The following is a 72,089-nucleotide window of genomic DNA, read 5'->3' on the forward strand; positions in this document are numbered from 1 at the left end:
ATGGTATCCATTCCAAAATTTGAGCACTGTTTGGATTGGTTATTAGAGATGTTATGACACAAAAGGGACAGAACTTGATCCACTACAGTTAATGAGAAACTTCATCAGCTTCACATTAAACTAAGTGGCAATCTGGTCTTCTTCAGATCTGCTACAGAATCAACCAAACACTGTCACTAATAGAAACATGGATTTATGCCCAAGATTATAAACAATAATAGGGCCCTAAGTGTATATTCTGCTGTGAGTTACTATTATGATTGTAGGAATCATCACATTTATCACACAGAGCCTGTGCCGTGATTATTAAAAATAAGCACATAGAGCATGAAGACAGATATCTATGATTTTTTTGGCAATGCTTACAAAATTTTGTTAAATCTTTATGTTAAATGTCTACAAGTGTCATTTATGGTTCACTAACATTATCGTCCTATATGTGTATCACTTGTAAATATTCTTAAATTTATAATCAAAAGGAACATATGATTTTTAGTTTTTATTTTTTATTTTTTGGAGACGGAGTCTTGCTCTGTCGCCAGGCTGGAGTGCAGTGACGCAATCTCAGCTCACTGCAATCTCTGCATCCTGGGTTCAAGCAATTCCCCTGCCTCAGCCTCCCAAGTAGCTGGGACTACAGGCACGTGCTACCATGCCCAGCTAATTTTTTATATTTTAGTAAAGACAGGGTTTCACCATGTTGTCTGAGATGGTCTCGACCTCCTGACCTTGTGATCCACCTGCCTCGGCCTCCCAAAGTGCTGGGATTACAGGCCTGAGACCCCATGCTCGGCCAGAACATACGATTCTTTTAAAATGTTTGGAACACTGTTCTATACCATTGATGATGAAATAACTTTGATGTAAACAAGGTGACCTTGTTAAGAGCAAAGATTCCTGGCCTACCCTGGGAGAATTCTGGTACAAATCATCAGACGATCCCACCCTGAGAAATGTTTTTATTGAACAAACTCCTAATTTGTCCCTTTCTTTCTCTCCTACTTACAGCATGTTTGTTTTCAAGAAGAATTGAGAAGAAAAATGCATCTAGTGGTGCATTATTCCAATGTCTGTTGCCATTTTTCTACTGGAAGTCATAGAAGTAAGGAAGGGGTACAATAAAGAAAGGCATGCTGGCAGAGACCTAACCAGGGTGATTGGAATGGAAGAAACACAAACAATTTGGCTTCCCCAAATGCTCCTCTCTGCAGGAACCTCTTACCATTACAGGAGCAGGTGGCTCTTTCCAATGCTCCCATCACTCTGTAGACCTTGGTTGGGAATCTCATGAGTAGATAATAATCATTTTCAAATAGTAGAAAGCCAGCATACACAGGAGCATGTACAATATTTCAAAGTCATATTTGGTTCTGGCTACTTTCTTTTGGAAGATTGCTTTTTCCCGTGTGTATTAGAAAATACTTAAATACGGGGGTTGTTTTTATTTTTTTAAAGATAATATTTAGTTTTAAAAGGTTAATTGATGGCCATTACTGGAACATCGAAGAGTCCTGCTCCATTTTATGCCACCTGTCTCTGCCAAAATGGCAATGGCCTTGGACAATTATGTGAAATCAAAGAGTTTCATTTTGAAATTGAAAAATAATTTATAGATTTAAAAAATATACTTATGGCATTTAGCCCAACTAGGAAACTAAATTTAGAATCAATTGCACAGCGCTTTGAAACAATGCAGGATTATAAAACATAAGCTATTATGATACAAAAAGGCGAATGTTTGTGCAACTCAGCTTTATTGTGTAATTATCTTCTGGTAGCAGACTTCCCAGAAAAGGCTGCATGAGCTGGACAAGTCACTGGGCCTTGGTTTGCTTATTTTTATGTTGATAATAATAAAAACACTCAACCCACAAAATTGTTGTAAAGATAAAAATGAAGTCATGTTTATGAAAGGATTCTGATGTATGTTTAAAGCCCTACAGAAATATTACTTTTACATATACATAAAATGAGAAGATTGAAATTTTTTACATTTTAAAAATAATTTTGAATGCCATAGATCTGTTATAGCTCTATTACAGAAATCATTGAAAATTAAGAGACTTGCATATTAATAACCAACATACATTTTGCTAACTATGGAACTCTATATAATTAACATCCTTAGAGTTCTCATTTTTGAATATTTCCTTCCTAAGTTACAAATATATAACTGGCAGTAAATCTTATTATACATTATTCAAATTTCTTGAAGTTCTCCAATGCTCCTGATTATTTTTGAAATTATTCTTTAAAAAAACATTGGGGAAACTCTCAGGACATTAGCGTGGGTGAAGACTTCTTGAGCAATACCCTACAGGCACAAGCAACCAAAGCAAAAAGGACAAATGGGATGACATCAAGTTAAACGGTTTCTGCACAGCAAATGAAAAAATCTACAAAGTGAAGAGATAACCCACAGAATAGATGAAAATATGTGCAAGCTATCCATCTGACAAGGGATTAATAACCAGAATATATAAGAAGCTCAAACAGCTCTATGGGAAAAAATTGAATAATATGATTTAAAAATGAGCAAAAATCTGAATAGACACTTCTCAAAAGAAGACATACAAATGGCCAACAGGCGTAGGAAAAGGTGCTCAATGTCATTGATCATCAGAGAAATATAAATCAAAACTACAATGAGATATCATCTCACCCCAGTTAAAATGGCTTTTATCCAAAAGTCGGGCAATAACAAATGCTGAAGAGGATGTGGAGAAATGGAGAAAAGGAAACCCTGGTACACTTTTGTTGGGAATGTAAATTATTACAACCACTATGGAGAACAGTTTGGAGGTTTCCCAAGAAAAACAAAAATAGAGCTAGCATATGATCCAGCGATCCCTCTCCTAGGTATATACTCAAAAGAAACAAAATCAGTATGTTGAAGAGATGTCTACACTCCCACATTTATTGCAGCACTATTCACAATAGCCAAGATTTAGAAGAAACCTAAATGTCCATCAACAGATGAATGGATAAAGAAAATGTAGCACTTATATAAACCATAGATTACTATTCAGCCATAAAAATAAATGAGATCCTATCATTTGCAACAACACAGATGAAACTGGAGGTCATTATGTTAAGTGAAACAAGCCAGGCACAGAGAGACAAACATCGCATGTTCTCACTTATTTATAGGATCTAAATATCAAAACAATTAAACTCTTGGAGACAGAAAGTAGAGGGATGGTCACCAGAGTCTGGGGAGGGTTGTCAGGAAGGTGGAGGTGGTAGTAATCGGTACCAAAAAAATAGACAAATAAGACCTAATATTTGCTAACACAACAGGTGCTAGTAAAAAATAATTTCATTATTTTTATATTTCATTAAAATAATTTAATTATTTTAAAATGATGAAATATTTTTATAGTAAAAAATAATCTCATTATACATTTAAAAATAATTAAGACTATAATTGGATTGTTTTTAGCACAAAGGATAAATGCTTGAGGTGATGGATACCCCATTTACCCTGTTGTGACTATTATGCATTGCATGACTGTATCAAAATATCTCATGTGCCCTATAAATATATACAGCTTCTATGGACCCAAAATTTTTTTAAAAATAAAACTCATGTAACCCATAAATATGCACACCTACTATGTACCTACAAACATTAGAAATAAGCAAATCAAATAATTATTTAAATATTACTACAGTGCTTCCATAATTGCATTAAGAAGCCTTATCCCAAGAACATGAATAGATTAATGTATAATGAAAACATGTGATCTTTGATCAAGAATAGTATGTTAACGAATAGTGATTATTTGCTCAGAACAAAAGGTTCTTAAATTTCTTCGTGCCCAGTTATAAAGATAAGGCTTTAAGGACACTGTGTCATGGCAAAATTTACATTTTTTGGCTGCACATATTTTGGATCTACCAACATTCTATCATACATTTTATAACTAAGTAACATCTAAACCTAAGTCATCATAATTCCTGTGTGCATTTTTCTGTGTTCACCCATTCTGCATCAGAAATCGCATGCATATTGCTCTCAGCGTTACTCCGAAATATGTTCTATAAAGATCAACACTGACGTTCCACAGTAACAGTGACACACAACATGTGCACAGCACAGACACATGCGGTACAGTAACCGAAATCTTTGTCAACTCCACTGCTGAAGTACTTTTGTCTCTAGTTACTAAAGGAAGAAAGAGAATCATAGACAAGTTGTTTATCGTGAGACTGAAAAGGAAGACAGTACTAAGGAGTATTAGAATTTAAAATGTGACTCATGCTTTTTACATTGTTTTCTCTTCCACACACACACACACAAGTTATTTTGTAATCAGAATCCACCTTTTGTTTGAATTTGTGCATTCTTAGCCAAGTCCATCTATTTCATATATATATTTAACTAATGCATCCATACTAGAGCTTTGTGTCTTTTTTTGGTAATAGAATTTGTCTAGTAAAATATTTGGCTCTTGTTTAGAATATTTTATTTATAGTAAAGAAAAGCCTTGTGAAGGATTGTAGTACCGTGAAATTCAAAAACTGCATTAGCATTAGTTCAAAGAGAGAACTGCTATTTCAGAAGCCAATATTCCATGATGTTAAAATTAGTTTGTAGCATTTGGAGAAGAAACAAACATGTTACAAAACATTCTTGTATCAAAAATAATGCATATTACAGTCAGCTCACTATACACAAGGTGGTGGAGACAGAAGTTAGGATCTTGGCACCAAAAGGAGCCCCACAGGATTAAAGGGAAAATAAATCTTTAATTAAAATGTCATTAGGGTTAATACTTTCTCTATGTGGACCAATAACTAGAGAATGAAGAAACTCACCAAAAAAAAAAAAAAAAAAAAAATTACTTGGACCTCATGGGCCATCCAAGAGGCGGCTGTGGAGCCCCTCTGCACAGATCACATATCCTGTCTCTTAATCTCCAACACCCATCTGCAGCTGGATATAATGGTTCACAGTGTAAGACGAAAGTATATTAGTTGTCTGATGATTTATGATGACTTCCATTAATTAATTTAAAATAAATTGAAAACACCAAACAGGTAAATTGACACACTAAAGTAGATCATTGTTTCTGGGTCCGAAAGTTAACATTTCTTTCCCTTCTCCGAATTACTCTGTGTTTATTTTCTCTAAACCCAGAACACCACTGCTCTGAATCTTTATTTTAGTTCTTCTTCTGCCATGAAAACTGAAATATGACGCCCATTGCTTCCTCCTGCTGTTTCCCAATTGCTGTAAGCCAGATGTTGCGACCGGCCTTCAGGAAGCTGGCTTCCTGGTACACGTTTTCCCCATAAATCTGCCCAGATGATGTTCTTTCCCCATGCACCTTTCTGTCCCAACAACCCACACCTCAACACATCAGCTCAAAAACACACCATAAACCACCCCAACGCTTCTCTTGTATCATATTTGGAGCAGGTGTGTGCCGTTCACCTCTCAGCCACTGACATTACAGCCTCCATTTAGTACCATACCCAGACCCCACTCTGACACGCTGTCATTTCACATCTTTTTCCACCCAAAGATCTCCAAACCAGCTGTACTATTTAAATCATAACACACTTTAAAGCTGAACAACATTCACAGTTTTTATCCTATTTCCTTCATTGTTTCTACTGCACTTTTTCTCCAATAGCCACTTCTTTCTTCCCTATGATCAAATCAGTCAGGCACTTGGATGACATTCCTACAACTTTTATCACCTTTTCCTACCCAGGATGTGAATCACAGCAAAAAGTCCCTGGACATCATCCCAATACTTAAATTACTAATGCCTTCAAAGCTTTGTCTTTTTCTCCTTAAGACATTTTCAAAAGCAGATAAAAATCCTCTCTCTGAATGACTCTACCCACTGAATTGTTTCTGATGATGGTGTTGTTTTTACCTTCAGGTGCTTAGATACGTGGGACAAATGATTACAGGTGTTACCATGCTATTATTGTGCCTATTTTATACCGAGTAAGGCATGCATTTACCCCGAGTCCCAGAGGCAACTACAAAGAAATGATAAAAATCCAGGCTCCTTGCCTCCCAGTTCTCTGACAGCCTTGTAGGATGCACTCTATTTGTTTCCACAAAAGGCACACACCTTATTTCATAAATAACTATAAAAGTCAACATGTTGGTGCTAGTAGTGGGAGTAGTGGGCAGATATAGGTTTCTGTTGTCCTTTTTCTAAAATTACCATATTTGAGGACTTTATTTAAATAATTTCTGGGCCTCAGTATATTTTTCTGCAAAATAAGCAAGTCAGCTCAGATAGTCTCAAGAGACCTTTCTGCAAACAGCCTATCCATACATAGCTGGTTCCTTATATGTGTAGTCAAAATCTCAAGCAAGATCAGGATATTAGCAGCACAGATGGCCAGGGTCAGCCACGTCATGTCTTACCATGAAGCAGAGCGAAATCTTGGTTCATAGGGATGCAGATCTCCACTGTGTGGCCGCAGTGTCTTGCTTGACAAATGCAAATGTGGTTCCAAATCGCAGGACACATTTCCTGCAGATCACTGGTCTTCAACCCGGACTTCATCTCGGGTCATCGGGGGAGCTTTTACCGAATCCTGATACGTGGAATCTCATCCCAGTTCAATTCAGTAAGAATTTCTTAGGTGTATTTTATAAGGTTCACAGGTAACTTTTGTGGAGCCAGGGTTGGGAACCAGTGTCACATACTTTACATGTGTTCTGGAGGGAGGCTCATCCCAGTGTCCTCTGCTGCTATGGACCAGCTCGAAGTAAAGCAAGTCAGTCTCCATCACCTCCTGCCCATAGGCCAGTCCTTCACTCGGAGCCCACAGTGGACATCGGCAGTCCTCCTTGCTCTTTCATGTGGAGCTGTGGAAACTAAGATCCTCTTAAATGTCCTCCAAAAGCTCCCGGGCATGTGGAGAGTAATGTCCCATCTTCTTCCCAGGCACAGTGTTCCATGGCTCCTTTTCATCTTCCTCTTTTGGACTATACCAGTATTCCAGCATTCCAGACCTGTTAGAAGTCTCTAACCAGAAGCAGCTGCCAATATACGGAAATACAAATGTCCCCATACTCCAGGAGAGACATGCTCTTCTAGACATTTATGCCAAGGCAGACCTGTTAGCTCGGCAGCCTTCTCATGGAGCAAAAAGATGCCAGCTTCCCATTTTGGCAGGTGAACTCATTCTCTGGGGTAATTTTCCTGGTGTGGTTCAAAATATTCTTTCTTCTTCCCCCTAAAGTTAGGAGAGGAAAATGAGTTCCTAAGCAAGCGTCTTTGTATCTATTTATTTTTAATTAACAAATTATATATATACATATTATATATTATCTAATTCTATTAAATATATATTATACAGCATGTTGTTTTGAAACATGTATATACTGTGAAATAGCTAAATTGAGCTAATTAACATATGTGTTACCTCATATGTATCATTTTTGTGGTGAGAAGATGTAAAATCTATTATCTCGGCAATTTTTAAGACTGCAATACATTCTTATTAGCTATAGTCACCATGTTGTGCAAGGGATCTCTTGAACTTAGTCCTCCTAACTGAAATTTTGTACCCTTCGACCAACATCTCCTCACCCCTAGGGTCCCCAGCCCCTGGTAATCTCCTTTCTACTCCCTACTCCAATGAGTTCAGTGTTCAAGGAGTCCTAAGACTCACTCAGCTCTCTCTCCTTCCCTCAAATTCTCTGCCCATAGGATGTGTTTGTAGTGCCTGTGGCTGCCTCTGAATGAGCTTTAAGGAGTAGCTGGCCCCACTTTTTTAGCTCTCTTAAGGATATAGGAATACTAAATGCCTTTTATTTCTCCAGTTTTGATTCAGATGCTAATTCTGAGGAAAGAGGAACACCACCCTCAACATCCTGTTAAACATAAAGAGATCTTTTACAAAACTGATGCTTTTCACTATAACATCGATTTTAATCGAGTTGCTGTAAAATCTTGCCTAAGACCCACCCACCTTTGTGTTATTTTACACTATTGTAATCTAGAAAAGGAAGAGAATTTAGATGATAGTTAATGCCCTTATTTTAGGGGCATAAACTATCATCTACTTCATGATACTTGATGAGATTCAAAATGGAGAAATAATTTGCCAAAATTATATAGTAGCAGAAATGGGAGCAGTACACAAATATGCATCTCCCAGCGCAAGGTTCAGCACAGTCCCCATAATGCAGAATAAAGTGGTCTTGAGCCCAAACATATCAGGAGAACTTTCTTGTAATCAGAGAAAATAATGTTTTATCAGATTCTAAATAATTTATTAGACTCTGCTGGGTGTGTCTTCAGGTTCTCTTAGGAAATGGTTACTTCTTATTTTGGAAAAAAGTATCATGTGTTAATGTCAAAAACAGACACAAGTAATTGTAACTCATATGGCAGTGTTTACAACATCTGTCTGTTTTGATGTGGAAAAAAGAACAAAATTTCCTAATTTTTTTCATATATGTATAGAAGATTTGCCTATGTTCAAATATGTGTTTTGGTATTTTCTTTAGATAAACCCATGAAAAATTCAGTTTAATAACTTATAATCAAGTAACATTAAACTTTTTCTACTTTTTGTCACTTAGTCTTATATAATTTGTACACTTAGAGCTAATCACTATTAAAACTTATTATTTTAAACAAGAAATCTATCATGGTTTTGTAAGTCATACATCAACCTGTTTTCACCACAAGGTGTTGCAAAATAATTGACTACGTTAGCAAAAATGTAAATCTGATAATAGCACTTCTTTTCAGGTAGAAATACAGCAACCATATTGATTGCTTGTGTTTACATCACACGATGCTAAATTCAATACTTAGCACTCAAAGCAGGAGCATAAGATGAGAGCAAAGAGGAATATGTGGGCCAAGTTGCTTTCTCTTCCATGAAAGTCTCCCTTTTAAATAACTGACAGGATGTAACCTGTGGAACCAGATGGTCTTCCATTTCACAGAATTCTGTTGATCTTCCAAGCATTAGCAAGCAGGTGACAAAGCTGAGTATGATTTAAATCTTCAGATCGAAGATGAAAAGAATGTCATCAGAAATATGGTGTGCAAAACATGTGACATATGTTTTAAAAAAAGACACCTGATGAGCACTCATGTACGTAGAATTATGTAAATATAAAAATAACTTTAAATATCCTCAGTTTAAATAGTCATTGCAACAGTTGTTTTTTAAAATATCCCAATAGATGGGAAATGCAGAACCCCCTCTTCTTGGCAGAAGCTAATTTCGCAACAGTTCTTTAAGGATAGAGTCTGGGATTTTAATTGTCTGTGTATCAATTGGACATCTATCACTGTGAGGTCAGCAAAGGGCTTCTGGTTCTTTTAACACATTGGCTTAATTTGGAAGGCAGTTCACATACGTTTTCTCTAAGGGGTACTACGGGTTTAGCCTAGAGAGCCTACGTCTAATCACATTTACCAATGGAATTATGTTACAGTGGGGAAGTATGATATTTAGTACTTTATCACAGTTAATATGTTATATTAAGAATAATATTTTTAAGGCCGGGCGCGGTGGCTCAAGCCTGTAATCCCAGCGCTTTGGGAGGCCGAGACGGGCGGATCACGAGGTCAGGAGATCGAGACCATCCTGGCTAACCCGGTGAAACCCCGACTCTACTAAAAAATACAAAAAACTAGCCGGGCGAGGCAGCGGGCGCCTGTAGTCCCAGCTACTCGGGAGGCTGAGGCAGGAGAATGGCGTAAACCCGGGAGGCGGAGCTTGCAGTGAGCTGAGATCCGGCCACTGCACTCCAGCCTGGGCGGCAGAGTGAGACTCCCTCTCAAAAAAAAAAAAAAAAAAAAAAAAAAAAAAAGAATAATATTTTTAATCATGAAAGTATTCTAAAGCATATTCATTCATCAAATCATGATTGAGCAACTTCCATGTCGGGCACTGTTTGATGATGATGGCATGTGAACATGAATAAAATGTGGCCAACTGCCCTGAAGCTTAGAATTTAGTGGTAAAAACAGAAACAGAGCGAGTGGTATCACTGCCATGGTGGAGTCCAAGGATCATAGAGCTCAGAAATGAGAACTATTCATATGAATTAGGGAGCATGTGTCTGCACATACAGAAGTTCCTCTTTGTCTGTAGGGGGATACGTTCCAAGACCCCCCAGGGGATGCCTGAAACCACAGATAATATATCCTATATATACTGTGTTTTTCTTGTACCTACTGTCAAGTTTAATTTATTAAAGTAGACAAAGTAAGAGATTAACAATAACAACAAAATAGAACAATTATAGCAAGATGTTGTAAAAAGAAAAATGTTAGGTAAATGTGGTCTTCTCTCTCTCTCAATTTCTTGTTGCACTGTACTCACTTATTTTTGGACCACGATTGACTGTAACTGAAACCACAGAAAGCTAAACGGCAGAAAAGGGGAGACTATCCCCAATAATATCATCAGTTAAAGGACGGAAGTATGGGTTGGCACCCCAAGAAAAGGAGATAGATTCAAGTGGAGGTATTTGGGGGTTGAGTAGCTTTGGCATTGTTCTAACAGAAAGTAAATTAAAAGAGAGAAACTGTAGCAGAAGAGGAAGGGCAGTGAGTACTGAACTGATTTCCCAGGAGAGAAAGGGGGGGGGCGGAGGTCAAGGGGAACGCCTGAGGATACAAAGACTCACGCAGCCACAGGTAGGTGTGGGGATGGAGAGCAGGGTAGCTGCCTGAGTTTACACCACGGGCAAACGAGGAAAGCGGAGGTGGGAACACTGTCCTAGGAAGGGAAACAGATCCGGAGTGGGAGACAAGCAGAAAAGATGAAGGTGCAAAACAGTGACTTTAAGGAGCGGGTGAGAAAGGTCCCTGTGATGTAATGTAGGTGAGCAGTCCTGAGAGCTGACCTTAACTTGGAGAGTGAAGGAGAGAAAGTGACTGCCCATGTAAAAGCCTCAGTGACGTCCCTTACAGCCTATCCAATGGACTTGTTCATTCCTTTTTTACTTGTCAGTAGCACTCAGCATTTTCGACTACTCCTGCTCTCTTGAAACACTTCTTTCTTCCATGAAGCCACACTCTCTTACCTGATTGCTCACTACTCAGTCTGTCACTCCACTGTCCAATCTCTGAAATGTTAATGCTCCTTAAAGCTCACCGCTGAATGCTTTCCAAATCCACTCTTGTCCTGTGAGCTTTCATCCACTCCGGTAGCTTCCCGTCTGACCCAAACACAGGTGATGCCCACATAGGCAACTCCTTGTGAACTCGGGCCCCAGTTATCCAACCAGCTACTTGATATCGCCCTTCGTGAATGTCTCACAGGAGTCTCAGATAAAGCACGTGCCCTTTCAGCTGTTTTTCTTAGTATCTGATTCTCCATCAATCTTCTGTATCTCATTAAATTTTAATTCCATCAAACCTGTTGCTCCTGGTGAAAACCTTGTAATTACCATTGGTTTGTTTTAATCCTTTTCTTCCTATATCCAAAGTAGGTGATTATCAACTAAAATTCCAAAATGCATTATTACCCCTCCTTTTTTTTTTTTTCTATTTCTACAGCTGTCACCCTATTCCACTCAGAATTCTATGGAAGCTGTAATTTCCCGCAAGAGCTTTCTGAATTTCCCTCCAGACTTTCCTCATTTTAATTGAATTCTACTTCTCCTCAGCTGGGGAAAACAGCCTTAACGTATAAGACCCCAAATCCTTAACTTGCCCTGCAACATCCTGCGAGACCCCAGCACCACTGTCTCGGGATCTTCTCACAAAAACAGCCATGTCATTCCCTATTCTTTGGCCACGTCGGTCTTTTAAGTTCTTCAAAGGTGCCGTAGCATTTGTCTCTTCAGAGCCTTGCACTTTTGATCCATTGGGGATGCTTTTCCCTCGACCTCCCTGTCTCCCTCCTATGTATACTGCAGTTCCCAGCTCACCTTCTCTTCCTAATGTGTATCTTTCATAATATAAATTACATAAATGAAATATTTCCTCTATGTTTGCTCTTACTGTCTCTCATTTGCGTTATTTTATGTTTGTTTCCCCAACTAGATTGTCAGGAATGCATCTGTTCTGCCCACCATGGAAGCTCCAGTCCTGACACCAATTCCTGGCATGTGGTGGGTGCCGAGGAATATTTTAAAGAGGAAGAAAAGAAGGTAGAGAGAGAAGAGGAGAAAAAAGCAGAGATGGGAAGAAGAATATCAGTAAATATTTTAGGGAAGATACTAAGCTTGGCTTCAATCAACTACGCAAAGCAAAACAAAACAAACAACAACAACAAACAAAACCAGAGCCTATTCCAAGGTGTGAGGGTCTAGGAAACCCTATATGAATCAAAGCTACAGAGAGGTTAACATAAGCAAAAGGAAAAATAAAAAATAAGGGGCTGCACAAAGACAAGAAGTAATTTCCCACATAAATTAGAGGTCTTTCATTACTCATTAGACCCGATTATTCCATGGTCTTTCAGAATACCAGGGGAACATAGTGACACAGCAACCACAAATGAGAGTGTCAGGCTAATAATAACATGCATTATTGTATTTCCTCTGGTTTATAGGAAGCTAGAAAATATGATTTTGTTATGGTTCACTGGGGAGATATTACTAAGTCATCACCAGTTGGCATGGTGTAATTATAGAGACAGAACATGTCTGTTCATGACGAGTGAAGTGTGTGGCCCAGGAAAACATTAGAATTTATTGGATTAGGACATTTCAGATGCTTTGAGTCATATGAACCAGGGCTTAACCCACCTACAGATTGGTAGTTATATCCAACAATCCATAATAAACCCAGATACCATCACCTCTCGGGATGAGGCTCTAGGTTTACCAGTCTTCTGATCTGACAGGTCGTTAGAGATGGAATTCGAAAAACTTCTGGTCTAAAGACAGAAGGAAGGAAGAAAAACCAAGTGCATGTGAGTAAGGCTAATTAAAAGATTTAAACATGTTGAATTTTTCTTTCACCATGAAAACAATTAAAAAGCAAAATTGGACACAGTGCAGATAAAAAGATTTAACTGTACTTAGCTTAACATCTACATTTCTCAAAAGATAAAATGTGAGATTCCTCACTTGATCCTTCTGTTTTTTCTATCACGTGGACTGTGTCCTCTGACGTGATTTCATTCCTTATTGACTCGCCCAGGGGAGCACTTCCACCCAGACTAACAGCTGTGGAGAAGGGGCTGTCACTCTCCACCTCTAACGCCATCACAGCATTTAGCTATCAGTACAGACACATCTACATTTTCTCCCATTTAAAGAGTCTGAAAATCAGGTAACGGCTGACATTTCAGGAAGATGTGCTCTCCAAAATAAAAATCTGATTCTCTCAGACTCACATTATTAGATCAGATTGGTGAGGGCCATTTCTGTTATCATGACTGAGGGAAATACTGAGGTGGAATTTGGCAATATTTCATGAAATTTCTTCCCAGATCAGGAATTTTTGGAAATGGAGGCTCCTGTTATTTTAAATAGGAAATATCTTCCCGTCCAAAAAATAAAACAGAAAAATGGAGATTTTGACTTTTGACATTTGGAATCAAGCTTATCTCCACATTTATACTTCTTACCACACCACAGTTTGTACCCACTGGCATGTCACTGCCCACAGTTCTATGCGTTTTTACCTTTAGAAAACATTTTAAAATCCCAATCTTGCAATCTTGGACTGTATAACACGGAACTTCTTAGGTCAGATGATGTATTAGTCTGTTCTCAAGCTGCTAATAAAGACCTACCCAAGACTGGGTAACTCATAAAGGAAAGAGGTTTCATTGACTCACAGTTCAGCATGGCTGGGGAGGCCTTAGGAAACTTACAATCCTTGTGGAAGGGAAAACAAACACATCCCTCTTCACATGGTGGCAGCAAGGAGAAGTGCAGAACAAAAGGAGGAAAAGCCTCTTATAAAACCATCAGATCTCATGAGAACTCACTATCATGAGAACAGGATGGGGGAACCTCACCCATGATTCAATTATCTCCACCTGATCCCTCCCAGGGCATGTGGGGATTATGGGAACTACAATTGAAGATGAGATTTGGGTGGGGACACAGCCAAACCATATCAGATGATGCACAAACCTTTATTTGATTAAGGGGCTTGTATTAGTCAGGGTCTAATCAGGAAAATGCAATTCATTCTTCTTATTTCAATGAAGACAACATAATGTAGAAAAGGGAATTGGATATATAAAGACGATACAGTGCACAGACGAACAACACGAGATTGCTCCCTCTCTGAAGGCCACAGAGCGAAGGGAAGAGTCAGGCAGTGCTGCTGGACCCCCAGACAGAAGGGAGAACCAGGACAGGTCTCTCCAGGTGGGAGGTGGGGCTACAGAGGACATTCGGACCAGGGTCGAATTGCCACCAGACACAGAGGGACAGGGAAAGTCATCCTCTCACCCTCCAATGCTCTCACTGGAAGAAATCAGCCAGAACCAGCCCAGAAAGAGCAGGAAGGAGTCAGTTCCTGATCTGCACAATACAGAGTGGGCATATTTCATTGACAAAAGGCACATTGACCAAATATGTACAGCACCTCCATACTGGTCACAATGTGGTTTTGAAATACATATACACAAAATGTTAGAAATCATTATATTTGTAGCTACAATGCAAAATTTTAATAAATACTTCTCAAAAATCAGCATAGCAACTAGAATAAGAGAAGGAAAAACATAAAGGCTTGAGTAACCTACTGTGTTTTAATAAATATAGTCACAGAACTATACATGCTAAACTGAATATCCCAAGTTGTCAATTATTCATGATCTATGTAAGCAAATTAAACACATATTAAGCCATGAAAGAATTACTAAATTCCAAACAGTAGGAATCAAATCAATCATATTCATAGGTTATGATCTCCATGGAGAGTATAAAGAGAAGTTTGAAAACATCTTTTGAACTAATTCTTGAATATTTTAAAAGTGAAAATTATAGTCTAGTCAGGGTTAAATAAAAATGATAGAATTTGTCTGGGTGCTGTGGCTCACGCCTGTAATCCCAGCACTTTGAGAGGCCAAGGCAGGCGGATTATCTGAGATCAGGAGTTCAAGGCCAGCATGGCCAACATTGCGAAACCCCGTCTCTACTAAAAAATACAAAGATCAGCCGGGCATGGTGGTGGGTGCCTGTAATCTCAGCTACTTGGGAGGCTGAGGCAGGGAGAATTGCTTGAACCTGAGAGGTAAAGGTTGGAGTGAGCCAAGATAGAACCACTGCACTCCAGCCTGGGTGACAGAGCAAGACTGTCTCAAAAAAAAAATATTTACAACCTCAAGTACTAACTTTTATAACATCAAATTCCTGTAATAGAAAACAGGAAATACTGAAAATAAAATTACTAGTCATTCATTCCTCGATTTATTTCATAAAAAGACACAAAATAATCAATTATGAAAGTAAGATAGAGTCAAAGAAGATTTCAGTATAAAGTAATCAAATTTTAAAAAACAGCAGTATTGATCAAAAACTCATCTTTGAAACAACAATAAATTAAACACTCATTAATTCTGATTAGAGAAAGTGAGAGAATGTATGAATAAATATAATAATGAAACAAAACCAGAACTAAAGATGCAAGAAACTTTCTCAAAGGAATAAAAAAGTTTTTATTACAAAATAAAAAAAATCAAATCAGTGGTTCCTTAGAAGAGTACATATTACAACAATTGCCTTATATTTCTTACAAATTGAAAACTTAATTTTCAGTTTTTACAAATCTCCCTTGAAAACTTGATAAATGCAACTTTTTTCCCCTAGTAAATTCTACTACACCTTTAAGGAATAAATATTTCCTATATTATTTAAATTACTCTAAAACACATTGTCTTAGTTCACTAGGGCTGTCATAGTAAAATACTGTAGACTGTGAGTTATACAATGGAAATTTACTTCTTAGTTGTATAAGCTGGGAAGTCTGAGATCAAAGTTCTAGCTGATGTGGTTTCTGATGAGAGCTATCTTTCTGGCTTGTAGATGGCTACCTATTTGTCCTCACGTGACCTTTTCTCAATGGTCAGCTGCAGAGAGAGACAGAAAGAATGCTGTCTGGTCTCTCTTCTTTTAATACCGCCAATCTACTTGGATCACAGCCCCACCCTTATGACCTGATTAAACCTAATTACTTCCAAATACAGGCATACTGGGGATTAGGGCTTCAACAGGTAAATGTGTGGAGCAGGGTGACAGGACAAATACTCAGGTCATGCATACTTAAAAAGAAGAGCAAATTTTTTCAACTCATTCTATAAAAAATCTAACTTAGAAACATACATGCAAAAATTATTCAATTAAATATTAGCAAATTAACTCCTGTATTACAATAAAAGATTAATGCAAGTAGGATTTATCTCAGGAATAAAAGAATTGTTCAATATTAAGAAATGTGCAACTGTAGACTGTGATAAACTGATGCTTTATATTTCCCCAAAATAGAAGCTTCTTAATCCTTATACAGTAACAGATACGTGTTTGTAGATAAATGAGAGAAATAAAGGCTTTTCTTGACTGCTGAATACCACATGCCTTTGAGTCTGCACAGTTGTTTAAGGTGAGTGTCTTCGGTACTTGCTTTACTGTAAAGTTTTTGTAGCTTCAGTAGAGACATTTCATTTCTGCTGACATTATTTGTGGGTAAATGCTTTCATCTGTTATCAGCACTTGGCGGCTATTGTTCCTCTTAAATGCTTAAATTGCACTTATTATGTATAGGTGATGAATTTAGTAGCTTGGCATACTAGCTTTAAGCAAGAAGCTGTAATTTCTAATAAAAGAAGTCAAAGGCCAACTAATTGCAGAATAAATAACCTAGCAACAACTCAATTTATATGGAATTTAATTGAGATTTCAGAATTAAAATGGAATGTAATATTATATAGAAAGTGTCACTTTCAAGGAGATCAGAATTTTCTCTATAAACAAAATATATTTTTCTATTAAAGATCAAGAATATTCATTTATTCTTTATCTCTGCAGGCGAGTCCTCAATCTAGGCATTAGCCAGCTTTAGCCTGGATTACCTCAGGATCCTCCATACTTCAAACCTACCAGTCACTCATATTTTATATCAATGCTAAATGCTGCCTGCTTATTTTTTCTTTTGAGTATGTCATTCATTTTAAACCAATACACTTTTCCATGGCAAATCTTATCTAAATCTACTTAGCACTTTTTCTTCACACAAACATTGTTTTTCCAAAAATTGAATAATAACTTTAGTCTACAAAAATATTTTAGTTTTTCTTCATTTTTCTCCTTTCCATCCAAAATAAAATGACTTTGGAAAACTAGAGATATCAAATGGAGAAACAATGTGTCAGTTATTTGTGTAAGTCACAAAAGAATTGTGTATTTTGTTTAAAAAAACTCAAAAGAAAATCAACTTAAAGTTAAGCTGACCTGTGAACCAATGATGGAAAGAGGCTTGGTAAAATTATTATCTCAATCATAGTGTACAATGAGGCGAGAGCCATTTAGAAACCTCATGTTAGAGGAACCTATTAAATATAAATGGGATTCAACAGATTCATCACACAACAGATCCTTATTAAGAGCTATGTTTTTGACACACTGTTCTAGGAACATCGGGCAGAACACTGAACAAAACAGACATAAATTTTGTTCTTGTGAAGAGGACAGTATCGAGGGAAGAACAACATTTCACAAATTATTACAGGTAAATGGAGTATTTAAATAAAATTGTCATTGTTGGTATGGGCAGCATATTATAGGCAGACCTAATATTGTTGAAGAGTTCAAAGCATCTCAGCTTTGCAACCTAGCCTGTAGGATTTGGGGTGAATCATTTATATTTCCTGATGTTTATTTCCTTATCTATAGTTGAGATGAATATCTTACAGTGTTCTGATGACATTTAAATGACATTACAGTGTCAAATCACCTAACAGTACCTGATATATGGTAATATGAATAGCTAAAATTTGCTCAGTGAGCACTCTATCCCTAGCAAAACTTATGTATCCAATATCAAGTTCTCAAAACAACCTATGAGTTTAGGTTATGCTATTCTTTTGTCCCTCCCTCACCATTTATGAAGCAGTAAACTGAGACAGAGAGAGTTAAGTGGTCTTCCCAAATTCTCAGATTCAGTAGGTGGAAGATCAGATTCAGTAGGCAGTCTGATTCCAAATCTAAGTTCAGAATCCTAATCTGTGTTGCAGTAGCCCCAACTTTACCCAGGGAGCAGGAGAAGCTCGGCCCCACTCAAGGTCAACATGAAGTCCCCAGCAGGAACCCAGGTGCCTGGCATCAAAACAGCACAATAATTTCATTGCTTGTCCTAAAAAGATGCTGATATTGTATTGAACTTTAGAGTCTCTGATCCCTTAATGACTGTAAGTTGAGACAATCAGTTTATGAGTTTATCTGTCTTATTATTATTATTATTTTTTGGAGGTGACTACTTCCTTGTTGATTGTTGTTATTGTAGTTCTAACTGTGAAAACAAGCATCTGTTTATGTTGTTGACATCTTTTAGTTCTGGGAGTGACGCTGGAGACATTGTTGAAATAACACAAAGGTAAATATTTCAGACCGAGGTGTTGTTTGTACCATCTGGAGAGGGTTATCCCCGCCAGTCCCTCACTTGTGAACAAGGGAAGAAAACCTGGCAACCTCCCTGCTTAGGAACATATGTTTCGGCCAGAGGATGTGAAAAGTTTAATGAGCAGAGAGAGAGCTTCTATGTGGGCATCCTCTTACGGCGGAAGTGTTTGGACCCACAGATTTTGGACCAGGTTCTGGACACAGAGCAAAGGAACCAGGGGCCCTGGCTGCAGTGACGGAAAGGGTCTCTCTCTGTGCTGTCGAATACCGCAGCCACTCATGAGATGTGGCTGTTGCACACCTGAAATATGGCCATAGCGATTAAGGAACTAATGTTTACAATTTTATTTAGTTATATTACTTTAAATAGAACATGTGGCAAATGCTATCACACTAGACAGCACAGGTCTAGACAGCAGTTTCCATAATTTCAAACTTTTACGTGCTGGGGGATAAGAAAAAGGGATCGGGGAAAGACTCCCCAGCCCTGAGAACTGGCCCGGTATCCGGCTTGTTGGGCGATAGCAAGGCCGGAAGTTCTTAAGCGTGCTCAGTTCATCACATCCTTCCTGTTTGAGTTTTTTGTTTGTTTGTTTTTTGTTTATTTTTGGTGTTTGTTTGTTTGTTTTTCATAGTGCTCCAAAAGCTGAAAGAAGCACGTAACCACTCCATGTGCTAAGTAGTTAGGTCCAAACAATGTCATGGCTTTAATAGAATTCTCAGCAGACATTGCTGATCTTCCCCCCAAAATTCAAATTATGCCAAGGTGCTCTTGTGAATGTACTTTGGAGTCCAGAGATGCCTCTACACACTGTTTCAGAACCATGAAGCCAGGCCATGGGTTTTTCTACTGAACACGAGCAATTCCCCAGAATGTCAACCTCAGACAGGTCACTCCATGACGGCTGGAACAAAAATAAAACATGGATACCAAGCTCCCACTAAATGACCAAACACTTCTCCTTCCTGACCAATGTGAGCACCACCACTGATGACACCTCAAGACCCACTTCAGTGCTCCTTCCTCCTAAGCAAAAAGTGTTTAGAAAATTGTCATCAGCCGTGCTTTCTGGCAGCGTCCAATTCCAAATTAAACCTCGTTTCCTTAGAGTCTCTATTCCTTAATGTCTTATTTTCCCCCCAAATCAGAAGCCCAAACTGTATACAAGCCCACGCTAACACTCCCTTACTGAGACATCCCACGATTGCCTATGGCATGCAAGTTAATACACCTACGTTTGCTTGACTACAGGTAAAACAATGTTGTGTTTCTGATGGTTTGTGGACACCGGGATTTATCGGGATGGACTCTAAAACCTCACATAGAATGACAGTTTATGCAAGAATCATGTTGTATTTTATCAAAGGGATGATGTTTCCCTGTGTAACTTCACTTTCAGAGAGCTCTATCTGTCCCTGTGTAAACCAAGAACCGTTGCTTCAGTCTTTTGCAACAGCCTAGTATAACAGTAGATTGAAAAAAAAAGTTCACCTTTTTTACGTTTTCTGAAATAACAAATACTTTCTTTAATAAAATCATTGTTCAATTACCTCCTCCAGTCAATTATTCCAAAAGTCTGTACATACAAACAGATAATGGCCAGACCACATACAAAAATGGAATCTAACCCACAATCCGCAGCAACTGTACTAGGAAAACCACTCATTTCCTAGAGTAACCAACCCAGGAAGCCAGCCTACCACCTATCAGTCGGGCCACACTAGCAACTTAGCCAGGAAGCCAAATAAGACCCCCTGTAGCAACTGGCCCCAGATGGCCATGACTTGATTAACAACTGACAGGTTCCCTAATTTTTGACCCTGTTTTTAATGTAGGACCCACCAGGAAAAGTCAGATATGTACCTTTAACCAATCACATAGGATTCCCTCTAGTCAGCCCACCAACAGCTTCCCCAGACCAACAGCCTCCAACCACAACACACACCCTCCAACCACAACACACCTGAAGCCTTCCCTGTTTCCTGCTATAAAACTTTCCACTCTACTGCCTGCCTTTGAGTCTCTGCCAAAGCGTAAATGACGGTGCTGACTCCCTTGCTATAGCAAACTTTGAATAAATAGCCTTTGTCCATGCTCGTTTCGTTGTTCTTGGTTTATTTCCACAACTATATTTAAATTCCTACTGCATATTTCTAAACTACCCTCAAGGAAGTTTGCACCAATTTATGTACCCATTAATGTGCTTGAGATTTCTGTTTCCTCAAAGCCTCACTAAATCTTAAGATATATCAACCTTTTTAACCTGGCTGATCTGTTAATAGGCAATGGCTCATGCTTTTACGTACATTTATTTGATTGCACAGATGTAAATCATCTATTCTTGTATTTGGCCTATTTTATGGGAAGACAAGAATGTTCAGTCCACCTTCTAACCCTATAATTACTATCTATAATTTCTACTGAATTCGTACCTATAATTTTCTACTGTATGTCCCAGAAGAAATTCTGCTGAGAGTTTTACTTCTTAAGAGTTATACCTAGAGCAGGAAATTCCCATCAAGAAAATGTATAATGCTAGACCTAGGAAGTGAAAACCATGTCCATAAAAGAGATCTGAATTACAATCCTATGGAGCACGTGAATGCCAAATCTGGATAGATCCAATGAATATCCTGGAATTGTAAGCAATGAAACAGGAATTCAGAGAAAGGAGACAGGATGGAACAAATGCAAGAAGGAATTAATCAAGAGTAATCAGGATTGGCTGGGCGTGGCAGATTGTTAAGCAGTGCTTTGAATGATGTCTAAGTTTTGCTTCTCATCTTTATGGGCTGCAGGACATCACTGCATGGTAAGGTGGGCGATTCTGAGTTCCAGTAACTTAAGTCTAATGCACATATGAGCTCCAACATGTGTAGGATCTATGTAGAATCAGGTACTAAGAGTACTTGATGGAGAGTACAAAGAGGTTTCACTTCAAATCACTCACTAGAGGACGAGATGTATTTTGGTGGTTTCTAAAACTATGACATTTTGAAGTTGGTTCTGATTTCACGTTATGGTTTCAACTGATCAAAGGAAATTATCTTCTTGCAGATTCTGCTTATCTTTTGTGATCTGCACCGTTCTAACCTACATTCTCTTCACTGGAATTGTCTGCTCAGTGTGTTTTGGAACCCTGTTTTGGACAGCTTCAGTTTGCTTACTTGCTTTGCATTCACTCTTTTTGAAGTGACCACAAAATCCTGCATCAAGGGTCTCTGCCAAGATCAACATTTTCTCTTCTCTGCTCTATAGTGATGATGGACACTTTGCATGCTGGGGCTGAAGGAGGGACTGACTCCCTTCTGCAAGCCTGCTTTGTCTTCTTCTCATTCCCCTTTCATTCTGCCACTGTTCTGGTAGCAGTGCTCTTTAGTCCTTTAAGATTCAATGGAGCTGGTCATTCCAGGACATAGCACTAAATGCAAGGTGTCCTGGATGGGACTCTTTTCCAAAGGCACAGATGTCAGAGATTTGTAGCTTGCTTTATCTTTTTTTTTTTTTTTTTGAGATGGAGTTTCACTCTTGTTGCCCAGGCTGGAGTGCAATAGCATGATCTCGGCTCACTGCAACCTCCTCCTCCCGAGTTCAAGAAATTCTCCTGCCTCAGACTCCCAAGTAGCTGAGATTACAGGCATGCACCACCACGCTCAGCTAATTTTGTATTTTTTGTAGAGACGGGGTTTCTCCATGTTGGTCAGGCTGGTCTCCAACTCCTGACCTCAAGTGATCTGCCCGCCTCGGCCTCCCAAAGTGCTGGGATTACAGGTGTGAACCACCGCACCTTGCCGAATTACAGCTTTTAATCTTATGGATTTCCCCCCAGTTTTTATCATGAGAGTATTTTGAATCAGTATATATTTGTGTATCTGTATTTACATTTGTGTACCTTCCCACACTGTTAGAATAATTCACTGATCAAAGTTTTTTGGTGCCTGTATCAGCTCTGGCACCTTCGAGGGTGGACGTCCCTGAAGTACTGCAAGAGTCATTGTACATAAAAGTCAGACGAGTCTTACCCTTGAAACTGTGAGTGTGATATTTGCACCACGATCATCCCTCCTCAAAAATTTAAAGGGCAGTGGATGCTTTTGACGAGGCAAATTTTTATTTTTTGAGCTTCGGAGACTTCCAGCAAATGTCTCTAAGGAACAAAGGGGAATAAACTGAAACCTTTCTTCCTGGGGGATTCTATGCCCAGTTGTTGATGTTACTGCTGACTTGTTAATAGATGGACGCAAACTCCCCTTAGGGACTCTGAGTTTGAATGCTTGCCAATCCAAAACTTGGACCAGCTTTTGGCACCTACCACATTGGCCTGGGGTAATACAGCTAGTAAAAGTTTAAACCACAAGCACACAATGCCAAATCTTGCAACTCTGAGCTTATTTGAAGGAATAATCCCCTTTTTCTTGGATTTTCCTCCCTTTTTCCTCTTGGAGAATACCCTCGGGCTCTTTTAATGCCATATTTTTATATAAGTTATGAGTATATTCAAGGTCTTCTTTCTATAGGGCCAGACCCTTTTTCACAAGTAGAAAGTCAGAGTGAAATTGTTGCCTAAAGGAAGCAAACACAACAGTAAATCTTAGACGTGTGAAATCCCAACAATGTGAAGCCGAGAAAGGAATAGATGCTGTATGTGCAGGTAACCCATCAAAAGAAAAAAGGGACCGGGCGCGGTGGCTCACACCTGTAATCCCAGCACTTTGGGAGGCCAAGGCGGGCGGATCACGAGGTCAGGAGATTGAGACTACCCTGGCTAACACTGTGAAACTCCGTCTCTACTAAAAAAAAAAAAATAATAATAATACAAAAAATTAACTGGGTATGGTGGCGGCGCCTGTAGTCCCAGCTACTCGGGAGGCTGAGGCAGGAGAATGGCGTGAACCCAGGAGGCGGAGCTTGCAGTGAGCCGAGATCGCGCCACTGCACTCCAGCTTGGGCGACAGAGCCAGACTCCTTCTTTAAAAAAAAAAAAAAAAGAAAAGCAAAAAGGAAGGTTTTTGTGTGTGCATGCATTTGTGTACCATAGATTCAAATTGATTAGTTAATACCCTGTCAGGAAAGTGAATTTAACAAATCAATAAATTATGAGTAGAATTAATTAAACTGGCATCATAATTAAGGCACAATATGTTACAGAGGCTTATGAATGCTTGAGTTTCACAGCAGACCTGTCAGTGCGATCCCGAATCATTTATTTGCTTCTCGTTCTTTCTGGACACAGGAGTCTTTTGCTTTACCATATCTAAAAGGTAGATAATTCAGTTAAGGCTGATGAGACATTAACTGTCATTCTCATTAAGACATAACGAAATTTGGCTAATAAATCACTTTCAATATTATAATTTAAACAATGAAAACAAAAACCAATATATGCTTATTAGGAAATATATATATGTACACTTATATAATTAATTTGGTGATTTATGACTGAGTTCCTTAGAGATGTTTACAAATTCATCCACTGTCCTTGAATCACAGAATTTGCATTTGGCTTCTCTCATTTAGCTGAAAGGGGCTGAAAAGTTCAACTGGCACTTAAGGGCCTAGATGGTCACATTTTTCAACAGATTTGTGGGAGAGTAAGTTATTGTACTTAAGGTCAATAGGAATTTATGCTCAGCTAGAGAACTGTGACACTGGAGATTTCAAGCCACTCTGTACAGGAAAGCAGTAGCGTTGTTTGGGGAGGGATCACAAGCTGGTTTCCTATGGGGATGGAGCATTGGCTGGTTTTCCTTGGATCAGAGCTGCATTTGATGCAGCTGTAATGAAGAATACATGACATCTCATTTAAAGTGATTGTATACCCATACTCTGATATATATGGATATATATGTGTGTGTGTGTATATATATGTGTGTGTGTGTATGTATACACACACACTGACAAACCCCGGTGTGTAATGTTCCCCACCCTGTGTCTAAGTATTATCATTGTTCAACTCCCACTTATGAGTGAGAACATGCCGTGTCTGGTTTTCTGTCCTTGTGATAGTTGGCTTAGAATGATGGTTTCCAGCTTCATCCATGTCCCTGCAAAGGACATGAACTCATCCTATTTTCTGGCTGCATAGTATTCCACGGTGTATATGTGCCACATTTTCTTAATCCAGTCCATCATTGCTGGATATTTGGGTTGGTTCCAAGTCTTTACTATTGTGATTAGTGCCACAATAAACATACGTGTGTATGTGTCTTTATAGTAGCATGATTTATAATCCTTTGGGTATATACCCAGTCATGGGAACACTGGGTCAAATGGTATTTCTAGTTCTAGATCCTTGAGGAATCACCACACTGTCTTCCACAATGGTTGAACATGATTGACACTCCTACCAACAGTGTAAAAGCGATCCTATTTCTCCACATCCTCTCCAACATCTGTTGTTTCCTGACTTTTTAATGATCGCCATTCTAACTGGCATGAGATGGTATCTCATTGTGGTTTTGATTTGCTATTCTCTGATGACCAGTGATGATGAGCATTTTTTCATATGTTTGTTGGCTGCCTAAATGTCTTCTTTTGAGAGGTGTCTGTTCATATCCTTTGCCCACTTTTCGATGCGTTTTGTTTTGTTTTGTTTTTTCCTGTAAATTTGTTTAAGTTCTTTGTGGATTCTGGATATTAGCCTTTGTCAGATGGGTAGATTGCAAAGATTTTCTCTCATTCTGTAGGCTGCCTATTCACTCTGATGGTAGTTTCTTTTGCTGTGCAGAAGCTCTTTAGTTTAATTAGATCCCATTTGTCTATTTTGGCTTTTGTTGCCATTGCTTTTGGTGTTTTAATCATGAAGTCTTTGCCCATGCCTATGTCCTGAATGGTACTGCCTAGGTTTTCTTCTAGCGTTTTTATGGTGTTAGGTCTTACATTTTGCATGCCCTAGACATGCTGAATCTATTTAATTTTTACAATTGCAATAACCATTCTTTCTATTTGCAATGTACTTTGTACAAGTAAAGGTTCCCTGAATTTGGGAAATTTAACTTTGTTAAAATGTTCTGATGAGTTCTTAAGGAATTAAATAACTATTTTTGGAAATTAATTCAAAGAACATAGTGAATAATTAAGAATGTGGTTCAGGCCAGATGTGTGGCTCCCATCTGTAATCCCAATGCTTTGGGAGGCCAAGGAAGGAGGATCATTTGAGGCCATGAGTTCGAGACCAAACTGGGCAAATAGCAAGACTCTCTCTCTACAAGAAAACCAACAATAAATGTTAGTCTCAGCTACTCAGAGGGCTGAGGCAGGAGGATTGCTTGAGTCCAGTGGTTTCAGGTTGCAGTGAGCTGTGATCAGGCCACTGCACTTCAACCTGGGCAACAGAGTGAGATCTTGTCTCAAAATAAATAAATAAATAAATAAATAAATAAATAAATAAATAAATAAATAAAGTGGTTCACTCAACATTCTAGAAATATCTCATAGATCTAAGCAGAAAAATAGACTACCTCTGATGTCAGAGATAAAAATGATCACAACAAATGTCATTTATACGTAAGTTATTTGTGAGGAGGGACCTTCTATAATTTACTAAGAAAATAAATTACCTGAAAGAACTCCCTCAACAAAGTTACTAAGACAGGCTGGTTAAAGAAAAACCTCACACACTGCCCAAAATAAGCCAAAAAATTATTCAGCAAGTTTAATGCCAAGACTATAAATGACTTAACACAATTTAATGAAATTTAAATACAGTGAAAGGGTAAAGCTTTGTTACACAAATACCTATTTCAACATTTGAAGTTATTGAGTGAGGAAAAAAATGCAATGACCTTACTTAGGCGTTTATCTTCATAAGCTTTTTCTGCTCATTTAATGGATGATTATTATGTATGTATACTGTTAAGACAAATTCATCTTAGGAAAGTATTTGGTATTTTAGCATTTTCCTCAGTGCATATAAAGAAAAACTTTAGATATTGGACAAATCTCTGATTTTCCCTGTTTTGAATATTATACATGGTCTACTCTCATCTCTTCCTTTTTCTTTCTCAATTTCTGCATACATTAAGAAAATGAGGTAATCAATGAATGTATTCCTATACAATAATGATGGTATTAGCTAAATTGCAAGGACATGAACTTCTGCCACTAGCCAGTTCTGCCACTGAACTGCCATTTGAAAAGAAATCAGGAAGAGAGAGAGATGGATGAGTTTTTCCATTATGGATCATAGAAAAATGTTGTTTCAGTGTAGTAAAGACATTTATTTTACTAACGATTAACTACAAAACAATCATGTTTTTATTGTTTAAAAACATTTTATTTACAGGTATGTAAATAAAAACAAGGTAAGAAAAAAGTCATCCATCATCTACCCTTGCAGAGAAATCCACTTCTGTATATAAAAATACAAAAATGCTGCCTGTGCTATTTTATGTCTTATCTTTGTATTTAACAATGTATTGTGAATATCTTGCCAAGTCAGAAAATGTATTTCTATCCCCACATTTTCATGGGCATATTGTACAACTGTGCCGTGATTCTTTAACCAGTCATCTGTTTGCTCATTTTCATTTTTGCCTATCATAACAAGACTGTAGTGCTCTCCTTGTAGCTGTTTTGTTGTATAAATATCTTCAATTATTTCCTTGAGATAGTTTCCTAAAAGCAGAATTGCTGAGTCAAGGGGTATAGGGGTTTGATAAATATTGACAAATTGCTTTCACAAAGTTTGTGCAAACTTAGAAGCCTACTAGCAGTAAAAAAGATTTCCATTTCCCCACATCCTTCTTGACATTATTATTAGTATTCTTATTAATCTGCACCATTTTGTGGACAAAATGTATCTCTTACATTTAATTCTTATTTCTTAAAAGTAAGTTTGAACAATTGTATATATGTATTAGGCATTTGTGTTTAAAAGAATCATGTAGCATATATTTGAATGACTGTCTTTTGAAAGACCATACAGCATATATTTGGATGGTTATTTTTTAATTATGTAGCATATATTTGAAATGTCTGTAGAACACTAAAGATCTATTTTCCACCAAAGAATAAGGTAATAAAAAAGCTATAATTTTATTGGGTGACCAAATAACACTAAAATATAAATATTTAATTTTGACAACAGAAACACAGACACAAACTACTCATGTTTAGCAGCTTAAAGTATTTGTTTATGAAGCAGAAGAACGTATGAGCAGGTAAGCAAAATCCAATTATTCTTCTTATTAAATGGGTTTATAAATTGATTGATGAAGATAGATCCATCAAAGAGAACTGCTGAAAGGTTGGACTGTTCTGGTCTTGTAATATTTCTATCTATCTTCCAGGGAAGTTTCATATTCTAGGAACCCTTTTTCAGGATTCTTCACCAACTGAAAACTGCCACATACAAAAAAGTGGCAGATTGAGATAAGGCAACTCAAGGCAGCACCTGGAGAACAGAGGCTGCTGAGGAAGGCCTCATACCATCAGCTACCAGAGCCTCCAAGAGAGCCTGGCCCTTCTCACTGGAGAGGGGATGGCAGAGCCTGCCTGGACCACGTCCTCCTTAGGGGAGGAGAATAGGAGGGGATGGAGAAAGGGAAAGGTTGAGGAATTGTGACAAAAAGAGTAGAATCAATAACATGAAACTGTCTCAATGAAACATAAAGACGGGCTAAAGCCCCATTGTTATGTCTTTAAAGTTTATTTAATTAATACGAATTTTGTCCTGTATAATTTTTATAGAAAATATTCAACAAGGAAAAAATAAACACCTTTTTTTCTAAGTATATCACATAGCAGATCTTTGTATTAAGTGAAACTATAGGAACAAAAATGTGAAGGTAGAATGCCAAAGGAAAATAAATGGATGCCTTGGAAGAAAATCCCGTTCCATAATCCCACAAGGCAATTACAGAAGGTCCAGGCTGGCTTTGCACATTTGTTTGCTTGCCTTGGCTAACACTGCCAGTATACTAGGAATTCAGGGTGGGGGTTGATCACTCTGTGGATTCCCCAGGGTACCCGGAGAGAGGGTTTCTCATATCTAGAAGTTTTAAAAACAAAAGCTGGAGAAAAGCTCAGTCTGATTATTCGATGGCTTGGAAATTTGTGGACCTTTATAAAGAACACGACCTTGCAATTTTATGACACGTACAGAATCCTTTCACATACGTGAATTGTCAATGAGGCATGTGATCATCACTTTACAGTTGGAGAAGCTGAGCCACGGCATTGCCGGGTGATTTAGCAGAGCTGTGGTTTTAATGACAGAGCTGGGACTCAAATTCAGATATGATGATGCCCCCAGTGCAGTTTTATTTTCATTACAACTTAATCAATCCACGTTCAATTAGAAATAGTGTGTGGTGAATTTCAATTTTTATTTCCTACTGTCTTTTCTTCCATCTTCAAACACTTTGGAAGTCTATCAGTATGCATGTTTGTTGAACATCTTGATTTTCTGACTGGTTAACAGGCAGGAGTTTGCTTTTATCCACCCTCAATTATTTGGAGGCAAAGAAATGGATTTTGACCTTCAGGAATTTTCTAAGATGCCAGGTACAAAAGCCCCAGGCTGGCCTTTTTTTTTTTTTTTTTTTGTCATTCTTCTCAGAGGTAGAGGTGAAATTAATGTAGCTCTTGGCTATATTAGGTGACTAATGGAAGAAATCAATTCAGAAAATAAGATGTGTCTTATTTGTGAATGCCAAAGATAAGAACAGAGTCCTTTATGATTAATATCACCTGGGTGCAATGCATCATTTCCTGAATGACATAAATCACATTTGATTGAAATAAAATGGAATCTCTATCATCCCAGTAAAGCATGAAGATATCAATATGTTCCTGTTTTAACAGAAAAATATCAGTTTCCACTTGTATAGATATTTCCCACTCATAGTAATAATTACTATATATGAATGAATCTGGGCAGACTCTTTTTAACTAATTAAGACAATGTGATGAGGTGCTGAAGAAACGAAGCTAGTGAGGTATGTGGGGAGATCTCTGGAGGGCCTTCCCTGTGGTAGGGAAAGAGCATGGGTTCAGTTTCCAGATGCTGAGAGGGAGATGCTTCTAATGGAGTCATTAGACATGCACTGGAAATACAGATGCAGAGCTCAGAATAACAATCTCAGCAGGAGACACAAAGTAGCAACACTCTGGGTATTAGTCATTCCAGTTACAGGTTTGCATGAGTTTGCTTAGAAAAAGAGTCGCATAAGAAAAGGTGGCTTGGGCTCAAGCCTGTAATCCCAGCACTTTGGGAGGCCGAGATGGGCGGATCACGAGGTCAGGAGATCGAGACCATCCTGGCTAACACGGTGAAACCCCGTCTCTACTAAAAAAATACAAAAAAACTAGCCGGGCGAGGTAGCGGGCGCCTGTAGTCCCAGCTACTCGGGAGGCTGAGGCAGGAGAATGGCGTGAACCCGGGAGGCAGAGGTTGCAGTGAGCCGAGATCCCGCCACTGCACTCCAGCCTGGGTGACAGAGCAAGACTCCGTCTCAAAAAAAAAAAAAAAAAAAAAAAAAGAAAAAAAAAAAGAAGAAAAGGTGGCTTGGAACCGAAACTGGAACAATATCAATGTTCAAAGAACCAACTGAGAAGGACATTCCACTATAAGACACATGCACACGTATGCTTCTTACAGCACCATTTACAATAGCAAAGACTTGGAACCAACCCAAATGCCCATCAATGATAGAATGAATAAAGAAAATGTGGCACATATACACCATGGAATACTGTGCAGCCATAAAAAAGAAAGAATTCATGCCCTTTGCAAAGGACATGGATGAAGCTGGAGCCCATCATTCTCAGCAAACTAACACAGGAATAGAAAACCAAACACTGCATGTTCTCACTCATAAGTGGAAGTTGAACAACGAGAACACATGGACACAGGGAGGGAAAAAGTCACACACCAGGGCCTGTTGGGGGGTGAAAGACAAAGGGAGGAAGAGCATTAGGACAAATACCAAATGCATGCTTAAAACCAAAATGATGGGTTGATAGGTATAGCAAACTGCCGTGGCATATGTTTACCTGTGTAACAAACCTCCGTGTTCTGCACATGTATCTGAGAACTTAAGGTAAAATAAAAAATAAAAATAAAAAAGTAAAAGTGAGACATGAATAACTCTCCCTGGACATTATAAAGATCACACTATCTAGCTTTATCTAATCAGTCATACCTGATGGCAATGGAGAATGAGGAATGCCCAGCCGAGAGGGGGGCTGGCGCGCATGCGAGAGAGAGATTGTGAGAGAGAGAGAGAGAGACAGAGAGAGAGAGAGAAAGAGAGAGAGTGGTGGGGGAGAAGGGGAGGGAGAGGGAATACAGTGTCAAAAGGAGGAGAGTGTTCAACTGTGCTGAAGATGATGGAAAAGCCAAGTCAGAAAGTCACCCACTGACTTTGTGGAACTGGGTGTTATTTGGGCCCATGGAAGCAGCAGATTCAGTTGAGCAGAGGCAAAGAACCAGAGGAGATGGCAGTGAAGACCGTGAACTATCACATAAGAATATTTATTTAAAAAGGTTGGACTCTGATTAAATTAAACTAGATACTGTGATCCTTATAATGTCCTGAGAGAATCATTCTTGTCCCATTTCATTTTTAAAATAGGAGAAACTAAACCACATTTCTATAGGGATGGGAAGACTAAGTAGGGAGAGAAAAGCTGAAAATACAAAGTAAAAATAATCAGTAGAGTAACTTTATTAAGAAAGCATGAATAGAGTTATTCCTAGAGGAGGCATTGGTTTCCATTGTTTACCAATAGAAGCAGGGCAATAGACGGGGAGAAGATGGGCGCCAAATATTTAGATGTATTTATAGATGCAGGAAGTTTGACGGAATTTCTGTCTAGTAAGTTCTTTTTTCATGGTTAAGTAACAAGAGCAGTGATCTCCTGAGATTCAAGTTGGAGGAGGGAAGGGTAGAGGTTAGAAAGTTTGTAACAGTTGAAATAACTATTTCAGAGAGTGAGAAAGCAAACCAACCAGAGAAAGCTGGACAAGCCAGGCAGTTTTGGGAATCCGTCCTTTTTAGTGCCTATGAATTACAGAGGTGTTATTTTGCCAGGTAGTGTAAATATGAACCCAATGTTCCCTATGAGAGAAATTTTGATTCCAAGGGAAGCAGAAGTTAGCAAAAGTTCATGACCTGGGGCCCAAGAAGGAATTTTGGAATTTGATAAAGTTGGCTAAAAGAAAAAAATAATCTGACAACTTGAAATAGGTTCAAAGTTAAATCATTTCTGTGTTACTGACAAAGCAACATGAATGAAAATAGAGGCCAGTTCTCAAGTTGCCAGAAAATCTGGAAACAAAGGGAAATAGCAGTTCCTAACACCACTTGGGTGCTGGGGACCAAAATCCAATTTACCGCATGGTGGAAGAGCTTGTGTTTAATAGATAGAAAGGGACATTTATATAGCCAAATGAAAGTATAAGCACCGTCCTCCTCCACTTGACATTAACCTGGACTCTTCCAACCACTTGCTTTCTCTACCCAAGCCCTTTAAGATCTCTGGCTGGGCAGGAATGGGAGGCTTTATGTAGAATTCTACCACCTAACAAATTATACCCCCACCTACTCTACCCCTTCCTCAAACACTTTGAACTCAATTTCAAACATCATATCATTTTGTCCTTGAATATTACTATTGTATCTTCAGAAAATAAGGACTCAAATAAACAAGCAAAATATTATTATCCTTCCAAAATTAATATTAACTCATACTGTAATACTGCTAAATATCCAGGCAGTGTATACATTTTTCTCAAGTGGAAAAATTAATTTTATATTGTTTGCTTGGGTCAACATCCAAATAAAGATAATTATCTGATGTCTTTTTTCAAACCATAATAACACCTCTTTTTTTCTGCTTTACTTTGTTTTGTTTTGCGATTGCTCACAATTTATGTGTTGAAGAAACCAGATTGTTCTGTAGAATTTCCATCAGCCTGGACTCTGTTCATTGCATCACTGTGGTGTTACCTAAAACATTCCCCTTCTTCCTGTATTTCCAGTAAATTGGTAGATTGGAACAAACGCTCGTTCCAGGTTTGATTCTTTGGCAATGATACTTCAGAGATAGAATAGTGTACATCTACTGGGTACACAAAATGTTTAGTTGTTTTTCTTTCCATGAAGTTAGCTGATATTGACAATCTTTGTGTGGATTTATGAACTTCATAAGTGAACTGCAAATAAGTGATATTCCAAGTTCTTCTTCATTTTTATGTAGAATAATCCCATACAGAGAAATCCCTGCTCATGAGGCATTTAACTGCACTGTTACAATTTACATTTTAAAACAGTGATGTGCTTTAATCAACTACAATCACATTCCTTACTGATGGTCCATTGACATGACCTTGGTAGTCCTGACCCTGACAGCCATTGATAGCTCTGATTTCTGGGACAACAACCTGTTCCAGGCTCATTCTGTAAATTTTCTCCTAAGACCTGGAATTTATATTTTTTAAAAGAACTCCTGGCCCCTTTATGTGGGAAATATTTAAAGACTACAATCTGGGCACTGGGAGCTTATACATTTTTGACCAATGCGCCTGTTTAATGGATGTTTTTTCTAAAGATTTTAACCACCTTTGATTTTTTTCCTTCTTTTTGCCCTTCATTGTGACAGTATGACAGCTCTTCCAAAAGTGCACAGATATTTTCTTTCACTCGGGAACCAGTGATGCAGTCAGTCTGACCCACTGAGAAGGTTCAAGGAAGCTGTTGCATGGCACCAAAGCACTATTGCAACTTTTAGAATAAAATTCCACAGCTGTGTCTCTGAAGTAACGATGTCCTCTTCAGTCATCCTGTGCCTGTTGGGTGAGGGTTAGGAGGAATAATCGGCAGTGACTGCTGCTCTGTTCATGCCCTTGGTCACCTCTTCGTACAACTGTAGGCTACTCTAAACCGCCAGGAGGTGCCGGGTGTGTGAGAGGCTGGCAAGCCCTCCCTGGGACTCTACTTCCCAACTCCCCCTGCAGCCCCAAGCCCGGCTGGCAGAGAGGTAACCAGGCATCATCACATCAGCCCAATTGACAGTTTTAAACATACTTAAAAGGGTTTGACTGGCAGATGCTTGGGCAAGATTTCTTCAGTAGTAACAGAGCCATTCTGGCTTGAGTGAAACTCTAGCCATGTCACAATTAATCTTTATGGTTCAGAGGACAAGAAACTTTGTACTCTCCTGAAGGTTTGCAGTAGAAAGACAACGTATGGGTTCAAGATATTAATCATCCTTTAAAAGTAGCAACAATGAATCCTTCGCCCCTATTATCCCTCCCAGAAATAAACATCTGAAATAAAATGACTGAAATTTGTTTATTTAAAAAGAAAACTCCCTCATTTCAGTCATTTATTTCTGGGAGTTTCTGTCATGCTTCTTTTGATAAATAATTCGGTATATTTCTCAACAGTAGATTAATATAAAGTTGGCTTGAGAGACATTTGTATAAAAGAGTGATTGAGTCATAATAATCATTTAATTATTAAGTTAAAAGTTTAAAATTGGAAGACATAGCCTACATGTATCTGCCCTCACCGAGAGCTTATTTCTCAGCCGTGAGAACCCATATCTCGAGTGAAACTGTTTCTTGTTACCTCTGGCAGATGAATGCCCATTCCATTGGATACTCCTTGGTTCTTATTCTCCTCACCTATCTGTGACTGATGACATTAACCCTTCATCCGTTCTTGAACCCTTTTTAGAATTAGCAATACCACAGTTTTCTGAGTGTTTCTACGTCATCTACATAATAATCTTCCTCTTTGCATATGTATCCCATTTCCACCCCTCAAGTCTCAGTGCTCACCCATGTCTTCATCTTTGGCCTTTCTTTTCTTCTGTATCTCAAAGATAATGAGTCACCTTTGACTCTACAGGCCTGCCTTCTCTGTTTCCTGTAGCACTAAATGACTGGGTGCCGTACCCGGCTGTTCACCCAGAAAGTGGCAGTCTCCTGGTTTTCCTCCTCTTCCTGAAACTCCTTTGAACTCATCTTTTTATATTTATCCCCACTGCCACTGGGAAAAATCGTGTTTTTCCCACCGTGTCTGGCTTTACGTGACAGCTTCCTTACGAGTTCCTCAGCCTCTCACCCTGCCAACCTCCAAATCAAGGCCATCCAATACATAGCCACTATCATGCCTGGCTCTTTAAGTTTTTATTAAGTGAAATTAAAATATCAGTTCCTAAGCCACATGAGCCACACTTCAAGTGACCAGTAGCCGCACGTGGTAAATGGCTACTGCATTGGACTCTGCACATTTACGACATTTTCATCATCACAGAACTGTCTATTAGGGATCACTGTTTCAGTTACTTATAAAATTCTAATTTATGCTTTACTGCTGACTAAACAAAACTTCCTCCCTCATTATCTAACACCTAGAGCTCTCTCAAAGCCATTTCAGCCTGTAGAAAGCCTTCCCTGCCCCTGGGAGGGCACACGTGGACTTCTCTTTACCATGGGCCTAATTAAAAGTGCAACAAACATTTGTCTATTTCTTCCACAAGGGCATAACCTTGAGGATAAGAATTAAGTTGGTATCTCCAGGTGGTGGTACATGCATCTAATCTTCCATTCACGAATTCCACAAACATTTATTGAGCATTACTAAGTACCATACAGTGCTAAGTATACAATAATTTAAAACTCTCCAGTGTTTACATGCTACTATATGTCCCATAAGTGTTCGTTGACTCCATAAGTAAACCTTGATTATGATTCTAGAGGGTCAGCATCATGTAAATCAACTGATACATTTGCTGAAGTAATATGTTTGGCAGTCCTGACATAAACAGACTGTTAAGATTCTATGAACCGTAAGTTTACCAGATAGAGATTTCTTTGCTTTCATTTTCTGAAAGAGCAGATTTTGAGGGGAATGTTGATTCAGTTGACTACAATCTTCAGGAAAGTAAAGTCTATCTTTCTTTTGCCCAAAATTGTATCCCACACCTAGCAAAGTACCAAGATAACAGGTCTTCAATAAACCAAGCTGAGTAAACGTTAAATGAACGCAGTTATCCGGTATGTTTCTTGAGTTCTTTAATCACAAACCAAAAATAGTCCTGAAAAGTTTTTCTCCTGATGCAAGCCAGATACCTAAAAGTTTTGTTTTTGAAATTAAAAGCATTTATGTGATATTTGAAAAAGACAGAACTTTTGGGAAATTTTGAAAGAAACATTGTATGTGAATGAAATAAAAATAAAATGTACTTTTGTTAAATTTGTTAGAATCCCTATGTGGGAAAAAATGCCGATTACATTATCTATTTTATTAAAATTGGATCATTTACACCATAATATTCTTCTTTTGTTACGTATCCTTGGAGAAAAGAACAAACTATAATAGTATCAATAGTTGAATAGTGATAAGGAAGAGACATAAAGCAGGCAGAATTGCATGATGCCTCCCTGTAGACTCATTTGAGGGACATACAGAGAGTGGTATCATCAATTTAAAAGATTTCAAGGGATGAAAATTTGATAGAAGATTATTGAACAAGTGTCCCATATCATTGCTTTAAGTATTAATTCTCATAAAAGAGTTGAAAGCATGTGCTTTCAACTGAAAACCTTCACTGGTCATAACTGACAACATAAAACTGAATACATTGTTTAAATGATAAATCCAGTCCCCTGAGACATCCAAAACTCAGTTTTTCCAGTGGAACTTACAAACTTCAAATGATTTTTTTTACTTAATTTAAAATAATCTAAAAATAAATTTTTCTTCCATTTGATTGAAAGAGCAAATCATTAAATTTTATATCATAGTGTTACATCTCATTCATTAATCATAAACAAAGATTTATGACATTATCAATAAGTCATCAATGTGACAATTTCTAAATGTTACTGGAAAACGATAGGCTCTTGAGTTATTTAAGCGTCTTTATATTGCCTATAGAATCTCAACTTTTCTTTGTATTTTTCTATGCTTTGTTGGTTTCAAATGATTCCACCCTTATTTACTGTCTACCATTTATTCAATATTTAGACCAAACACTATTTCTTTGGCAAACTTTCACAATGTTTTGAAATTTATAAACTAGGGGAGTCAACAAGAATGTGAGAAACTTATTGTTACTTGGCCTGTGTCCAAACCTCTTTACTACCGCATTCTGTTCAAGTATGGCAGACTATGTTAGCAAATAATGAATTCAGAAAAAGACTGCATGGACCATATAGCTTCAATTGATTTAGTTCCAATATAATGCCTTAAAATTGTTATTAAAATCAAAAGTATATCACAGAATATAAGCAAATGAATTTTTTCTTTTTTAATTAAATAAAAGGAAAACAATCTGTTAAAATATTCAGTTTTACGTATGGTTGCCAAAATCTATGATCAAGTTGCTTTTTGTCAAATACACACACAGATATAGATATAGGTACAGGTAAATGCACACACACACACACACACAAACACACACAATATTAGGAACATCAAAATATATCTCTCTCTGCTTCCCAAACTAGGCTTCCCATAATCTTGGGATCTACAATGCTGCATCATTCCATGTTATATAAATTAGTGTATTATTTATGTCAGTGCAAATATACCACGGAGTAGAACGTAATATTTTCCCATACTCCCTTGCACTTAGCAATTACCTGACAAATATTCAAGAGTTATCAATTAGTCGAATAATTCAATTTAACGTAAAATATTTGGAGCTGGCTACAAGCCAGTTTACAGCTTAGATATGAAAGCACTAAGTCACATTTGCCTTTAAAAATATTTTAAGAGTGTTTAAGAGACATCATGGTGTTTGGCTCATTCTATGTGACTATTTCACCTTCATTTACTGAGAAACATTTTCCCAAAAAACAATTCTCTCCAAATTACATATACCAGTCTCACTTTCAAAGGTTTACACTATGAAATAATACATTACAAATCTAGAATCACAATAAAGAGGTCACACACACCATAAAAATTACAACTGGAAATACTGGTATAGCAAAGGAACATAAATGCCTCCATTTTATCAACTGAACTGTTCTCAAAATGGTGAAAGCAAGTGACTAGAAGTATAACTCCAACTCGGCAAATTTATTAGGTAAAATAAAATGATAATGCAAAGTAAAATGAAGACTCATTGTTTGGTAGAATTGAACGAGTTACTAGTGAGAATTCAAGATAGGTCAATTGCTACTAAAATGTTAACCAGCATTTAACAATAAAAACTTGCATGTAGTAATTAACATGTGTCAGCCTTCTTTTAATTACATATATTACATCATTTCATATTTACAGTAATTATCTCAGTGAATACCATTACCATCCCATTTTACAGATAAGGAAAATTAGGCAGAAAAATGCAAGGTAACTTTTGTAAAGCTGAGCTAGAATTTATATTCAGTAGCTGTGGGTGCAGAATCTGAGGGCCTAATCTGTATGCTATTCATCCTCTTTATCAGCAAGAAACATCTACTAACATAAGATATTGTCCACCCACATTTATATCACGCATATTTGCTCAAATTATTTTACAACTTGCTTTCAAATTCTTTAAAAATGTGTAAGTTGTGTTATGTACATTTGTGTGGAAATTTTAGTAAAGAGAGTATCACACAATTTAATAGGTCAACGTTGGTTTGGGATTCAACTTCCATATGAGGGAACAAAGACAAACAGTTCTGTGATTTCACTGAAGTCATTAAGAAATAGCATTAGAAATAGGACTCAAATCCCCTGGCAGGCAATTCAGTCTCATGTTATTTTTCCATATGAGTAGTTAACAAAGAAGCCCTCCAATTTCCTTATGCTATTCCACTGGTTGACTTAGGACTGCCTTATTTATCTAAGAAGGCTTAGCACGCTTAAACTGAGGAAATAAATAAGTATAAACTTACAATGTAATTGTGAAGTAGTATTGTTATTCTCGTTATTGTTGTTATAAAAGAACCCTGGACGATACACAAAAAGGAAGAGTGTCTCTCTCTTATCTAGATGAACTGAAAAGACACTGCACTGCAAAGAACAAGATATTTTTCCGAACATTTGAAAATAAGTGCATTAAATAGTAGAAAATAGGGCCATTGTAAACCTGTACAAATATATTGGCTAGGTGCCTGAGACAAGCCCTCTTTCTGGCACAGCAGTGTTTAATGAACACAGCATCAGTGCCTTCTGCTGTACTTTTCTCACTGGACTTCATTCTTTTTAAAATACTTGTTTTGTGTCTTTGTGAATATCCTTTATTAATTCTACTTGTCTGATCTATGGTAAAACTTGGTGAAATATCCAATATGTCAGTTTTTCTTGATGTGAGTAATCATGCTGGCTCAGAGACAACCACAAAACCACATGTGATGAGGCCTCTCTTTACACAGCAGCATCTCCTTGTAAAATGGAAAAAGAAACATGAATATTTCACCCATCACTAGACGCTTCTACCGAGAGCTCATCTATCACCTCTTAGCGGCAACGTTTGATCATTCGTGCCTTTTGGGATCACTGCTGACTAATTTTTGAGTAATTCTACATCTGGCCTCAATGAGGCATTTACTAGGAAATACATTCAATAAGATGATATACACAGTTGCTGAAATCTTGCACCATTAATTGAAATGCAAAGTGAAAAAATACAACTAAAACTGTGTATTTTCATTAGATAATTATCCACCATTTGTAACAGCCTTGTTCATTTTTCTTGTGACTTATTTTCCTGTTTTTCTCCCCCGTGGGCCAGATGTCAAGATGCTGCTGTCTCACATGACTCAGATATCCTTTGCTGATTTGTGCTTGACTGGGTTTTTCTTTGCTTACACTATGCTCATTTTACAGATGAAAAGAAGGGAATGTGACACTTGTGAGCACAAAGTGACCCTAACGCAGGGAATTCGTTGCTGCAAATGAACCTTCATAAATCTGATACAGTAATGGGGTGACACTTACTTCAGATACCAAAACATAAAGAAAACAAATTATCTCAAGGTAAGATAGAAAGCAACACAGCTTTAAATTATTTATCTTAAATCGCTAATTGTCAATACAATTTGATGAATAAAAATGTTCAATTGCAATAAAAATTACAAATAGCATTCACATCTTAGTTCATTTTACCTCTCACAACCCCAAAGTCTCTACAAAGTAACTAACTTTAATCAAGACAGTGATTGTAACCACTAATGCTAAGACTCAACATTTAATTCTACAAGTTGATTAGTGTGATCAATGTAACTGTCTCTTTTGTAAGATGACTCTTGTCTTACTTGAGGATCCTATCTGATTGTGGGGTGGAGAATGGATTAAAATGTTAAGGTTCAAGTTTTAGTGTCTTTCATATGAATATACTAATTTTTTTCTTTTTCTTTTCTATTTTATTTTTTTTTTCTTTTTGAGACAGTCTCGCTGTGTCTCCCAGGCTGGAGTACAGTGGCACAATCTCAGCTCACTGCAACCTCCACCTCCCGGGCTCAAGAGATTCTCCCACCTCAGCCTCTCTAGCTGGGATTAGAGGTGCACACCACCACACCCAGCCAATTTTTGTATTTTTAGTAGAGATGGGGTTTCACCATGTTGACCAGGCTGGTCTCGAACTCCTGACATCAAGTGATCCTCCCGCCTCAACCTCGCAAAGTACTGGGATTACAGGCGTGAACCACTACACTCAGCAGATTATAGTCATTTCTGAAATAATAGCCAAATTCAGTGTCCAAAGTTTATTACCAAGGTGCTTTCCCTTTTCAAATATTTGCCCTTCCCTCTCTGCCCATCCCACCCCAATGAGACCAAACATTCTGGGCCTCAGACATAGCCACTCCCTAGCACCTGGCACAGGTGATGCACCTATAGTGTCTCCTGTGGGGTCAGCTCAACCCCACAACCACAGAGCCTCCATAAAGTGACAAATTTACACACTCTCAGGGAGATGGTGCACGGTGCTTCGTCTGCTGTGACTCTCATCCTGTCCTGGGTCTTTCTGGTTATATAGTTCTGTGTAATAAATCACCCTAAACTTAGTGTTGTGAGATGACAACTATTGTATTATGCTCATGGATTCTGCGGGCCAGAAATTTAGAGAGTTTCGTTCCAACTCATGATGCCTAAGGCTTCATGAGGCTCATGATTTTGGGATCACTCCGGGAGCATCAAACAACTGCTGACTGTTCTCAGCTGGAAGCATTTTCACTCACATCTGGTTCCTGAGCTGGATTGGGTGCAGTAAAGCCTGGGCATGCCCAGGACTCTTGACCATGGGGCCTGGGGGTGTCTGCAGAGTCAAGGGCTCCAAAAGAACCAGGGGGAAGCTACAGGGCCTTTTATGACCTGGCCAGAAAAACCACAGTACCCTGTCCATGACATTTTATTGGTTCCAAGTGAGTCACTTAAGCCAGTCAAGGTTCTGAGGAAAGGAATTAGACTCTATCTGTCTCTGTGGAGCAAACAAGGTCACCTTGCACTTAGAACACGTAGGAGGGAAGGTACTGGTGTTTGGAAAAACACAACCTCATGTGTCCCTCGTGGGCATGTCACCTATCCCTAAAGTTCATGGCTGGTGATGGTCTGGGTCAATCAAAGGCAGAGTTCTGCCCTATTGCAGCCACTTGACTTTTATATGATTCCGATGTGTCGGATAGGACCCTGTAAAGTCAGTATTTATGTTTTAATATTGATTTCAGATATGTAACTGTCAGATTTCCACTGTCACACTGAATATAGATTCAATTCATTATTCTTTCCTTTTTGTGCTATGCCTGCTTCTACCTAAAACCATTTTGTTCTGGAAGACACACATATAGAATATTTGCAATGAGAAAATAAGACAGTATCACAGAACTTTTAAGGAGAGTAATCTACAACAACTGCATGAGACTAAACTTTCAGAACCTCAGGCACAGCCACTGTCTGGCACCTGGGAAAGATGATACACCTGTAGTTCCTCCCACAGCATCAGCTCACCCCCACCACCCACCCACAAAACTAACCCCATCGTGGGTCTACAGCCTCAGTCCAGTTGACTTTCTCATTCCCTCTGGGATATATGGAAAACTAAGGATTGCTTTCTGCCGCTGATAGCTACAGGACTTTCCGTAAGTGTTGGAGGTTTTCACCCTCTTTTCCTAATCATTTTTCTCAGCCATTTCTAAATGACTGCTTAAAAGTTTAATATTATCAAGTACATTTTGCTACTATGTAGTTTTGTGGGGTGTTTGTTTGTTTGAGATGCAATCTCACTCTGTCACCCAGGCTGGAGTGCCGTGGTGCGATCTCGGCTCACTGCAACCTCCGCCTCCTGGGTTCAAGCAATTCTCCTGCCACAGTCTCCTGAGTAGCTAGGATTACAGGTGTGCACCACCACACCCAGCTAATTTTTGTATTTTAAGTAGAGACGGGGTTTCATCATGTCAGTTAGGCTGGTCTTGAACTCCTGACCTCGTGATCTGCCCTCCTCGGCCTCCCAAAGTGCTGGGATTACAGGTGTGAGCCACCGCACCTGGCCATAATTTTGTTTTATTAAGTGTGACATACATATATGGAATATAAATCATTTGTTAGTTATCCATTCTATTCTTTTGATATTTGTGATTTTCTGATCACATTCCCTTTTACCCAATAACAGGAGATCCACCAGAAAGCAGAGATTGTTACACTCTATCCCTTCCTTCTCTGGATCAGGGGTCAACTATAATATCAAAAAGAGATATAGACATGTAATTTTATATGGATATGGATGTATAGATGTTTCTCAATAATAAACCATCTATAATGGACTAATTGCAAAAATGGCCCTGAATTTTCACCTTTTTCTGTATTTATTCCATTTGCAAAGTTACATTTTAGTTCCTCCCGCCAAGAAGTAGAGGGTGTAGCCCAACTCTTGTGTCTGGGCTGAGCTGTGGCTTGCTTTAACCAATAGAATGCAGCAGAGGTGACTTGGCTTATTCTCAGAGTAGGCCTCCCAGGCCTCAAGTGTTTCCACTTCCTCCCTCAGACCCCTGCCTCCACTGTAGGAAAAGCTGAGATTAGCCTATCACAAGATGAAAGACCAGAGAGCAGAGACAATCATCTAAACCAAAGCTACCCTAGGCCAGCCTGGCCCAGGCCAAACCACCAGCGGATGCAAGAGCTAGCCCAGCTGCAATCAGTTAGGCGTGGCCCAGGTCAGCAGAAGGGCTTAGTCATCCCTTAGTGCATAAGCAAAATTAATGCTTATGGTTGTCAGCCACTGAAAATTGTGCTCAGTTGTCTTATAGTGTTTTTGTGGCTATAAATAACTGATGCATTATCAGAAAACTCTCCATGGAAATATGCACCAGAAGCTTCACATTGCTCATGTTCAGGTGCCCAGCAGCCAAAATGTCTTAGTAGGTGCGTCTCTGACTCTACTCCATTGTTCCCCAAACACATTACTGTTTCCAGATGCAGCCACCATCTTTTCAGGACAGGTCACACACTGACTTCACTTTTGCCAATCAGTTATCAATATTCATATCTCCTGATTGAGTCCATGAGACAAGAAGGCACTTGTATCTGTTGAGGGAATTCAAAATCTATCATGAATATGCAGTAACATCTGGAAAAAGGAATGTTTCCCTCTACATCCTAATGGTTTGTCACTGCATAGAAGCACAGTGCCTTCTGAAAGATCCAACATCATGCCTATGTTCAAGAGTGATAATACACAGGCCAGAAAAGTCAAGAACAAGTTCTTTTCCCTTCTTGTAACTAGAAGACTGATGTAGACAAAGAGGATGAGTTTTGTAGTATTTAATTAGGATTCACAATCATTGCTTAAGTTGAGCCCTTTGAACATGGGGAATTAAGATTGCAGAATACTTTTTAAAAAATCTCTCTTTTCATATCTGTGGTAATACGAAGTTTCTTAAGGGTATTCATTTAACAATAACAAATGCATATAGGTACAAATGAGGTTGCAGGTAAATTTATGGTATCAATGTCATGGAGAAATTAATAGGATTTACTACACAACAGGATTTCTTATAGAGCTGTTCTGAACATATTAACAATGCATATGTGGTAGGACTGATTTTTAGCTCTTGGCTTTCAAAATCTTTACCATGAAAGAACATGCAGCAGTGGCATTGATTCCTTCATGAGATAAATATAGCAGGTGATTGAGTCCATGACTCACCCTGGAGGCACTGTAGGGGAAGACTTTCTTTTCCTTATTTTAAATATCTTAGTTGACTTGCAGTTCATTTTCACAAAGCAAGTTAAGCAAAAAAAAAAAAAAAAAAACAACTTCTGATTAGGTATTCGTATTAAGTACCATTTTAAACGGCGGATCCACTAACAGCAAGCTTCTATTGCAACTTGATATCAAGACACTAAGGGGGAAAGGAAGGTTACGGACAAAGTCTTTGGATTTAGGATACTTTACAAAAAATGTTATCTCCTTTTTCCTAAGAGAAGGGCATTACTTTTTATAACTACTTGTTAGATTGCATTGTCCTTAAGAGTTAGCACCCATATAAGAATATAAGAAAGGTAAAAAGCTGGTGAGTAGCTAAAATCCACTAACTCTATCTTAAGAGGCTTGTAAGTTTTTCCCAAGCATTTTGCAACCAGTGGTGCTATGAGTACTATTGTTGTTGCTGGTACTGCTATTCATTACTTCCTTTGATTAGATAGAAAATCTATGTTATGACACAGAATTCAAAACCCTAAAACTGAGAATAAATACTTAATTATTCTCATTGTATTGAATTTATTCCCTAAAGGAGATACAATGTGTTCTTAAAACAGCAATTGAAAGCAGCGAACAAAATAAGCATAAAAAACAGTAAGAGAAAAAGTGTTTGACAACAGTGCGCATTCATTGTCTTGTTTACACTCCGGATGGGTATCAGATGAGATTTGCATATTGTGTTTATTGACCTTGAGGTACCTGGAACGGGGCAGCAATGTCTGGAAAGTGTGCAAAGGAGTCTCTGCTGTGGCTGGAGCGGAATCCCGTGGAGGGAAGAAGCCTTCAGGCCATCGTTAGTCGTGAAATTTACTGTTGTGAGAAGGAGAAATTACCAAGGCTTGTGATGACAAAAGTGAAGGCTGATGCAAGGAAATCCAGACAGCCACTGAATCCTAAAATTAAGTCTGGAAGAGCTTCATTAGTTCTTCATAAGATGTGACAGGACTGAACATTATCCATCTACATTAATGAAGTAAAGTTTGAGAGTTGAATAAAGGTGATGGGAAACAACTGGAAATCTTTACGCTTAGAGACCCCGAGGCAAAGTGTCCTCAAGAAAGAGGCTGAAATATTTGGAGTAATATAAGTCAAGGTTGATACATGTGTGAAGAGGTTCAGAGGATAACTTTATTACGAGGTTGCTGAACAGTTTAAAAATAGTTTGAAATCCTCTTTAGAGTGTGCGATGATATGAAAATTTTCTGCCCTATAATACATAGAGTATGAAACTTGTTAAAATCAAATATTTACATTTAAATTGAGCAAATTTATATATACTCCAATTTATAAAATAGGAGACATGAGTGACAGATTTTTACACAGCCCAACTGCCCTTTGTTTTTATATTCCATATGTCTTCATATCGCATTTTGTTCTTCAGTATATTTCCGGAAAGAAACATTGTTTCTGAGGCTCCGAAGTAGAACCTCTTTATTGCTTGTGCCTCCCCATTCTCCAGCAGGGCCTGTCTCGAACCTCAGAGAACAAAGATGGCGGTGGGCACTGTCCCTTCCAGCCCCTCCTCCAGCAAGGCACACTCTGTGGCCCAATCCTGCCAGAAAGGTTTTAAGGTGGATATAGGAGAATTTTTTCCTTATTCATAGAAAGTATCAAAGGATAAAATGCCCATCTTCATGAGATGCCCGGCTATCTCCATGTGGCACTTGGAACACTGCATCCCTCTTGTAACCAGAGCAGAGGTGAACATGTTGATGCTGCAGAGAGGGAAGGAAAATACAACTCCCAAGTCCTAAACAACATTGTTGAACTCCTGCCCCGAGTCTGAAACCACCCTGGCTCCAGACCGTTGATAATGTGAGATGACGACGTCGGTCCTGGAGATGCTGCTTATTCATGGTGCATTCTGTTTCTGGCAGCAGAAGCCCCTAACTGTCCCATCCCACCACCCTTTCAGAATTACCAAAGAATCCAAATCACATCTGGATGTAACCCCAGGAGCTGTGAAAATCCAGAGCCAATGGTGGTTACACCCCGCTCATAATGGGTTGAGTCTCATCTGCCCTGACTCTGGCATGGTGCAAAATCCATCCACTTTGCAAGCCTTCATTAGACCTGCCCTGCAGCCTCAGCACCTGCCAAGCACCAGCTTCCTTAAACCCTGGGGAGCCCTGTTGACTTCCTACATTCAGGATGTGGTGGCTGAAATGAGCTTAGATGAGTCCCCAGCCTAAGACAAAGATGTGTGGACAAAACTCAGAAAATGTATCACTTGATGTTTATGCGGTGGCTTTACTTCTCAAATCCCACAGTATAAGCTACAGAAATGGACTTTTTTTTTTTTTGCTTTGAGTTTGATGTTAATTTGCCAAATCCTATGGGAATACAAAAGATGCGTCTAGTAAAAAATAAGAGGTAACCTTTATTTCTGTGTGTAGGCAATATTCTAAGACCATTTTGTTTATTAATACCTCCAATGTCTATACTGTTGGTGTCATTCCATTTTTAAGTTTGTAAGTGAGAAAACTGAGTTATAGAGAGGTGAAGTAACTTGACCAAGGTCACACAGCTAGGACTGTGTCATGCGACTGCACAAATCCAGGTCACCTGGACCTCAAGTACGTGTGATACACTGCTGTGCCATCTCCCCACAGAGACTCTAACGATACAAGAGCGGCATGTGAGTGAGCAGCAAAAGGAGTATTTCAGAAAAATGAATGACACAAAGCCTCTATTTCTGGACATGTTCTTGCAGAGACAAGAAAACCCAGCTGACAGGTTTATGGCAGAGATGTCTTCTACCTCGTAAGAAAAGTTAACTGAAATGTTCTCAAATACCATTCAAAATCATGTTCTTCAGGGCTGTGAAAAACCCAGACAAGGCTGGCATTGCAGGATGGAACATTGTAGAAGGGCTTCATGGAGTAGCAGAACTTTGCGTACACGGGACAGAGAGTGAGGATGTGTGAGGAAGATGATGGAAGTGGAGCAGGAGAGGGTTTCCATCAGCTGTGCTCGAAGATGTCCATGTGTTCCAGTTTACATGTCCATCATTCCATGCACCCCACGTGGATTCAGCTGATTTACCCACACAGGCAGGCATCCCCTTTTCCCTGCCAGTCCATGTGTTTTCCTCCTCTGGATAAATATTTAGTAACAGGAGACAACCTTTGTGGGCAAAGTCAATTTCTTATCAAGGGCCAAAGGTTTTAAAATAGAATCCGAAGGTACATAAAAGTGTTCTTACTCTTTATCCATCATTATGTACCATACCAGAAGCTCTGATGGAGTGAAAATAAATATGTGAAGAACCAATCCATGTTCGATAACAGAATTTGGGGCTAGTAGAGCGGGATCCGGAGGCACTGGATTTGTGATAAGTGGAACCGTGCAACAGTTTCCGGAAGCACATTGAGATGGTTTCTGCTGATAAGGGATCCCATCCATTGGTCATGTGACACATGGAACAAAACGCTCATTAGTCACTAGTCTGAGCACCCAACCACATTGTAAACCAAAAAGTGTCTGAGTTAGGTCTCAATCAAGTCACAAGTTTATTTTGCCAAGGTTAAGGACGTGCCTGGAAGAGATAAAAAAACAAAAAAACAAAACCCAAAAAACCAACCATGGAAAAACCCATGGAATCACAGAAACAGTCTGGCCTGGAGTCAGAAACAGCAGTCTGGTCTGTGCCTTTCTCCAAAGATGAGTTTGAGGGCTTCACTATCCAAAGGGGAAAAGTGGGCTGGAGGCGAAGATGGGAGGACCTGGTGGTCCATGTGTGGCAAGAGAAAAGCAGCAGGTAGGGAACTGGTCAATTACAACTCTTGTACTCCGTAAAATTGACACTTTACATGAGATAAAATGAACGTTGAATAGATACTTAACCTGTTGTCTGCTTGGGAACAAAGGGAAAAGCAGTTGCTTGCATGACTTAGCTTTCAGCTTAATTTTTCCTTTTGGCATAATGAGTTGAGGTCCTGAGTTTTTATTTTCCTTTCACAAAGCTAAGTCATTTTGGTTCTGCTGAGAGTGCTGTGTAACCTGACTGCTAGCTAAAGGTTTAGCTAGCAGTCCCATCATAGACCTGACCCCACTGTTTTAGAGAAGTCTTGAAAAGTTCACAGTGCCTGCCAGGCAACACATTTTGAGGCATTTAGTCAGTACCTTTTGAATAAATGAATAGCTGTTTGGCTACGAATGCACCATGTAATAAGCACTCTATAACCAGACAACCATGTCAAGCATGTCTCCCACAGGGAGACAATACACTGGAGACTTCTCTAAATGGTCAAGTGCACCAGGCTTATTTGGTAATACAGTGCTTATTACATGAGTGAGGAACGTGCCTCAGTACAATTATGGCAAGAAATGCAATGAACTCTGCTAAATGGAGTTTGTAACGCTCATGAAAAGTGCTTTGGAATTTTAATGTGTGATTAAAGCATCTACTGTTGACATTATTCCACAAAGAAGAGCTTTACCTCTGACAACACATTCCTTGGTTGTCTGTCACTGGGTCTCTGTGCTTGACAGAGTTGAAATTGTGCCTGTGTGCTGTCACACAGACATTGTCTCGGCATCACTTCCTAAAACGCACATTTGAATTTAGGATTCCAGCAAACACGGAAGGCACTGGTGGTTAAAGTGCTTCTATTTAGAAAATACGCTAAAAACAGCAGCTGGAAGTGCTCATCTGTCCAGGCTGAGGGCTGGCTTTCAAGATGTGCTTTCAAGCAGTGCCACGAGAAGCAGCCTGGGCTGTCGCTGGCGTTGCTGTCGGCGCCGTGCCTTGGTGTTGCAGGGTCTCTGCCACATGGAGCATCAAACCTTGGATCTGAATGGCGATACAACCTGACTTTTCTGACAATCTCAGGCTATGTAAAAAACAGACTATAAAACATGTAGTCAAAATGCCATGTGTTTGAATAACACGTTACAGTTTTCAGTTTGCATTCATAGTCAAACAGCTATTCATTTATTCAAAACGCAGCAACTAATGCCTGGCAGGTGCTGTGAGCTGTTCAGGACTCCACAGGGGAAGCCAGAGCCTCGCCCTCAGGTGCTTATACTCTAGCAGGGCTCAGTCAGAAGGTCACCCTGTGAGGAGCTCTTTGGACCATGCAGCCACAGCCTCGGAGGCTAGAATCGATTCTAATATCTACATATAGATAATTTCTTTTAAAAAAATAGCAACACTGTGCGGTCGATGTACCTGACAGAAATAACTCAAGAAATTAGGGTTGCCACATGGAGGTTGCTGAGGGGAGGGTGCCACGTGAGGGTGCTATATAAACTGCATGCTTTTTACAAGCACTCATCATTCTTCTCTCCAACTTGCCGCCGCTGAGCCATCACTGTATGTAAGTTTCCCCAAATAAACCCCATGTTTTATTCAAAATAATAATAATAGAGGCTAGAATCAACACCTTGGGGCACCGGGTGGGGGCGCTCCATCAGACAGGGCGAACAAAGACTCTCTCGTGGGCAGTGTCTGAGCTGGGGCCTCAGAGACAGGAAGACAAGGAGAAAAGCATCCTGGCAGAAGGAAAAATAGGAGTTAAGATGACAGGGGCAGGAGCCCATTGTCTGGAGTCCCAGAGGAGGTCAGCGTGGCAGGAGCCCCGCTGAGCAGCTGGAGGGGGCGGTGAGGCGAGTCAAGAAATAAAGGGGCTGAAAAGGAACCAGGTTGTGTATGCAGCTAATAAGGGTGTTAAATTTTATGGCATATAAAACGGCAAGATGTCGAAGGATTTTAAACAGGAGAGTGAAATGAATAGATTTGAAATGTAAAAGCGTCGTTTTAGCATCACATTCTGATAATATTTATTGTAATGAAAACTGTGGAAGGAAATGTATTGTTGACTCTACTCAGTACACGAGGAAACTGAGGCTAAGGGAGGATAGCGTCTTTCCCTAGGAGCTTCAGGGAGTGAGGGAGAGCATCAAACCCCAGGTCTCCTCATGCAGGGCTTCCTGCTCATTTCTTTCCACCACAGTTGCCTCCTTTATATCTGCCTGTAACCAGGTTATGTGGAACAAAATCAAATGTCAAATAGGAACATTTTCTTTAAATGTCGACATACCTAAAATTATTTCGGATTATACTTGTGGCATTAGGTTGAGCTGATGAGAAATGAAAGTGTGGCTGAAAATGCATTTGGAGACTTACTCTAGAATAAGAATAATGAAAATGTTTGAAACAAAGATTTAATCTGATTGATGGAAATAAGTTACATGTGACCAGGCTAATAGGCTATATTTAAACATTCCACTTTAAAACATTTTTAAAAATCTTTTCTGTAGATATGAAGTCATCTGCCTGGAGACTTCCTCACTACAGCCCAGGCCATCCCTCCTTAGAAGCTCACTCCACGATTTATGACACTTACCCTTCATATCATCTTCAAGCATCTGTCAGAGGCGTCTGAACCAAGGGCGTCTCCATCTTGAATAGGGGCTGGGTCAGATGAGCTTGGGAGCTGCTGTGCTGCATTGCCAGGAAATTAGGCTTTCTTAGTCACAGGATATTTGCAGTCACCGGAACAAGTTCATATGTTTACAGAACCAACCCGGTGTTACCGTGGGTAGCTAGTCAGACATGAGCAGGGCACGAGAGCCTCCCCCTCCCCACACCAGGAATATCAGGCAACCATCTGGTGATGGTCAGGCAGTTGTTTAACTTTCTCTCTAAAGTAATAATTGGTCACAGCCGGTGCCAGAGAAAGCCATCTCTCAATAGATAAAAACACCTGAAACTATTGATTGGCTTCCCAATAACATCTCAGGAGTTGGGCGAGTGGGCTTAAGCACATGCACTAAGAGGCAAAATGGTGGAGTTTAACTGGTGTAGGACCTTCTAGGAACACTCAGCCTGTAGGGGAAGAACGCCTCAAATGAGAATGCGTACAACTTCAGTACCCACACTGCCCGGGACTCAGAACCCCTCCCAGGTGCTGGCAGGCCCACGCGCGTGCAGACAGCCCACCCCGAGGGAAGACTAAGGGGTGAAGGGACTCAGAACCCCTCCCAGCTGCTGGCAGACCCACGCGCGTGCAGACAGCCCACCCCGAGGGAAGACTAAGGGGAGATGGGATGCAACACCCTGGAAGCATGCCAACATATAAACCCCAAGTTCAAACCGTGCGCTTGTTCTCCCAAGTCGCCCACTCAGCCCTCTTCCAAGTGCACTTTACTTCCTTTCATTCCTGCTCTAGTGCTTTTCGATAAACATTTACTCCTTCTCTAAAACTTGCCTCTCACTCTGCCTTATGCCCCTCAGCTGAATTCTTTCTTCTGAGAAGGCAAGAAGTGAGGTTGCTGCAGACCCATATGGATTTGCTGCCACCAACACCAGGATTAACAGACCCAGGAGATAACAGACCCAGAAAATGTCCTGATGTCCCAATATCTTAAGAACAAGAACATTCTTAGTTTAAGAATAAGTTTTGCCTTAAAGATAATAATATAGATTCTTGTGGAAGAGAGTAGTTATGCAAGGATTAACAATCCTTCATCGCAAGCCCTTGTAGCAGAGCACATCTCGCCCATGATTTTTTTGCTTTGATGTGTTATGTATAAATGAGCATTGTACCTAAGGTGGATATGTTCCTTCTTTTGCTTCTGGGAACACCATGCTCTGTCTATGGAGTAGGCTTTCTTTTATTCCTTTACTTTCTTAATAAACTTGCTTTCACTTGACTCAGTAGATTTGTCCTGAATTCTTTCTTGTGCAAGATCCAAGAACCCTCCCTTAGGGTCTAGATTGGGACCCCTTTCTGGTAACACACCTGCCATGAAGAAAAAACTCAATATTTTTATAATTAACGTCATTGCTCTAAATGCATCAAAAACACAACGAAATAAGAGTTGCTGACACATTAGGATAGTGTTAGAAATTGCTAAGTTATTGTCCAGAAAAAAGGAATAATTGAAGAAATAAAAATTAGAAAAGTAGGTCCTGAAGCACATTAAGAATTTAACAAATCATATAATTGAGAATGAAAATGAGCCATCATCTCTGGAGGTATGAATGTCTAGATACCTTGACTATGCCATGGCTAAAAACAACTAAAAATGTTGGATAAAATGAAAAATATATGTAAATGCTTTTCACCTCTTATCAACAAAATTAAAGAATACGTATCAGAAGGCCAAAATAAAATGAAAGTGTGACTTCATAGAAACAAGCACAGCAGGGAAACTGATTTTTCCCTTGAAAATATTTACGGACTGGGACACATTGAAACTTTGGTTTGGCAGCCTGTAGGTTGGGAAAGTCAGGAGACAAGCTCAGGCTTGCTCAGTGTTGGGGGTAAAATAGAAGACCTCTCTGCAAACAAACCTAAGCTCACAAAGGGGTAGTCTTGACTGTGAAGAGAATGTTAGAGCAATGGTCTGCCTTAAACCAGGGCACAGAGTAGAGAGTTGAAAAATAAAGACTCTTCAGTCTTACCAGGAATGCTGGGGAAAAAAAAAAAAAAGAAGAAGAAGAAGGAGGAGGAAGAGGAGGAGGAGGAAGAAGAAAGAAGGAAGAAGAAGAAAAATAAAGACTCAATAAGAATTAGAACAGCTGTACATTTCCATAATCACATTTGAAATTTTATCAATAGGTCAACTCTTTCTCCAAAGAAACCACCAGGCCCAGATTACAGAAAGTTCCATCAAAGAACTCAATGCATCTTCCATAAATGATTTTAAGGTGTAGAAAGAGAATGTGTTCAGTGTAAGTTTATCATACTGACACTGACAAGCTCAGTACAGTACAACCTCCATTGTGATCATAGATACAAAACCAGAAACAAAGTTACAAAGCAAATCCAGCAATGTACTAAGAGGTACCGTAGGAGATGTTTATTTATTTATTTTTAGTTTAGTTTATTTATTATTATTATTATTATTATTTTGAGATGGAGTCTCACTCTGTTGCCCAGGCTGGAGTGTCATGGCACGATCTCGGCTCACTGCAACCTCCACCTCCTGGGTTCAAGTGATTCTCCTGGCTTAGCCTCCCGAGTAGTTGAGATTGTAGGTGCGTGCTCAGTTAATTTTTGTATTTTTAGTAGAGACAGAGTTTCACCATGTTGGCCAGGCTAGTCTCAAACACCTGACCTCAGGTGATCTGCCCACCTCAGCCTCCCAAAGTGCTGGGATTACAGGCATGAGCCACCATGCCCAGCCTCAGTAGGAGATGTTTAATAGAAGAATTAATAGAAAATCAATTAATGAATTCTACTACATGAACACATAAAAGGAGTTAAATTCTATGATCATCTCATTAGATACAGAAAAATTATTGAGACAATTCAATGTCCAGCCGTGATAAAAATGTACAGAAAACTGGGGAAAAATGACTTTCTGAAGGTGATAATTATACAGCAATTATCAAGCTCAGTGATTAAATAATTACAGTCAGGAACAGGTCCCGAATTGCTTTAATAGCAGTTCTAGTCACCCTTCTCCTGAAGGTGCTTGCCAGTGCATTGAGGCAAGCAAAAAAAGTATAAATATTTGACAAACAAAATTAAAATCATTGTTATTTACATATAGCAGGTATTGAAAGCAATGAGTGAAGCTATAAATTGGAATCAAAATCACTATGTAAAACCTACACATAAGTAATAAGACAATGTAATTTAAAGGATACCAATTACAGTCAATATCAGTTATTAATTTCCTAAAAATCAATCTTAAAATATATGAAAATTTTATGGGGAAAATGTTGAAATTTTAATAAAATGCAGTCATGCACCACATAACGACATTTTAGTTAATGATGGACCTCATATTACAATGGTAGTCCCATAAGATTATAATGGAGCTGAAGAATTGCTATGGCCTACTGATTTCTGTTCCAGTTGCCTACAGCACTCAGTAACACGCTGCGCAGGTTTACAGCCTGGGAGCGATAGGCTATACCATACAGCCTCGGTGTGTAGGAGGCTCTACCACCTAGGTTTGTGTAAGTAAGCACTCTCTATGATATTCACACAACGATGAAACTGCCTAACAATATATTTCTCAGAATCTATTCCTGTCATGAAATGATGCATGAGTGTATATTAAAGAACAAAAAATGAAAAGGAGAATTATATCCAACTAACATATTTTAACACTCAACATCACAAAGATACCAATTTTGTACACATGTATATACTTACACACCGCAAAAGGAAAGCTTTCATCTCTTTTTTCCCTCTCTCTGTAGACACAGGGCTAGAGAGAAAAGTCTAAACAAGTAGGCCGTGCTAAGATCCCCCCAGCTTATTACCGTTGGACCATACCTCTGGTCTAATCATACTTTTTCACAGTTATCCACTTCTTCATCACACTTGGTAGAAAAATACACAGTCTTCTCTGTTTCTTTGGGTCTTCATTTCCTTGGGAAGTCTCTCATTTCACATAAAAATTTCATGACATAAGAATCTGTCTGCTTTTTTTGTTATTAATCTCTCAATTGTTGTAGGTGTTTTCACCATGAACCTCATGATGGAACAAGGAAAGAAATCTTTTCTCCCCTACACACTCAATAAGAGACTGAGGCATACCTCAAGAAATGAAAGGACAAAGTGCATACTTCACCTAATATTTAAAACATGATGATGAAAGCACACTAGTGTTGTGCTTCTTCAGACTCCAGGTTCTTTTCACTTAAGCCTGTTCTAGCCAGGATACCGGCAATTGGGGATAGGCAGAAGGAAACATTCAGCAACCTGGTTCTTACAAACACGCGTATGTGGCTGATTTAGTTCATCCACAAAGAAGAATGCAATTGACCCTCCTTCTCCAGAATGACATTATCAGCTCATGCAGTCAAGTGCCTGGGTAAGAAAATACATGCACCTGCCGCAAAGGTGTAAAATGTTAAAAGATTAAACAGATGAAGAAATTCCACATTGTCAAACACACGGTATTCAAAGCAGTTAGCGTAATTTTTCTCGATCTTACCTTTAAGTAAGTTTGCTTTAAAATTACTTAACGTGGCATTCTCCATCACACAATTACAGTCTTCATAGGCTCAATCATTTGTTCATCTATTCTACAAGTATGCATTCAGGCAGGGTTCTATTAAGTTTGGACATTCGTGTCTCACCTTGAGTAAGCAGTTTTAGAACTAATTATCCTATTTGTTAATATCTCAGGAAGTATAATCTTAAAATACTACTTTTAGGAAATGTTTTCCGAGATCCATACGCCAGTAACGAAATAAAGCTTGAGAAAACTTTGTGCTCTTCACTGAAGTCTTTTAGCCATCCTAGACTGTTGTATGTGTAACGAAGAGCTTGAATGGGCATAGAGGCCGTGGGAGGAGGCCCTAAGCGCTGGCTTCCACCAATGCACTAGGGCAGTTTGCATTTCACTCAGGCAACCCTGATTGTCATAGTGAGGAATCTCCACTGAGAACCAGAATGCCTAGAATTCAAGTCATGCTTCCTTACTTACTAGCTTAGGGAATTATTCAGAATTTCTACTTCCGTACCTATAAATAAGGGGTAAAAACATCTACCTGACAAGGTTTACTAAGAAATAAGTGACACATTTTACCTAAGAGTCCTCTGAAATGAAAAAGATGTGCAACAAGCCTAAGTTACTACCAGGGCAAGGTAGTAAGTAAGTAGCCAAGGGGCGATAGAAATATTTTGAAAGTCATTCCCCTTGACTTACAGGATAGTCAAGAAACTAAATGTAATGAAAACAAAAATTGAAGTTTAAAATGTGGGCACATCAAGAAATTTTAGCTGTGGTCCATTGTAGACATGTAGGATTTATAAGAGCATTACAAAGGGTTAAGAAAATCTGAGTACCCATGGCCAGATTAGCAAAGAGAGATACAGTAGGCGTACTCAGCATTATTCTGAGAAAAATAATGCAGTGGAAACCCTGATTTCAAGCCAAAGTCAGCTGTTTTGTAGAAGCTGCAGTAGTGATTTTGGCTAGAGATTGTTTCAAATACAATCTCCGGAGAGAATAGTGATATTATTCTGGTTTAGATCCAACTACCAAAAAAAAAAAAAAAAAAAAAGCACACTTTAAAATATTACAAACAATTTGAAATCTCCAGGTTTCACAGCAGCAGCAGAACTGGCCCTATGCAGTAGCTATTTATAAGTGGCAAAGCCCTTTTTCTGTATTTTGAGGGCTCAGAACATAGGCAATGGCCCCCATCGTGATGTTGTGGGCATGAAACGCTTACACTTTGATGGAAAACGCAAACAAGACAACTTTTCTATGTGTTCAAAGATTAGAAGGAATTCAACATTTTTCATTAAAAATTTTGTGGAGGTAATTATAGATTTATGTGCAGTTTTAAGAAATCATACAAAAGAGATCCTATGTGCATTTTACCTAATTTGCCCTGTATTAACATTTTGTAAAAACTATAGTATCACAACTAAGATATTGACATTGATACAATTCACCAATCTTATTCAGATTTCTCCAGTTTTACTTGTACTCATGCTGTGTGTGAGTGTGTGTATGTGTGTTTAGTTTCATTTGATCTTATCACGTGTATATGTTTATGTATCCACCGCCACAATCTGAATTAAACATTCTGTCACCATGAATATCCCTTATGTTGCCCTTTTATAAGCACACCCACCTCTTCACATACAATCCCAAACCCCTAGCAACCACTATTTTACCACCATTTCTAAAATTTTGTCAAAAATGTCATATTAATGAAATCATACAGAATGCAACCTTTTGGGATTGGATTGTTTTACTCAGCGTGATTACCGGGAGATTCATCTAAATTGTTTTAAGCATCTATAATTTGTTTCTTTTTATTGCTCTATAATATTCTATGACATGTATGTAACACAAACTGTTTAACCATTCATCTGATGAAGGACGACATCTGGGCTGATTCCAGTTTGGAGTTATTATAAATAAAGCTGCTATTAACATTTTTGTATGGGTAGTGGTATAAATACACATTTTAATTTATAGGGTAAATGCCTATGAATGTAATTGTGCTGGATGGTGTGGTCATTATGTGTTTAGATTTTTAAGAAACTGTCAAATTATTTTCCCAAGTGGCCAAACCATTTTACATTCTCACCAGTAATATATGAGAGATCCAGTTTCTTCTTCTTGCCAGCATTTGGTGTTGCCACAATTTTTTTCTTAATTTAGCCATTCGGATAAGTGTTCAATAATATTTCATTGTGGTATTAATTTTCATTTCCCTGATAGCTAAGAATGTTTAACATCTTTTCATATGTTTATTTGTCATGTGTAGATTCTCTTTAGTAAAATGTCTGTTCATGGCTCTTGCCCATTTTTTAATTGAATTATTTGATTTTTACTCTTGAGTTTTGAGAGTTATTTATCTATTCCAGATACTATATGATGCATAATTAATTTGAAATAATAATTACAAATCATTTTTCCTTATTTATAGCTTCTCTTTTCACTCTATTCACATGAATTTTCACAAATAGACAAGTCCAATTTGTCAAAGTGTGGAGAACAATTTGTTAATTATTCCTTTTATGGCTCTTGCTTTTCGTGTCAAGCGTATGAACTCTTTATCTTGCCCTATATCTAAAAAATTTTCCATGGCTTTTCCCCAAAAGTTTTATAGTTTTATGTTTTACATTTACTTTCACTGTCCAATTTGAATTTTTTTTATATAATGTGAATTTTTTATTGAGGTTCTTTTTTTTTTGCCTTTGAATTTCCAATTGCTGCAGCACACTTAGCCAAAAAACTCTCCTTCCTCCAGGGAATTGCATTTGCACCTTTGTCAAAAAATCAGCTAAGCCTATTTTTTTTCAGTCTGTTTTTGGGTTCTTCTCTCTATTCTGTTGATCTATAGGTGTGCCCCTCATCCAGTGACTTACTTCATGCCACACTGTCTTGATTACTGTAGCTTTAGTAGGTCTTGAGATAGTGGAGAATGGTTTTTGTTACTTTATTCTTCTTTTCCAAGATCATTTTAGCTTTTCTGTGGTATAAGTTTATCTATATTCACACAATACCTTGCTGGAAGTTTTGACAGGAATCGTATTAATACTATAGATCCTTTTGGGGAAAAATTAATATCTTTACCGTGTTGATCGCTTTAGAAAAAATGAACAACCTTGCTATGGGGAGTCATCTAATCCAGGAACACAGTGTGTCTTTCCATTTATTTATGTGTTACTTAATCCCTTTCATCAACTTATAATTTTCATCATACAGATTCTGCATATGTATTGTTTAGTGTGTACTTAGGTAGCACAGAAAGTGTGCGTTTTTGGGGGGTGTTTGCAAGTGGTGTTTCTTTAATTTTTATTTTCACATGTTTATTGTGAGTATATAAAAATGTGATTGATTTTTGTTTCTTGTCTTGTATCTGCAACCTTGTTGAACTCCCTTAGTTCTAGGATTTTATTTTTTATAGATTTCTTGGAATTTTTGACATAGATAATCATGTCCTATGTGCATAGAGATTTCTTTCTTTCTACTCAATCTCCATGTCCTTAATTCTTAGTCCTCCTTAAATATGTATAATTTTAGCTGTAGGATTTTGTAGACATTCTTTATCAAGTTGGGGTAATTCCCCTCCATTCCTACCTGGCTTAGAGGTTTTATCAAGTATTAGATTATATAAAATCCCATTAATTAACTTTTCTGCACAACTTGTATGATCAAATATTTTTTTCCTTTTCTTATTTTTATTTTGTTGTACATTTTTATTACATTTTGAGTGGTATAGATGGTCACCATAAATTATCATATTATTGTTCATCTGTATCACCAGTCAGAGATAGTTTTGTCTCCACTGTGAAGCTATTTGTTGCTTTCCTCCTTTCTGTTCTGTGCTTTTTGAAAGAAAGTTCCCATGTGGAGCCCTCACTTAGGGAGTGGTGAGTTGTTTTCCACCTCCTTGAGGGCAGAGTTTTTACATAAATTATTTAGAATTCTGCCTAAGATATTTGTCTGTTTTCCTCATTTATCCATTTATTCTATCATTTATTTCCATATGGACCTATGGATATTTATTTTATATTTTGGGTTATAATTCAATATAATTCAGTGCTTTAGTATGTTGCCAAATTCAACTTTGGCCACTGGAAGCTCTTGCAGCTAACCCCTCCGTCCCTTTGACATGCCCACATCACTTTTTTCATCATTTCCTTATTTTCTAGCACTATAAGATGCTCCAAGTTCATTGTATTTGTATGTTCTCATGTTGCTAATAAAGACATACCTGAGACTGGGTAATTTATAAGTAAAAAGAGGTTTAACAGACTCAGTTGCACATGGTGGGGGAGGCCTCACAATCATGGCAGAAGATGAAGGAAGAGCAAAGGCACATCTTACATGGTGATGGGCAAAAGAGAGCTTGTGCAGGGGAACTCCCATCTGTAAAACCATGAGATCTCATGAGACTTATTCACTATCACTAGAACAGTACAGGAAAGAACCGCCCCCATGATTCAATTACCTCCCACCAGGTTCCTCCACTGTCACCAGGGAATTATGGGAGCTACAGTTCAAGATGACATTTGAGCCAAACCATATCACTCATCTTGTATACCCCTTGCCCAATTCTTGAATTAGCCATTTGTCCAAGGAGCCCTGTTTCCACTTATTGAAGAACAATATTAGAAGCCCAAATCTGGGAATTCAGTGTGCTGAATGCTACTGGCTGTCATTGCTTCCAGGTCTTCTCAACTGACAGAGCAAGGAGACAGGTGTGTTTATGCTAACTGGTATATGCACATGCAAGTAGAAACACATGTCCATATGTAATCATCTTCATCTATATCAAGTTAAATATGGTTCATACTAATATCTCCAACTCTAATCCACTGCCACATGGACCATTGTAGCCTGCTCCCCTTGCTTATCCACTTCAATAGTGAGAAATCTGGCTCCCACCACGGTATTAGAAATGTTAATCCACACCCTTTTCGGAGACAGCACTATCAAATCAACCAGAGTGCTTGCCTGCAGTCTCTATTTCCTTGAATGTTACATATCCACTTATTTACAAAGTTAGTTAGGTCAGCATCTTTCTTCGTCCTCTTCAGTGAGGTTGTTTCATATATTTGTAATACAGTTAGATTATTTTGCTGTAGTCTACATTCCATCCTGGGATTCCCCTAAACTCCTAAACAATAATTTTTTTGTGTATAGATTTATACTAATGCTTTGTGTTATAAAATTCTGTGAGTTTTGATAAATACATAGTGTCATTTATCCATCACTACAGTATCATACAGAGTAGTTTCACCCCTATAAACATCTTCTCTGATTTACCTATTCAACTCCCTCCAGTATTCCCAAAGTAATGGCATCTATGTTTTTACCATTTATCATATATGACATTTTGCATTTTCAAAAATGTAATATAATTGCAATCACAATGTATTTAGCTTTCCCAGACTGGCTTCTTTCACTCAACAATACATATTTGAGATTCATTTATGTCTGCTGTGACTTGGCAGCTCATTTCTTTTTGTCATGGAATGATATTTCATTGCAAGATGTACCACAGGTGGTTTATCCTTTTACCTATTGATGAACATCTTTTTTCTTCAAGTTGTTGGTGATTATAGATAAGTTGTTGTAAACATTTTTGTGTGGACATAGTTTACAAATCAATAAATATCTAGGAGCACAATTGCTAAATCTTATGGTAAGACCGTATTTTTCTTGAAATGAAACTCTCAAATTGTCTTCCAAAGTGGCTGTACCATTTTGCATTCCCCTAGCAATGAATGAGAGTTTCTGTTGTTGCACGTCCTCTCCAATAATTGCTATTTTCAGTGTATTAGATTATAGCCATTGAAGTTGGTATAAAGAGATTTTTCATTGTTGTTTTTTCAATTTTCTAATTATAGATGATGTATCTTTCATCTTCTTTGGTGATATGTCAGTTTATATCTTTAACCATTTTTAGAACTTTGTTTTGTTTGCTTGTTGTTGAGTTTTAAGAGATCTTTATTCACTTGGGATCCAACTCCTTTACCACATGTAAGTTTTGTAAATATGTTCTCCCATCTGCAACTTGTCTTTTTACTCTTTTAACAGAATCTTTCACAGAGCAGATTCTTAACATTTTAATAAAGCCCAACTTATTATCTTTCAAGGTTCTTGCTTTTCTCACTGTAACTAAAACCTATTACCAAATCCAGGGTCACCTAGATTTTTTTCTTTTTCTTATTCTAGAAAAAGTGAAAGACTATTTCCTCCACATTTATTCTTTGCCTGATGCCCTTCCTTTCCTTATGTAGATCTGAGTTTCTGACTTGTATTACTCTCCTTTTCCCTGAAGAATATTTAAGATTTCCCGCAGGGCTAGTCTGTAAACAAATTCTTTCACTTCCTCTGTGAGAACGTGTTTATTTCAGTTTCACTTTTCGAAAATAATTTACACTGGAAATAGAATTGTAGTTTTTTGTATGTTTTTCAACATTGTTATTACTGTCCACTCTGCCTGCTTGCATGTTTTCTGGGGAGAAGTCTGCTGTACTTCTTACGCTTGTTCTTTCTATAACTGGAGGGGCCAGAGGCTTCAGATTCCTCTGGGGTCCTTGTTTCTGTATCCCCTGTTGACTTATCTTGCCTAATTATTTATGCTTGAAGTCTTGCGAGTCTTTGAGCTGTCAGCCCTATGATGACCCTGAGCCCTGTGAGTGTGGTGGTAAGGAGTGGGGTAGGGAAGGTGTTCTATAATCTTCCAATTTAGTCGTTAGTGGGCCAGTGTCTCTGGGCTGTTACCGCCCCACGTGTTTTTCTTGTATGGCCACTTCCTGCTTTGTTGAGCCAGGAAGGCTAGAGAGGCTGGAGTGGGATAAATGCCCTTCTCCAGAGTGGGACAATACTCCGGTCAAGACATCACTTGGAGGGCAGGCCTGTGCTCCGAAGGATGCTCTGGGTACAGTTCACAGTGATTGTTCTTCCTCTCCCTTACCAGTGCCATAAAGGACCCTCTCTCAGCTCTTTACTGTCACAGTCTCAAGGGGTTTCTGGAGGCAGATAAAACCCACTAAAGTGTGGGGTCCTCCCAAGACTTCAATCGCTAGGAGTTTCTCACTCTCATGCTCATTCACACTCCACTTCTAGCAGTTCATCAGAATGACCACATCAGTGTTCTGGCCAGTTAATAGCTCCAGCAGCTTCTGCTCCAGGTAAGCAGATCTCCTTTGTGGCTCCCTCAATGCACCTGTTTCTCCAGACTTCGAGGTGGTAGTTTGCTCTGTGACCTCAATTCTATTGGGTTTCAAGAAAAGTAATTGTTTTTCAGTTTGTTCAGCTTTATCATGGAGTAAAGACCTCAAAGTTTGCAGCTGCCTAAGAAGACAATAACTTATTCAAGTTTTAGGCTGGGTGACTATTATTTATAGTTTTACTATAAATTCCATGGGGACAGACTTCACCTATGTTTTGTTCATCATCTTGTAAGTAGTAGCTACCACAGTGCCCTCAGATGGACTAAACTGTAGACAAGCTTGTTCCTGACTTTAGGCCCTGACCTTTCTTTTCTTGGAGCATTTACTTTTAGAAAATTTGTAAATCATCTGCACCTTTGAGATATAAATTTTTGTAAAATCCGCTTGCCAGGTTTATGACCCAGAACTGTCTCTCTCAAGGACTTGGAAACCATCTCTTTCAAACGTAATCATCATGGATGATAGAGCCACTATCTCCCAGTCTGTGTGGGAGTGTGGGAGCCTAACTTTGGAGGGTGCTAATTAGCAAGCACAGCTACCGTATTCACCGGAGAAAAACATTTGCAAACTCAGGATAACTCAACATTCTGAACACACACTATGTTTAACCTTCCTTAGTATTCTCCATCACTTTTTCAGTAGTTTTCCCAGCACTTAAAAACCCTTTCTGCCTTTTGTTTCAATGGGGTTGACTTCAGACTGCATTCTAGTTTCTCTCCTCTATTGGAAGAGCATTGAACAAAGTTTTTCTTACTCATTTAACTTTGTCCAGTGCAATTTTGCTTTGACATAGGTCTAAAATCGTCCCACCACACTGTTTTCCTGGTTACTAGAATAAATTATTACTTTGACTACATTACTTATATAAAAGAAATTTGGGGAATTAGTCACCTCCAACTTAATTAATTTAGATCAATGATTAAATCTCTACATATGACAAAATATTATGTATTTGAATTTATTTTTAAGTTTATATCTATTTATTAATTGAGGTGGAGTATCATATATTATTAACTGAAATTACATTTTCCTGTTTATGCAATATGGTAGTATCAGCTTTTTAGTTTAAGGAGCTTTTAAAAATCACCTTTCCATAGAAGTATTTTTATATTTCCAAAATTTTAACTGCCATACTAATGTGGAAACATGAAAAATTGATATGTAAAATAATCAAAACACTTAAGTTACTATAAGAAAAGAGTAAATTGGTTTGAGATTATATTCATGGATTATAAACATACCTCTCAGTTATGATTTTTTAAAATAAATGCAGCTAATTTATGAAACTGGAACACTTTTTTGGGGGGAATGAGAAGAGAAAAATATGGAGAGAAAGCACTGTAGAGACAGAAATCACAGTGAAAAAGAAAATAGGACAGAATAAAACAGAAACAAAATAAATGAGCTTGGCCGTAAGAGATCAACAAAGCAATATGGAAAAAATGAAAATACAAATAGGATCGCGTCTATGGAAGTCATACAAAACATAGACAGAAAATCAATCTTTTCATGGGAATTATTTTCTTCACTTTGTTAACTCTACAGAAAATGAAATTCGGTTGTTTAACAAATTATTCCTTGTTTTTGCAGCTCTAGGCATAAAAGTGCTCTAGTAATGCTATATATGTTTGAAAAACATTTACAGATTCTAAAGTACTTCCACATAAACTGTCTCATTTAATATCATAATAAAGGTATAAATTAAGTATCCTTAATATTACTTTCATCTGACAGGTAGAAACCAATGTTCAGAGGAGTGTTCCTATCCTCAAATTGTCAAACATAGTTGTTAGAATGACATTTTTGTGTACAAGTATGGTCTTCTGACATTAAACTCACACCTATTTCCTTCTATCAGGGGCTTTCAAATCTGTTTATGCATCAAAATATCCTATGATACTTTAAAAGATAAGTATCCAGGACCCACTTTGGCACCTACATTGTGAAAGTTATTCTGGCAATTCTGATGTACAGTCAAATTTAAGAAACACTGTGTACGTACCACTGTGTAATGGTAAAACCTGATTGTACATGCCTACAAGACGTTTAAAATTAATTAAACATAAAATTGGGAATTGACAATTTCTGTTATACATTAGTCTAATTTTTATAAAGGGAATACATCGGGGCTTTTCATGTATTAAGTTTCCAGTTAACAAAACATCATAAATTAGCTTTTGGTCTATACTACCCCTAAACATGTGAAAGCTGAGGTGTCAAAACTCTTCATCCTCTGTTACACATCAGTGGTATTTTGTGCACCATCTATAGGGGACCATTTTTTCAAAATTATAAGTAAACATATGCTTAGTTACAGTAATTACACTTCGATGTATAGCTGAACCTGTAGAAATATCATATGTGCAAGGTGTCTTTAGTAAGGGTAAAACCAAAGCAGCCATAAAGAGAGACTCAAAAATACCATGGCTTAAAAAACAGAAATGTAAATCAATCTCTCTCTCCCCCCCTCTCTCTTTCTCTCTCCAGTTCTCCCTTTCTTTCCCTCTTTCTCCCTCTCTCTTTCATGGAGTAATCTAGAGGTCAAAGGATCAGTACAGACCAAGGAAATCCATCATCCTCCACATGAGTTTTCCATCTCTGGGTGTAAGTGAGACCATGCATACCGATTTGGTCCTATGGCAAGCGTACACAGCAAACACTGGCGAAGCCTTTGTGATTTGGAAATATCCACCCATTTATCCACTGGTAGAAAGCAAAGGCATCTAGTCATCTTTGCCTCCCAAACAAAGTTCAGGAAACCAATAAGGACATGCTGAAATGATTGGCCCCAGATGATGCTCTTCCTCCCAGGGTGTGGGGTCAGAATCTAGATGGTGGCCCTGTCTGGAAGGTGAGTAATACTTCATGAGAAGACCAAGGTGGAGATCTTGCCTGTCTCACCTGTGTTTCTAGAATCCTCATTCCACCAAATGTGTGTGTGTGTGTGTATGTGTTAACCTCCAGTCCTGCATTTTTGCCAGCTGTCATGTGTCTAAGTGTTTAAAGAGGAGCTGGAAGGAGTTAAAAAGTGAATCATATCCATGAATCCATTAAAAAGAAAGAGTGTGTGTGTGTGTGTGTGTGTGTGTGTGTGTGCACATGTGTATGAGAGATAGGGACTGGGGGAAATATTGGACCATTAGTTTTATGAAACTCAAGCACTAGAAGTAAAGTAAATATGGTTTCAGGAGGATTTGCCTCAATTCTGGAGAAAGATGATCACTTTTATTTAAAATCGTTTTTAACTAAAGAGATTGCTTCTATAGAAGAAATTCTGGATTTGCTGAAAACAGTCTGCATATGTATAATAGGGTATAAAGTTTTGTTGTGAGGAGTTTTAGATACCGCAGCAAATAAATGATCTATGAAAGAGATAGTTACTTACTTAAAATTACTGGACTTACTTAAAATTAAAAATATCCACCCTGGCAGAGACACTGTCAAGAGAATGAAAAGACAACATACAGACTGGGAGAAAATATTTACAAAAAATCGTGTTAGGTTGTTGTAAAAGTAATTTCAGTTTTTGCCATTACTTTCAATGTGTACTATTTGATCACGGACTAGTATCCAAAAATTACAAAAAACTCTTAAACCCAACAACAAGAAAACAAAAGCCCAGTTAAAAACTGTGCCAATTACCTGAACAGACATCTCACTCAATAAGACACATAGATGGCAAAGAAACAAGTGAGAAGAGGCCTTAATTTGCATTTCCTCATGTGTCATCAAGGAAATGCAAATTGAGGTGACAATGAGACACCATAACACACCTATTAAAATGGCCAAAGTCCAGAACACTGAATGCAGACGAGGATGTGGAGCAACAGAAACTCCCATTCATTGTTGGAGAGAACGCAAAATGGCACCACCAGTTTGAAAGACAGTTTGAGCATTTCTCATGCAACTAAAATAAGCTTATCACAAGATCCAGTAATCACAGTTCTTGGTTTTTACCCAAAGGAGGTTAAAACTATGTCCATACAAAAGCCTGCACATGGATGTTTACAGAAGCCTGATTCATAATTCTCAAACTTGGAAACAACAAGAATGTCCTTCAGTAGGCAAGGGGATAAAGTGTGGTATATTCAGCCAATAGAATATTATTCAGTACTAAAACAAAATGATCTATCAAGACATGAAGAATCACAGAGGAACCTTAAATTTGTATTACTAAAGGAAAGAAGTCAATCTGAAAATGCTACATACTGTGTGGTTTCAACTATATGGCATGCAGGAAAAGTCAAAACTATGGAGACGGTAAAAAGACCAGTGGTTCCCAGGGGTTAGAGGGAAGGGAGAGACGAACAGGTGGAAAACAGGGGACTTTTAGTAGTTTTTAGTGAAACTTACTCTGTATGATACTATTATAGGGAATACATGTCATTACATATATGTTCAAACCCATAGAATGTATAACTGTGGGCTTTTCCCAGAGTGAACTGAAATGTAAACTGTGGGCTTTGGGTACTAGTGATGTGTATTAGTCTGTTCTCACATTGCTATAAAGAAATACTTGATACTGGGTAATTTATAAAGGAAAGAGGCTTAATTGGCTCACAGTTCAATAGGCTGTACAGGAAGCATGATGCTGGCATTCCACTCGGCTTCCGAGGAGGCCTCAGGAAACTTCCAATCATGGCAGAAGGGCGAAGTGGGAATAGTCATCTTACGTGGCCGGAGCAGGAAGAGGGAGAGAGGGAGGAGGTAGGTGACACAATTTTAAACAACCAGATCTTTTGAGAATGAACTCACTGTCATGAGGACAGTACCAAGTGGGGGTGGTGCTAAACCATTCAGGAGAAATTGCCCCCATGATCGAATCACCTGCACCAGACCCCACCTCCAACACTGAGAATTATAATTTGACATTAGATTTGGGTGTGGACACAAATCCAAACCATATTATTCTATGTCAATGCAGGTTCATTAGTGTTGACGGTCATACTCTCTGGGGGAAGATGTTGCTCACGGGGGAGGCTGTCTGTATGTGGAGACGTTAAGTACATGGTAACTCTCTGTACTTATTGCTGGATTTTGTTCTAAACCTAAAAGTGCTCTAAACAAATAAAATCCATTACAGACAGGAATTGTGGGTAAATAGGCATTGTGAGGGAAGGTGGTTATGAGATATAGTTTAGTGGTGTATGAAAATGCTTGTGGGAAATGTTAAATTAAGTAGCCGGCAAAGAGGGATGAGAATGGAGAGGGCAGCCATGTGTACTGGGGGACTGCAGTGTGTGGTAGTGGTAGGCTGGTTAGTCTGTGTTCCACAAGGTGCAAGTCCTGGTTTGTAATATGGCCAATTTCCAAGGTGTAAACATTCCTACTATGGCTGATTTTGAGCTACCAATGTTGCCATTACTGAACATAGAACAGGGAATGGATGTGAGCAACTGGCTCTTGCAAACCAGGATGAGTTGACTCCAGCACACTGCAGTGTGTGATGCAAAACTGCTCCTTAAATCTGCATCTCAATTTTCATTGCTCATTCAAGTTTTGGAATGGGATTCCTTGGAAGGCATAGGAGGGAGAGCAGAGTTAACACGAAGTTGACAGGGAGCCAGTGCAGTCTGCCCAAGTGGGCCAGTCACACAGCAGTCACAGTAGAGGAGGACTTAGTGCTAAAGCACTTGCATCTTGAGTTATGATTACTTCAAAAAATAAAAATCTAGCATTGTCAAAACACTTTACTTTCATCACCCACAAAAAAATGTTTCTTGTTAGAAGAAAATTAGATGTACTGTTTTTATAGTAGGCTGTTTTATGATGCCAAAAATAATAAACCACATTAAAAAAATGAAATTCTACCCTTTGGTTTTAACTTGCAAATTTCTTTCTTTGTCACAAACTTTCCTACTTTTCAGTCAGTTAACAAGTTTGAAAAATAATATAATTAAAAATTAGAATGAAACTTAAGTCTGTTAAAAATGACAATTATACACTGTAAGATTGCATAATTTATATTTTGACAGCTATTGATTAGATTCATCAAATAATAATTTTATCTTATATCTTTATCATTTGTAGATATTGTAATACTTATTGTGGAATCATTTATATACTGATGTCCACTCTAAGATATAGTATTCAAATTGTTTTGTAAATAGAAGTTATTTAATTGGTTACATGGATGTAGACTGAAGTTTAAAATGTAGAAAACTTGTATATAGTTGAGTAAATCCTGATGACATGACAGAGTAAGAAAAGATCAACAGCTTGCAAGTAAAGCTATTTTGTTAAATTCCAGAATCTTTGCATGCCTGAAATTAGCCTCAGAGAAAGAGACATGGAGTCCAGATATTTTCCTTTTTTTTTTTTTCTTAAACTTGGTGGCAGAACAGATTTTTAAAATTATTCTTCAAATCATAGTGTGCCTCTAAGTGACATAAAAGAAAACCCAGAATAAGACATGTAATTCCAGCTGTACCTAGAACCACATGCTACAGACAATAATAAGCCTAATAATTTCCACTTCTGTACTACCTACTCCATGCCAATAAATGCAATTCAATTCTCATGAAAGATTAGACTTTATCCTTGCTGTCTCCATCCCTGTGTTGACTTCACTGTGATGGTCCAGCTTTATTACATTATCACACCACTGTGATAACTCTGACAAGAGTTAGCATTGATGTCTTTTATGAAATTCAATGCACGTTTATACTTTTCAATGGCCCTTTCCTTCATTTGATAGCGATACTTGTCTGAAATGTTTTTCCTTGGTTTCTGGTCTCCTCCTACCCAGCATCTGCTTCTTTGGTCTCCTTTGCAGGTTACGTAAAAGTTCTTATTCCCTTGCCAGGGGTGCTCCCAAGTGTTCTGCCATTGATCTACCTCCCCTCTCTGTACACCGGCACTGCATGGACATTCTAACTTTATTTTCTAATGAAAATGAGTTGTTGAGAATCAGAAATACCTTGAATAGAAAACTGCTTTGTTTTCCAATGAGGACAAAATAAGCTTAATGGTCTCTGAAAACAAGAAATAAAGAGAGAAATAATTGCTTCATCTTGTTGAGGGTAGTCATCTCTGAAATTGGATAAAATAAAACAAGGAATCAGCTGGTCCTTACCATTATTATCGTGTTGAAAATTAACAAAAGAATACTAACAAAGAAGTGGAATACGCAGAGCCTATGGAAGCCAATCTCTTTATTTCAGACATAAATATTATCTGTAAATTCATTAACATTAATGCCAATATTATTATTTTTAATATTGAAATTAACTCTAATATGTCTGTGAACTGCCCAGCATTCATGTTGAACTACTAATTAATTATAGTATGACTAGGAACACCTAGGAATTTATTACCATAGAAAAAAATTAAAATGATGAAAAGTAATTCTGTGGTAAATATTGCTTTAATAACTGCAATTATATCCAACTACAATGAAGAGAATTAATTATAGTGAACTTGAGATACACAAATTATTTTCAGTATTAAAGTTCATTTGTGGATCTGCTTGAAGGTAAATCAACTACTGCTGTCACTGAGATGAAAAAATGCTTTATAGTACTTGAGAGAATATATTTGAAAATTTTAATATTAATGGTTGATATATTTAGCAAATATTGAAAATTAAAACTGGAAGAAATTCCAAACAGTTTTTTAGAAAGCAAAATATCTTCCATATTTCTATAGGATATTCACAAGAGAACCTGTTCAACTCATCACACAGGCTTAATATTTCTTTAACAAAACACAATGTTCTTTTACTAATAGAAGCTCAGATTGCATTATGTTCATTTGTTTTATACCAAAGTCTTCCAAACACGTTTAAAAGCACTATCTGAAAAAGAAGTATGTCTTCTCTTTATTTTTACAGCCCACCATATTCACTACAATAATATCTAGTACAATGCTTCAGGCATCGAATAGTTTACCAGCAAAAAAAAGTAAATTAGACTTTTGCTTTGTATTTTGTGAATTTTATACCCAGAAAGGCCTCCTGAGTTTAACTCGAATAAACCCTTAAAAATTTTAATGAGAACAAATTAGTTTTACAAATGCACATACGAATTGAACATAAAATCAACTGTCTTTGGGGACACCAGTTCCACAGACACATAATTAATTATAGCCATGAAATACAATATAAATAATGCACATTCACATTTTTCACATTTTGAAATGAAAGTGCAGACATATTTAATTCATTTTACCTGACAACCCAGAACCGTCCAAATCAAATACAGGCCTTGTTATTACAGAGCAATCAAGTCTCTAATTAGGGCTGGCATTTCACCCATATCTTCCTGTCATTACCATGGCAGCTTGTGCTTTTGACAGCCTCAAAAAAAGCTGGGTGGGGAAAAAAAACAGGGATGAAAATGCCTATTTTTATAAAAGGAAGAACTTCTGCAGTAGAAGTGTAATTAAACTAAAAAGTTCTTAAAAGGATGCAAATTTCAAAAGACAAACTTATATGGATAACCACAAACAATTAAAAAGATGTTAAAGGGGAATTGTGCACTCTCCTTTAATCAAAGCACAAGGGTCAGGGCCAGTAATCTTTTAAAATTATTATTGATTTATGTATGTATTTATTTATTTATTGAGATGGAGTCTCGCTCTGTTGCCCATGCTGGAGTGCAATGGTGGGAATCTTGGCTCACTGCAGCCTCCGCCTCCCAAGTTCAAGCAATTCTCCTGCCTCAGCCTCCTGAGTAGCTGGGATTACAGGCACCCACCACCACACCCAGCTAATTTTTGTATTTTTAGTAGAGATGGGGTTTCACCAAGTTGGCCAGGCAGGTCTCGAATTCCTGACCTCAGGTGCTTCACCCCTCTTGGCCCCCCAAAATGCTGGGATTACAGGTATGAGCCACTGTGCCTGGCTTTAATTATGATTTTTATGAACAAACTTCCAACCCTGTTTTCCCAAATTAGAGGTCTCTTCTAAACTCTGCCCTGTATTTCCAACTTCCTCCTAAATATCTTAATTTATGTATTTCTTTGACTCCTAAAATTCAGCAGGCCAAAACTGATATTACTCTGGCTACTCCTAAGTCAACCTCTAGTGTTCCCTTGTTCAAGAAATGGCACCCAACTTTTTCCCACACAACTACTCTTGAACCTTTAAACTCAATTAGAATGATCCACTCAGTCATCAGTCCAACGATATCCCAGCTCTCCAATATTGCACTCTAATTGTTCCCTATATCTTGTCTGCTGGCAAGGCTCTATCACATGTTCTTGTTAGCTCTTCTCTGGATGATGCAAGGGCCTCTTAAATACCCAAACTGAAGCTGAAGTTCCATCCAGCCCACCCTCTAGTCACCTTACTGAAAACACAATCTGTCTCCCACAAACTGTTGATTCTTCTTGTGCCCTAAACAAAAAAGAAAGGAAACCCAAAACTCTTCTGGATATAGAAAACCAAGTTAAGTTCTATTTAATGAAAAGAAAAAGGGAGGAGGGTTCCAAGCCCAGAGGAAAAATAATAAAGTTCAATGCAATGTTTCCAAAACTCATTGGACCATAAAAAATTTTTTTTTCCACGTAGACATACCAGTATTTAGAGCAAGATGGTTTGGGATAGGATGGTGTATATATTTACTCTGAGATTCATAATTTGAGAAGCTTCTCTTGAGTCATGTATCAGTAGAATTTTGGATATGTGTAGAAGAAAGAAAGGGGAGGATTTCAACAGACAAATCAGGGGAGAAGGGAGTTCCAGAGAAAAAAAGTAAGACATAGAGAAGTATGCATGTTTTAAGGAAGTAGTATTTGCCAACAAGGATATTCATTACTTTTGTGACTGATTCTGTTTATTGCAGATTCTTTTCTAATTGTAGATAATAGGAATAGTACTTTGGAGGAAAATAAGGATGTGGACCAAATCTTTCCTGCTGAATGCATATCTGCCCCTTTGGGTAGTTCACCACCACCAGTGCAACTAGGAGCTGAGATAACTCAAGCCAATATAAGATATTTCCCTCTGGTATGACTTGGAAACTTATTTCATGACATGAAATAAGAACACCTTGACATTGCCATGGTGATGCAGCTGTTAAGAAAAGATCATATCAAAATATAAAATCATTTTTCAAATACCAAACAACATGCACAGCTGTCATTTCTCACCCTCCCTCTCTAATCCTAACTAACCCTAAGGTGATCTAGACCCAGGGGAATTAGAAACAGAAATTAGGTGTGGTGGAATGTGTTTCTCACAGTGCTTGGTACTTCCTTAAAGCTGAAATTATTTTTGTATTAAGTCAAACTCAAAATGGCTCCACATCCAATGATAGAGCCATTCACA

General features: G+C 38.2%; 1 long non-coding RNA gene across 1 annotated transcript; it reads left to right on the forward strand.

Annotated features, from left to right (window-relative positions):
- Positions 1 to 17,553: 17,553 nt before the first annotated feature.
- On the forward strand, positions 17,554 to 51,423 carry LOC119620502 (uncharacterized). Its single transcript, XR_005236994.2, has 4 exons — positions 17,554 to 17,651; positions 27,631 to 27,703; positions 39,323 to 39,472; positions 49,956 to 51,423. It is a non-coding gene; the product is annotated as an uncharacterized lncRNA (long non-coding RNA).
- Positions 51,424 to 72,089: the final 20,666 nt, after the last annotated feature.

Source organism: Chlorocebus sabaeus, chromosome 18, assembly GCF_047675955.1.
Source record: "Chlorocebus sabaeus isolate Y175 chromosome 18, mChlSab1.0.hap1, whole genome shotgun sequence".
Taxonomy (NCBI): Eukaryota; Metazoa; Chordata; class Mammalia; order Primates; family Cercopithecidae; genus Chlorocebus; species Chlorocebus sabaeus.